The 66,061-nt window shown below is 33.9% G+C and overlaps 6 protein-coding genes and 2 pseudogenes across 7 annotated transcripts in view; 2 read left to right on the forward strand and 6 right to left on the reverse strand.

Annotated features, from left to right (window-relative positions):
- The window catches only part of LOC11440534 (cellulose synthase-like protein E1), an 18,249-nt gene extending 11,581 nt beyond the window's left edge, over positions 1-6,668 (reverse strand). The window contains exons 1-8 of one of the 2 annotated variants that reach the window (XM_003600303.3): positions 6,313-6,662; positions 4,809-5,124; positions 3,940-4,080; positions 3,607-3,735; positions 3,319-3,531; positions 2,794-3,033; positions 2,360-2,707; positions 1,458-2,261 (exon numbers count right to left, since the gene is read on the reverse strand). In XM_003600303.3, coding sequence (XP_003600351.1) covers positions 1,704-2,261; positions 2,360-2,707; positions 2,794-3,033; positions 3,319-3,531; positions 3,607-3,735; positions 3,940-4,080; positions 4,809-5,124; positions 6,313-6,578 — 2,211 coding nt within the window. In that variant the 5' untranslated portion in view covers positions 6,579-6,662 and the 3' untranslated portion in view covers positions 1,458-1,703. Of the gene's footprint in view, positions 1-1,457; positions 2,262-2,359; positions 2,708-2,793; positions 3,034-3,318; positions 3,532-3,606; positions 3,736-3,939; positions 4,081-4,808; positions 5,125-6,312 lie in introns of those variants that run through there. The other variant, XM_039831250.1, reaches the window with a different exon arrangement.
- Positions 6,669-15,127: 8,459 nt separating this feature from the next.
- Positions 15,128-21,187, reverse strand: LOC11440140 (cellulose synthase-like protein E1). The gene is made up of 8 exons (XM_003600306.4): positions 20,842-21,187; positions 19,822-20,131; positions 17,820-17,960; positions 17,578-17,712; positions 17,236-17,448; positions 16,703-16,927; positions 16,266-16,613; positions 15,128-15,829 (listed from the first exon to the last, which is right to left on the reverse strand). The coding sequence occupies exons 1-8, from the start codon at positions 21,135-21,137 to the stop codon at positions 15,254-15,256; spliced, it is 2,244 nt and encodes a 747-aa protein (XP_003600354.1). The 5' UTR covers positions 21,138-21,187; the 3' UTR covers positions 15,128-15,253.
- Positions 21,188-31,481: 10,294 nt separating this feature from the next.
- On the reverse strand, positions 31,482-32,806 carry LOC11441112 (mitogen-activated protein kinase 7). Its single transcript, XM_003600311.1, has 2 exons — positions 32,384-32,806; positions 31,482-32,165 (listed from the first exon to the last, which is right to left on the reverse strand). Exons 1-2 carry the CDS (start codon positions 32,804-32,806, stop codon positions 31,482-31,484), a joined length of 1,107 nt encoding a protein of 368 aa, XP_003600359.1.
- A 3,261-nt stretch (positions 32,807-36,067) lies between these two features.
- Positions 36,068-37,529, reverse strand: LOC11442730 (mitogen-activated protein kinase 7-like; annotated as a pseudogene).
- Positions 37,530-47,020: 9,491 nt separating this feature from the next.
- Positions 47,021-48,486, reverse strand: LOC11439599 (mitogen-activated protein kinase 7-like; annotated as a pseudogene).
- Positions 48,487-52,186: 3,700 nt separating this feature from the next.
- Positions 52,187-53,038, forward strand: LOC11438669 (G2/mitotic-specific cyclin S13-7). Its single transcript, XM_039832015.1, has one exon. The coding sequence runs from the start codon at positions 52,187-52,189 to the stop codon at positions 53,036-53,038; it is 852 nt and encodes a 283-aa protein (XP_039687949.1).
- A 2,825-nt stretch (positions 53,039-55,863) lies between these two features.
- LOC112420180 (G2/mitotic-specific cyclin-2) lies at positions 55,864-57,569 on the forward strand. The gene is made up of 2 exons (XM_024778860.1): positions 55,864-56,303; positions 57,497-57,569. The coding sequence occupies exons 1-2, from the start codon at positions 55,864-55,866 to the stop codon at positions 57,567-57,569; spliced, it is 513 nt and encodes a 170-aa protein (XP_024634628.1).
- Positions 57,570-58,977: 1,408 nt separating this feature from the next.
- On the reverse strand, positions 58,978-59,764 carry LOC112419793 (uncharacterized). Its single transcript, XM_024777704.2, has one exon. The coding sequence runs from the start codon at positions 59,724-59,726 to the stop codon at positions 59,208-59,210; it is 519 nt and encodes a 172-aa protein (XP_024633472.1). The 5' UTR covers positions 59,727-59,764; the 3' UTR covers positions 58,978-59,207.
- Positions 59,765-66,061: the final 6,297 nt, after the last annotated feature.

Genomic DNA, 66,061 nt, shown 5'->3' on the forward strand with positions numbered 1-66,061 from the left:
CACTAGGGTTTGGGTTGATTTACCTTGAGAAACACTATTAGGATTGAGTCTCTTGTTCATGGGAAGATATTAGGACTTTGGGTAGAATTAGGCGGGAGACTTATTCTTGTAACCCATTGATATCTCTTTTATAAAATACTAGTAGTAAAAAAGCAGTTTTGGCCCGTATTCAACAATGCTTGGGGCGCACAGGCTTTGCTTGGGGAGCATGGCCATGCTCTGGGTGCATTGACCATGCTCAGGGCAGCTGTGAGTGCGTTCCGATGCATAAATCCTTGTTTTTTCGTCCTTTTGGTTGTTTGCTTCCGTATAAGATGTCTTGGGACCCGGGAACAAAATTTCTCCCTTCTAATGTCTTATGAGGCCACTTGAATCTTCATTCTTGATCTTCCCAAAGTCTTCACTGATCTTCAGATGTCTTGATTTGTCGATTTCCATGATTTATTCGTGAATTACATCAAAAACACCCTAGAATTGCTATATTTCAGGAAAAATAGAATTACAATCATAAGCAATTGATCTAATACTTCTCTGTTCTGCTTGTAAAATGTACTAAAGATGGTGAATGGAAAAAATTGTTTAAAAGATGTCACCCTTCTTCTCTATTAATAGAAAAAAATAATAATTATTGATTTAGCGTGGTTTAAGCCAACGCTAATCCGACACTACTAGCATAAAAAATTTAGTCTCTTGAAAAAAAAAGGATGAATATGTAATTCTACTTATAATTAGTAACCATGTTGTTGTCGCGAATAAATCAAAGGTGGCCATGTTTTAATGTATAGGGATCCGTAGCAAATATCTAACTCCAATTATTTTGTTAGTAAGCTTTTCCCAAATATAACCCACTTTAACCTAAGTCACATTATAACCTTGAAAGATCTCTAAACTGTGTATGACTGTACATGACTTTGAATGACGATGACAAAACACTAGCAAGTGTACCAGTGTGCTGACAAGTAGTAATAATTATAAAGGATTTTTATATCATGAGCAAATTTGCACATGTTAAGAAATTTAAAATGGTAAGTTAGTCTTGAAACTTGTGTATTTTATATTAAATATACAACTTTTTATTAAATAATTGATGTTTTTCAATAGAAAGTTACTACTTTAAGTTAACTTAACATGCACAATATTGCACATGTTAGACAAACCCATTTATAAAAGATTTGTCTCCATAGAGAGTGTCTAGTTTCAGTTCGACTACTGCGACTATAGTTTGAGAAATTTTAATACAATGGGAGGTTTAGAGAGAGAGAGTCTATGCCATGTCAGAAAGAGAGAAACTATGAATACCGTTATATTGATTACTTAATTTTAATATCTTTAAACAAAATAGATAGGCCAATGACTTGGTCACTAACTATCTTTAACAATTATGCCCCTTGATGTCTCATTGATTACCATAAAAACCCTTAAATGTTTAAGAACACCAAAGTAAGTAGAAACAATCATTAGTGTATGTCTAAATATAATCAAATGTAGAACAATTAACATAAGTCCGACCAACAAAGTTATGACCAATATTCATTTTGTGACCTCTATCAAATTATGGACATCCGTAGACACATAAATTGCATTGAGAATAATATTACTTTATTATTCATTTTTTAAAAGTAAAACTAAAAATGCATTGAGAATAATATTACTTTATTATTAATTTTTTAAAAGTAAAACTAAAAAGTGTCAAGGATATGAATTTAGCCAAGGGCACTATAGAGGACACATACACTTAGAGCCAATGTTGTTGATGTAACTGCAACAGACCTTGGCAATCTTCCCTTATCTCTCCTTAGGAAAAGGCCTTGATAAATAGGTATATTGATAAGAACCAAAACCCCACTTAGTAAAACTTGCAATAACATTGTCTCAAATAATGTAACACTTGCTTTACCTAACACAACCTCCTTTAGCAACATCCCAACAAGACAAAACAAATTCAACATTGCAAGTGTAGCCAATAAAGTGAGCATTGGAGTTGAGTTTCCAAACTCTATAATTTCCTTCTCATATCTTTGTGAAACATTTTCCTCAGCTATCTTAGTAGATATTATGAAATTTGAATTTGAAAATCCAAAAACTTTCAACATGTTATCTACAAAAGCAAAAAGGTAAGAACTTGTTCTCTTGTAAAGCCACATCCTCAATTCATTCCACCAACCTTTAATTGTACCTCCTACCCTCAAAAACTCTAACAAACAGTATATTGAATCCCCAACTATGACATATGCAAAAGGTATGAACCAAGGACTTGAAATCTAATCAATTCATCAAAAAAAAATAAAATTAGATTAACATTACTAGAAATCATGTGATAGTTTTAATTTTAAAAATAGAGGTAGTAACATTTTCATACCTGTGGGAACAAGGGAATGCCTTTGAGGAGATATAGTGAAGGGATGATGGAATAATACAGAGTTGGAAAAGAGTTTAGGGCCCATAGATTATAGTAACAATAGGACATTTGAAGGCCTGGACTGATCAGTCCAAAAGCATACCAAATAGGACTGAACTTTGAAAGTACAATTTGAAATTCTCCTTCAGACCATCTCTTATGTTGAACAAGTGATTCTAGCAATGTGGTTGGACTCAAACCCAAGAAAGCTTTTCTTGTAGGATTATAGAATACTGATTTCCATCCTTTGCATAAAATTGATAATCCTGTTATTACATCCTCCACAACACAACCATATAGTAGTCCCATCTGCAATCAAATATTCATACATTTATGAATATATGAAGAAGTGAATGACAAAAAAAGTTATATAATTTTTGAAAGGTGAGTGTGACCTCTTTTCCCCATGATGTGTTTTCCTCATAGGTACAACTTGCAAGAGTCTTTGATTTTTCTTCTAGCTCTTGCAAGCTTGCTACTTTTATCATATGATCAATATTTTCATCATTTACATTCTTCCAATCAATCTTGCATTGATCACTATACTTTCTTCCACATAGTACATCTCTTCTATGAAAGCAGCCAGTTCCAATATACAAAGGCCCACCAAATCCATCTAAGCCATAAAATTCCACCTGCATATATGTTCAAAAGTTTATAAATTATAGCGCTGACCTAGCAAGCTTCCGATATGCAAATGGTACCAATGTGAAAGAGGGTGGTGCAGTTGTTGGAACGGGGAACACGCCACCAGATCCATGTGTACATAAAGTTTATTTGGACTAGGAGGGGGAGAGGAAGGTGGTGGCTTGGAGGAAGTTTGTAGTGAGAGGTGAGAGCAAATATAATTATTTTTAGGTGTAAACAACTATATTCTATTAATAAACTTCAATTTTATTAGCATATATGAACTACTATACCTCATAAGCTACAAGCAAAGAACCACCGTATATGTCATTTTTTGTGATATTTTCAAAGCCCTGAGGAGTCTGCACAAAGGCAATTTCATGTCCCTTCTCTTCATCCATGAAGAAGCAAAGTGCATCTCTTATTGATTGAGAATTGTTTGAGTACATGTCACAATCTACATTCAGAATTATTTTTCCATTGCTAATCATTGATGACACCCTTATCTGCATTGAGGACCAACAATTAATTCATTGTATACTTTCTTTAAGGGGTACAATTAATAACATTATATAGAGTACCAATGAATTCATAGCTCCAGCTTTGAAGTTATGATGAAATTGGGGTCTTTTCTCACGAGCCAAATATACCAAGGTGGGCATAACCAACCCATCTTCATCTCTGGCATTGTCTTTTCTATGAAGCAGTATCTATAAAAAAATTAATACAAACCAACTAATTGTCATATTAAATTATTAGTAATTTAGGAACGACAGTCAACTTTTGTCGAGGTATTTGAATAATTTGAAGGTGTCTGGGAGCAATTTTAGAAGTCTAAGAGCAATTCCGTACAACAAATACGAAGATATTTTAAACTAGGTCGAAATTCAATCAGAAAAGAAAAGGATACATACATGAAGAATTGTGTCATGGTCACGTTTAGATGAATATGAACCCCATTCAGAAAACTCCTTATGCTTTGAGTATGTTTCTTCTGGTACTTTACCCAACTTGGATGCATTTTCTACTCGACTTTCCATATCTTGGTACATTCTCTATTACATGGAAATTAAAAAGTTTCCATTATTACATTTTTTCAGTAATCTTGCCAAAATATTATCTTTTTGAATAGACCGTCAACAGAGCCGTTCCTACGAATCTGGAGGCTCGGTTCTGTAGGTGAAAAGAGACCCGTGATAAAATAAAAACGTATTTTTTTTTAAAAGAACAACATTCTATTTATATTTTTTAAAAGATAAATACAATGTGTCGTATATATGCGGTACAACTACCGTATACATGAAAAACCTCAAATCACCCTCTCAAAAGGGATAGAGCTTAGTAGTTTTACTAGACTATAATTTTTTTTGAGGCCCATACCTTGGGGAGGCCCGGTTCCATTGAGCGGTTTGCACACCCCAAAGTCCGGCACTGACTGTCAATTGGAGTAGCCGGCCCAACCCGCTTCGGCCTGGTGGGCCAGCTCATATAAATGGGTCAAAGAGGGTCAGTCCACTTTATTCATGTGCTATAAAAATTGAGCTCAGCTCAATTAGTAGTGGGCTATATAGGCCGATGGTTGCTATGCCGCGAATTTTATTGGTAATAATTTGCAATTATATTTCATTTGTTCAATAACAACATACAATAATATGTTATGCCAAATTAACCTAAAAGTTAACCAAAATACTTTAACCTAAGAGCACACCTTTAAATCCATTTTTTATAGGTTCATATGAGAAGCATTCTGAAAAGATATATTCCCGAAGAGATTTTTTGTTACCTTGATGGCCAAAAGCTCTTTAGCATCATTATTTGGGTAAGTAGCTAAAGTCTTGAAATATGCACTTGGCGACCTAGGTTCAATCTTGAATCTCTTACAAAATGGCAACCAATGCTTAGCAAATTTAGAAGCTTCTAAGAGAGCATAAAATGTAACGTCTGATCCACCATCGTCTGAAAGATACACACTAAGCTTCTCTGTTGGATAATCATATGCCATCACAGATAATACTGTGTTAATCACCATTATTGGTGGCTCAATCTCTGGATTTGCCGTACACACAAATATGTCCACTTTGGGCAGCATGTTCCCATATCTGCTTCAAAACATATACACTTACTTTCACCATATCTTTCATCAAAATATTTCTCAATACTTATACATACTTAGAAAAATTACAAATTTAAAGTAATTAAAGTTGTTGTTTATAAATATTCAAAAACATATAACAAATACAATTTTTTTATGAAATAAAAAAGTTATAAATCTTATACTTTCTTAACCCTCTAGTTTTCATATGTAAGAGGTCCTGATAATTCAGTGTTACCTTTTAATGGATTAAAAATTATTTTGATCCATCAATTTCCATCCAAAATCATCAAATCCAATCATTTTGCCACCCTGATTTCAACTCAGATTTAAACTAGATTACTCCCAAATTTCCAATTGACTTGGCCTTTACAAACTTAATAAAATATTTGAGCTTAATCACTTAATTCATAAAATTTAATTAACTCTTTACAATAAATAACTATTTAAATTTAATATTTTAAAGCGCAATTATATATTAAAAATATAAAATAAACATGTACACCCTCCACTAACTATGATAAGAAACTGGTCTTGTTAACTAGTGTCTCCTGGACACTCTTTAAGCATACCAAAATAAGCAATTATTCTTAAAAAAAAGTAAAATATTTGTTCATTAGATGAAGTACATGGTCTATAATAAAAAACTATATACATCATTAATTGATGAATCTAAAATATTGATTTTTGCTTATAATAGTGATAGGAGGGTGTGTTCATGATATATGTTTGTCGGTGAATAGCATTGATGGCTGGATTATTCTATATATAGGTGAAAATTAAATAGAAAGGAAAATGCTATTTCTCTAGAAAAATAGCATCAAGAATTTTTCAAGACACAGCTGACAAATTTTAATTCCATAATTTATTTGTTCACTTCCTATTTTTTAGTCACACCTCCTTGAATTGTGGCAAATAGTGCATTGTGATTGACTAATATTTATTCTTGAAGAATTCTTGATGTTATTTTTCTAGAGATACAACATTGCTCAGAAAAATAGATACTGTGTACTTTCTATTTTTATTTTTTAAATATGCACTGTGTACTTGTTCTGTTAGTTTCATTCACTTGAGCTCAAAATCAAATAGTAACTTATAAAAAGTTTTCATGATGACATAACTAAAGTAATCTTATGAACTATACTTATTTTATACATAGTAATTAATTAAATTTTGTTATGGTAGATATATATACCTTTGTGAAAGTCTTTCAGGGAAGGGTTGCCTGAAAATCGGGTTCCATCTAAGGGCTTGACGTAGGAACCAATAAAAACCAAACCATAGTTCAGCACAAAGCAATCCAATCCAAACCCATTTTCCATCTTTTTTGGGTATATAACTCACTCTATAAACCCAAATGGAGCAAATTCCTACAAACAAAGAGAAAGAGAATATTATGTACATGAGTCTTCCCTTCCCTCTCCTTGTCTCAAACAATGGATAATACTCCTCTTTCCCCATCTTTCTTAATTTTTGAGTTGTGTTTCCCTATGGTATATGAACTCAAAGAATAAATGTATCTGTGTGTATGTGGTTATATATCTACTATATTTGTAGCATTATACTAGCCACACATATATACTCATTTAGGTCCTTTTCATTAGACACATTTTGAGTATTTTTTATTATTAATATAAGAAAAAAAATAATATAATATTAAAATATATGCATAGTTATATTTCCTTGATTTTCTTTATTTTGTTTGTATAAGTTTTAGTTTCATAAAATTTCACATTTTCTATACAAGTTTGTTTTTGATTTGGCTTGCACAAGTCTGATACATTTGGATTATGCGAAATGCCATTATCTTTAAGGAGAGGTTGCCAATCGTAATGGCATTTCTGATCGGTGGTATATTTGAAAATCAAAGCCAAGATAAAATTTAACTTTTGCAGTTTTGTCTTTCATGATTTTACCTTATGAAAACCATGTTTTTATCTTTTGGAAAATTTAACTTTTTGAGTTCTTTAAGGAGAGATACAGTAGTTAGACAAATATGTTCCCTGTGGTATTTTCTTAAAAAAACGCGTGTACCATGCAGTCTTTAATTTTATGACGTTACTAGCCAGAACCTTAAAGTCGTATCAAAAGAAAAATAGCTAGAACCATACATCCAAAATAGAGAATGATATTTCAATTAATGATACAATTATATGTCTCAACTCTCAACCACTCCCTCTGATATTTTTTCAAGGATATTTGGATAATTATTTTTAAACAATTCAGTGACAACCATTTTTACTTTTTTTATGACAATAATAATAGAGAAAAAAAGGCTTAATTACACTTTTGGTCCTCGTATTTTGGCCTACTCACGAAATTGGTCCTGCCATTTTAAAACAGAACAAAACAGTCCTTCAATTATCATTTTTGTTGCATTTTTCGTCCTACCCCCCATTTTATTCTCCAAAAACGCAGAGAAATAATAGTTTTAGACCTACCCCCTATGCTCAACCATGAAATAAACAAGGAATAAAGCATGTAGGTACAAAGAATCCACTTTATTCAACACACTAACAAAAAAAAACCTTAATTTCTAAGATATGTTTCAAATTAGGTTTTTTTTTTGTTAGTGTGCTTAATAGAATGGATTTCTTGTGCCCACATGTTTTATTCCTTGTTGATTTCATGGTTGAGCATAGGGGTTAGGTCTAAAACCGCCTAAAACTGTCATTTCTCTGCGTTACTAGAGTTTGAAAATAGGAGGTAGGATGAAAAATGCAACAAAAATGATAATTGAATGACCGTTTTGTTCTGTTTTAAAAGGGTAGGACCAATTTCGTGAGTAGGCCAAAACACGAGGACCAAAAGTATAATTAAGCCGAAAAAAAAAGAGAAAGAATAAAAATAATAAGAGTATAAAAGAGAGTTGTTATAAAATTAATCGTTTAAAAATAATTATTTAAATATTATTTCTCTCTTTTATATCGTGAAAAATTATACAAATCAATGAACTATTTTAAAAGTAATTTATATATATTTGTTTATAATTTTGATAATGTTGGATTTGCAAGTTCACGATAATTTATAAATATTGTCCCTTTTAAGTTTTGTGCTAGTTCTCATGATTTTGTTATTCATTAAAAGTGTCTTGTTAGATTAAGGAGTGTGGAGGTAAAATTGCTCTCCATCCTTTAAAATTTATCCAATTCCAAATCGCTAGGACGGTGTGTTGTTTTCATAATTTCAATTAGAATTGGGAATTCCCTTTTTCTTTTGAACCTATTGGTTTGGTTAGAGCTAGGGACAGCTGAGGCTATGGAGTTCTCTTGTCCAAGGCCTTGCGTGGCCGAAAATCCAACTGTCGCACCAAAGGCACTGCAACAACAACGCTCTTTTGCACAAGTGCTTTCGCCTGCGGCCGTGGTTAAGAGTGTATTTCTTCCTCAACCGACAATTCGAGGGGATAATTTATCAATAAAAATCACAGAGAATGTCTATGTCACGCGGTTAAAGAAATGCAAGCATCATATGCACGACCAGCTATTCATGAACAAGGGTGACAAGCCCGTACACAACTAAAGAAGTAACCCCAAAATTATCGAAGCTCTGGAAAACTAAGGGTCCGTGGTGTCTAATCTTCCTTGGTCGCGGATTCTACGAGTTCTCATTCTCCTCAGAGGACGATGTTGTACTTCTCTTGCAATGGGGATGGTTAACTTAAAGCCGGGACTATTAAGTCTTTCCCAATGGTCCAAGGATTTTATTAAATATTCTCAGCGTCTGACACATGCGCATGTTTGGATACGACTACTGGACTTGCCACAAGAGTACTGGTTAGAAAGAACATTATTGGAAATTGCAGGCGCAATTGGCACTCCTATCATCATTGATGTCGTAACTCAGATACGCACCTTTGGCAATTATGCGTGGGTGCTAGTGGATATAGACTTCTCTCGTCGGTTTTTTTTTAAGAGATCATGGTGGAGAGGGAAGGGTTCGCTTTCCTATTGAGGTGGAGTACGAGTGGCTCCCTGAATTCTGCTCATATTGTCAAATTCTTGGACACTCAGTCACGAACTGTCATTGGTTGTATCCATAAAAAGATTTGAACCTGGCCAGAGATAACACTAAGAAGGTGCAGGATAAGGGGAAGAAGACTATAACACAACAGAAAGCTCAAACAAAGAAGTGGTAGGCACGTGAAAATCCACTTGGTATTCGGTCATCTGCGGCTTTTGAGAAATTGGTCGTTAATTATGAAGTTACGGCACCAGCTGCATCATTAGAACAGTCACCTGAACATCACTTGGGTCTTCTTTAGCTTTTGTAAAACCGGCTTCTAAAATTATGGCACCGGTTGCGGCAACTGATCAACCACCTGAACATCACGTCTCCCCCACGGTTGTTGCCCCCGTTGACTCATACGTTGCGCAATCAGAAAACCTATCCAGAAGTGTTGCCCCTTAATTCAAGCAGACATGCGCATAGTGACAAGTCTGCCTTCACCTATCATTTGGATCTTGAGAATGTTACTAATGATGTTATTTGTTCCAATGGTGTAGAGAGTATCTCAATTTTAGACCCGGTGTTACAGCTCTAACATGTTCCTGTCCCCCTTATGGTCGACTTTCAGCAACTTGAGGAGGGGAATGTGCAAGTGGATTCTGCCATTCAGTCGCACTCCTTTGCTGCTGTCATTTCGCATCGATGTCCTATCATTACCCAGGACTTGGAGGTCATTCACCAGACCCTAGTAGTTTATAAAGATGTTGATGAGGAGGGGTTTACTAATGTTGTTTCCAAGAGCAACCGGAAGAAGCAAAAAGGTTATCAAACCCGATCCAAGGGTCCGTTACCAAAATCATCTCAATTAAGATTTTATTTTGGAATATTCGAGGTATAGGTAATTTGGATTCTCATATTACTCCTAAGCCTATTATTTATTGTTGAACCAATGATCTCTAAGCTAGCTAGTCACGGTCACATGGTTACAGACACAATATGGTGGGACATTATGAAGGTGAAAAACACAAGAAGGGGGGGGGGGGGGGGGTTGAATTGTGTTTTCTTTTTCTCTTAAAAATACTTCTTCTGATAAAACTTCAGAAGCAGTTTGATTGCTTCTGATGAAATGATCAGAGTCAGATTGCAGCGGAAAAGAACAGAGCAGAGAAAAGAAAGACAAAGACACAAGCAGTTATCCTGGTTCCTTCCACAACACGGAAGTAGTCCAGTCCCCCTTGCACTTCCAAGGAGATTTCACTATAATCACAAAGATTACAACTGCTCAATACTTTCTAAGTATGAGACTTCACAAAAAATGCTCAAGCACACACGCAAGAGTCTTCCAATGCTCAAGCACTAAGCAAGAGACTTCTAATGCTCAAGCACGCAGGCAAGAGACTTCTAATCAAACAAAAATACAGAGAATTGAGTTTGAATTGAACACTTGATATACAATCAGTGGTGTTCACAATACAATACAGAAAAGACTCTAGACTTTGAATTTCTAAGATGTATCAAATCAGTGCAGAAATTCAGTGTGCTTTGTAGAATCAAATTGACAGAGTTTTGGCGCTTTTGAACTTATGTATCTCTATCTACAATCTTCAAGTCTTCATCCTTTATATAGAGGCGTGAAAGAGACGTTGAGATAATCAGCACGTCTAAAGAGTCGTTTGAAATCCTTTGATTATCCACCAGTGATCCTTTGCCTGATTTGGGTGTAGTCATTTGAAGAATAAGCTTCAAATTCATTCCCATCTTGAGTGTACAAATTCTGCAGGCATGGCTGTTGTTTTGTCTTGTAGCGTAGACAGAAAACAGAGTAGTGGAGGTAGTGGTTGTACACTTGTACTTTGTCAACTCTATTAACGAGAGACAAGTGCTCAGTGCTATCCATATATCCGTTGATACCTCCCTTTCAATTCTTCGTTCTTCTTTGATAAGACTGAATTGAGAATCAGCTACTTTGAATCTTCAGTTTGATTAAAGGATCAAACGTAGCTTCTGGTGAAGATATTGCTTCTGATGAAAACTTTTGCTTCTGATTACCTTCTGCTTCTGATGACGTCATCACTTCAGAAGCACTTCAGCTTCAGGAGCAGTTTTCTTCAGATGCTCAGAATTTCTTTTTCTTTCCATTGTTCTTCCAAGACCTATTGAAATAACTTGAGTAGCCTTTGGTCCTGTACACTTGAACAATTATTAGTAATAACCAATTGACAATTTTTAATACCTTGTTATCATCAAAACTTAATAAGGTTCATTGTGAAACACATTTTGTTCCAACACATTATCCCGGAGTTTGTTCAAGGAGATTTCTTTAGGGACTGGTCGGGGTCACCTAATTTTTTTTTTCTCCGTGATTTTTGCTTTCTTTCGAGGGTTTGGTTTGCCCCCCATATGGTGGGACATCATTATGCCCGAGTTTGTTCAAGGAGATTTCTTTGGGGACCGATCGGGGTTACCTAATTTTTGTTTTCCAGAATTTTTGCTTTCTTTCGAGGGTTTGGTTTGCCCTCCCCTGCATATTTTTCCTTTTTTTCTACATATATAATATACGGTTGAGCGGCAGAGGATAGAAGTTTCGTGGGGATGCCGAACTAATCATAATGTCCAACGGCTCCTTGATGTCTTCCTTACTCTTAATTCAGAAAAAAAAAAAAAAAGATTAAGTAGTGTGGATGTGATATATAAACTACCTTTATCATTAGTTTTTTATTTAATCAAACAACTTGTACTAAGAGAGTATATATGTATTCGGATAATTTTCTAAAATATTAACAAAAAATATTAATTAAAGTGATAGTAATGATAATTTTATAATTGTGATTAAATTATACTCTAACTCGTTATAAGAGGACAAAAACAAGCACTTTTTTTGGGTTCCTCTCAGTTTTTTTTATTTACTAAAAATAAAGAAGCACTTTGTAAACAAGTTAATGACTACTTGTTTACGGTGGGTGTTTTGGTTAATGAGGAAATCGATCAAATGAAAAATAAAAATAAAAATAAATGTTTAATCAATTCTGTTAGAGAGTTCAAACAAGTTATGTGATATGTGTGAAGTACAGTTTTAAAAATAACTCCAAAACTAATCCGAGTTTTGAATGGATATTTGACTTGTAAGTAATCATGGTTGTCAAAATTCTCATTTAAATCATAAAATTTAGGATTTGACGATTTTTATCACCTTCAATGATTTAAATATAAGTATTTCATAGGTTTTATATTTTGAGTCATTTATGTTTTTATGCAATTTATAACATATATTTAACATTATTTTTGCTTTGGTGAAACTCATCGATTTTGATTGGGAATTTTCGATTTTTGATTTTTCTATTCCCTACCTGAAATAAAATCCCAATTTTGACAACTTTAAAAATAAGGACATTTGAATTTAAGAAAGCTTGAAGGTAAATTTGCACCAATTGAAGTACTTGAGTTTAAATGACATGAAGTAAAAACACAAGTAAAAAGACTTGAAACTAGATTAAGGGTAAAAGTAATTAACAAAAAGACGAAATTGAATTGTCGACATTAAAGAACGAGTGATGCTACACTAACATCTTTAGGTGACATACCACTCTAGTACACATTTCACATGTAAAAAAAAAATATAAAATACTCAAAACATTTCCAACCAATAAAAAAAAAAGAAAGAACAAAATTGAGTGTTCTCTCTCATTGATGCTCTCTCTGTTTGACTTTTCTCCCATTCTCCACGAGACACTGATTCCGACGATGACAACGTAAACTATCGTACTCCTCTCTCTCTCTCTCTCTCTCTCTCTCTCTCTCTCTCTCGTCCTTTCTCCTTCACCTCCGCCCCACCCTCGATCATCTTATCTCCATGTTCCGTCTCCCTCATCTCTATCATATTCTTTCCACGACCTCTCTCACCACCACCACCATACTCGCCGCTCGTCGTCCTCATATCAGACCTACCCACCACCATAGCCTCAGACTCACCACAACAACCTCCATCCACCACCAACATTGTCTTACACCGTACAAACGTTTGGAAACCCAAATGGGAGAGAGCGCACAGGCGAATAGAACACCGTTGACCTTCAATCCTTTCGGATCTAAGCACACCATCTTCACCACCGTCGTTGAAAAATTAAAGGTATGGGATCATAATTTAGTGAGTGGGGGGAGTGAACAAGAAGTTGCAGAGGAGAGATTGAAACGGAGAGAGACGATGTTGGTATCAGACTTGGGTGGTCGCTGGTGAGAAGGCAGAATTGAGAGATATTTGAGAAAGATGGTGTGGACGGCGACCAGTGATGGAAAGGTTACAGAAAGGAGAGAGGAAAAAATAATGGGAGATGGTCTTGTATGATTGAAAAATAAGAAAAAAGAGTGTGAAATTACCAAAATATCCTGCTATAAAGGGATGTATAAAGGGGGCGTGGGAAAAAGGATGTCAGCGAAACATTGCTCTTATCCCTAAATATCCGACCCTATTTACAAAACAACAGGAATTCATAAAGTTGTTAATAATATTAAATTTGTTTGTAATTAGTAATGTTTTTACAATTTTATCCTTTATGAAAAAAAGTTAGTTTATGTTTTCAACATAATACTTATTATTAATTGGAGAAAAATAAGTAAAATAAATAGGGGGTATGTTTTTATTAAAGGAAAATAGAGGGTATGTTGAATGTTGATAAAGAAATAATTCATACTCTTGAAAATATCAAACGAGTCTTATGAAAAGAGACATTTTTTTTTTAATAGGATCTTATAATTAAGGACGAATGTAGTATATTATATTTTGAAAAGTTTCAATTATTTTTAATTAGGTAAGGTAGGTTTATTGACCTTGCATCTCTCCTGCTAGATCTTATGTTCAGGAACTACTATAAATCTTAAATAAGAAAATGAATATGTTATGTTTTTTTCTTCTAGTAAAGTAGCCTAAGGGCTAGATAAATTCACTTTAAATGTGAATAAGTGGGATGTCCGAGGTTCGAACCTCGACTTCTATATATATTATGCATTATCTCTTATCAAATGAGTTAAGCTCACAGATACGATGAAAATGGTATGTTAATAGCTGTACAAATAAATTCGGAATTGTATATGAATACAATAATTGTACTTTTCCTCAAAAAATACAATAATTGTACTTGGATTCGCCTCCACTAGTGTAGGCAAATTAGATGAAAATGGGTAAACTATTGAATTCTCTTGGTAATACTTTGGAATCTTTCAAGTGAATAATATTGTGGAAGAAACTCTATCTCACAGTTGTGTTTCCTTAACTTGTACAATAGAGTGCTAAGTATGGTTGTTTTAGATTTTTTCTACTAGACTAAGAAATGCATGTAAAAGTAAGATAAAAACATGATAATAAACGAATATATATAATTTGAGTGGTTTACATGGTATTCGTGGTGTGAGCATGAGTAAGGTTGGTTAAAACTTGTTTAATATGATCAAAATCTCATGTTTCCCGACTCTTCATATCATCTCGTTTGAATCTTTCAGTTTGAGCAATGGTGAGAATGCTTTTATCTTGTTAACCGAGTTATATATAACCCTCCTAAAAGAGTTGATTTTTCCTAAGAAACTCTTCAACTATTTCTTTGTAAGTGGGGGCCTTGCTTTCAAGATGGTTTTTCTTTAATTTACAACCTCAATACATTTCTTGTGAACCAAGAAACCTAAGAAGTTTTCAGCTAAAACTTTACACACAAATTTAGTAGGATTGGTATTTAAATTGTGCAACCATATTCTCTTGAAGGCCTTCTCTAATTCTACCAAACGGTTATGGAAGTTAATGGACTTGACCACCGTATCCTCAAACCGCATTTTACTAAACTTGTTCAAGTTCAGGTCCAACCTGAACTAACTCGTTCAAATTCAAAATGGTTTTGTTTGGGTGACGAGTATATGGTTTCAAATTCATGAACCCAACCTGTTAAAAAAAATTGTTAATTTTTTATAATCGGATATTTTTCTAAACATATTTATCCGTGGCAAATCTAAAGGACACCTGTGGTTGCTTTTGTGTATGAGAAAATAAACAATTAACTTATTGTATCTAGATTCAATACTTGAATTTATTATTATTTATATAAAAGAAAAACACTTAGAAGAAAATCTTAATTCAATGGAGGATATAACTAAACAACAAAATGACATGTTGAAAAACTAATAGTACCCTTCCAATTGAAATCAAACTATAAGTCTTTCTTTTTGTCATACAAATTAAAGGTGAAGGAGAGAACTAGAGCTAGAGCCAATGTTGTTGATTTCATGGCAAGAGAACTTGGCAATTTGCCACTATCCTTCCTTAAGAAAAGGCCTTGGTATAGAGGCAAATTAATGAGAACCAAAAATCCACATAATATAACTTGCAATCCCATTTTTTCATATGCTCCAAAACCACCATCCCTCAAGATTGCATTCTTCAACACATTAAGAAAACAAAATAAATTGAACAATGCTAGTGTTGCTAATATAGTGAACATGGGTGAGGATGTTCCAAACTCCATAATTTCTTTCTCGTGGCGCTCGACAACTTCTTCTTCTGAAACCTTAGCCGTGATTGTAAAGAGAGAATCTGAAAATCCAAAAAGCTTCAAAATGGTGTCACTGAAAGCATATAGGTAAGAGCTTGTCCTTTTGTATAACCATATCCTTAGGTCATTCCACCAACCTTCAAATGTCCCTCCACTTAACATAAACTCTAACAAACTATAAATAGTTTCTCCAATTATTACATATGCAAAAGGTATGAACCAAGGACTTGATATCTGAAAATTCAGCCAATGAATATTAACATATGCATGTTCAATGCAAACAATGTATTTGCATAGTAAAATCAGTATTAAATGCACTTTTAGTCCCTATATTTTTCGCTGATTCATAATTTTTGACTCTTTATTTTTAAATTTGAAAATATAGTCCCATTAGTTTTTAAATTTTATTATTTTGTTTTTAAATTTTGTTAGTTAGCAAAAATATGGAACATACAAATATCTATGTTCACATTAACAAAGGGAACATATTTTTTTTTTGTCAGGTAGTCTAGTGGCTAGAGCTCACACATTTTAATGTGGATAAGTGAGGTGTTCGGGGTTCGAACCCCGACCCCTGCATATATTATGCAATGTTCTTACCAACTGAGTTAAGCTCACGTGGACAAAATAACATATTTCTATCTATATTTAAAGGGAATTGTTTTGTTACCTTTGGAAACAAGGGGATGCCTTTAAGAAGATAAAGGGAAGGGATGATGGAGTAAAACAAAGTTGCTAAACAATTAGGTGCCCATAAGCAATAAGCACAATATCCCATTTGGAGGCTCAAATTAATCTTCCCAAAAGCATACCATGCAGGACTATACTTAGAAAACAAAATTTGAAAATCTCCTTCAGACCATCTCTTATGTTGAATAAGTACTTGAAGCAAAGAAGTTGGAGCTACACCTAAGAAAGCCTTCCTTGCTGGATTGTAATACACTGATTTCCATCCATTGCTTTGTATAGACAACCCTGTTATCACATCTTCCACTGGACATCCATATTTCAAACCCATCTGAAATTCAAGAAAACATTATCAATTTCGATCGCAGCGTATCATGGTTCTAAAACAATAATATCATAAGAGAAAATACTATTTAGGACCTCTTTTCCCCATTGTGTATTTTCTTCATATGAGCAGCTTGCAAGACCCTTTGATTTTTCTTCTAGTTCATGCAAGGTTTCTTCTGTGGACAAGTTATCTTCACTCTTCCAGTTATGCCTATATTCATCACTGAACTTCATTCCACAAAGAGATTCTCTCTTGTGAAAGCATCCAGTTCCTATGTACAAAGGGCCACCACAACCATCTGCCCCATGGAACTCCACCTTCACACACATAAAAAATGGTAAGTACCAATATATACTATTTATCAACTATAATAGTAAAGAAATAGGAAAAAAATTAAAAAAAACTTTTGTACCATAAACCATCTCATGTACTTGTACATTGTATGAAATATTATCATAATTTTTTTTACCGGAAAATATTAATAGTAGTAGTATATGAGTTTCATCTTTGGACCTCCTTCTCAAACTTTTTTTGAGCATCCCAACGCAACCATTTGAGCTATGACTTGAGGACTCGTAACTGAGATTTCTAATTTATGCGACTTTTGATACAAGAAAGAACTCACCTCGGCAATTGCTAGTAGAGCGCTCGCATATAAATCATTCTTAGTAACATTTTCAAAGGCCTGTGGAGACTGCACAAAAGCAATTTCATGGCCTTTCTCTTCATCCATGAAATAACAGAGAGAATCTCTTATAGATTCTGAATTGTTTGAGTACATGTCACAATCTACATTTAGAATGACTTTCCCGTTGCTGATAATCGAAGACACCCTTAACTGCATTCCAAAATGTACATATTTAATATCACTCATACATAGGTAACTATTAGTTACACTTCCAATTTTTCTTAATATATGTAAATATTTAAATTGTTTATAAAGAGTGATAGAGGGATGAATGTATACCAATGAGTTCATAGCTCCAGCTTTGTAGTTGTGGTGATATTGAGGCCTCTTCTCTCGGGCTAAATACACCAAAGTTGGCAACATGAAACCATGTACATCTTTAGAGTTATCATGGTCCTTTTTATGAAGTAGTATCTAGTGAAAAAAATGTAAAATATTGCATTAAGCAAGTTAATTATGTCATGGTCATGTCTAGAAGGATAAGACAAAACTAATGAAGTAAATTGAATTAAGAAATTTACTTGAAGAATTGTGTCATGGTCACGTTTAGATGAATATGAATCCCATTGAGAAAATCCCTTATGCTTTAAACGTGCTTCTTGGGGTACTCTTTTTAACTTTGTTGCATCTTCAATTCGTTTTTCCATTTCATTGTACAATTTCTACATAATGGGAAAATAAAAGAGAGCTATAATTCTCCATAACCCAACAAGAAAAATAATTATAATCATATGAAAAATGTAATTTTTTTTTTTTTGCGTTAACCCAACGCTTCTCGAAAAAAATAAACTTTGATAATCCGAAATGCGACCAGAAAGTAAGTAAAGTTTGAACTAACATTATTTCAACTATATGTAATATTTAAATCACGACTTTCGATTATACAAAATTTATTGAAAGTTACGATCTAGTCACATTTATTGGATCAAAACTATCACATAAGGCATGGAGCAATTTTCAAATCTAACATTGTGACTCTGTAACCAAAAATAAAATTCTAACATTGTGATAGAGTAGCAAAACAAATTGAGTTAAATTTTTTTTGTGATGGTCGGAGTTTGAACCCAAACTTTGCATATATTATATATTGTCATACCAACTGAGTTAAGCTCACCATAACAAATTAAGTTAAGTTTAATCATATCTTTGCGGTTGTCAATTTCGCCAGCTTGCCAGATTCTTTGGTCAATAAATTGACACCTACTCATCTATTCATTTTATTATTTATTGTTTTTTTTTTTCTTTCGATTTACAGTAACTTTTTCTACAAGCTTTTGTCATCCATCCTTTCCACGCCGATTTTTGGCAATTGACAGTTGTTTAATTTTGTAATTACCCTTTGTGAATAAATAAATAATGTTTTTGAAGCAAATATGTACATGGGGTACTGATAGATCCAGAAATGTTACTTGTGGAGGCAAAATTTTATACGATAAATATTTATAGAAATTTTTTAACAATACAAACGTGATATAATAATAACATCATTATTATTGAGCAAAATATTCAGAATTATAAACACTATCTTATTCTATATTAGTAAAATTAAAGACTCGTCAATATCTACAATTTTTTTTTTTTTTTTTTTTACGTGTCTTTATATTTAAAAATATAGTAAAAATTATTCAAAATTTCATCCAGAATGCATTCACGCATTTGATTTTATAAAATTCATGAGTAAAACTCTTTTTTATTGTATAAATTTCCATTAATGAGGGCAATATATTATTTTAAAAGAGGATGATCATTAACATATCAAAGATTTAACAAATATAACCAAAGAGTCGTGGGGTAGTTGCCCCCAAACTACTCTATCTTGATCCGTGGTTATATGCGGGGTCCACTGAAGCATCAAAATAAGATAGTGAGTTACTCCCTTCGTCCCAAATTGTATTTCACTTTAGGAAAAAATTTATCTCAAATTATATGTCGCTTTAGATGCAAATTAATGTTACTTTTCCTATTATAACCATAATTATTTATTACTCTCTCTTCTTTCAATTCTTTCATTTATCTTTCTCATATTATTTATTAAAGATAATTTTGTAAGACAACTCATAATATCTCTTTTCCACACATTATTAATTGTATTTTTTAATATGTATGAAATATTTAAAATGTCATACAATTTGGAACGGAAGGAGCATATTTTAAAAAGAGTAAGTTACAACAACTGCAATAATATTTAAAAAAAAACTGCAATAATATTTTTTTTTCTTATGTAAAGGCTGCAAGTTTAATAATCTTATCTTTTAGCAGTCAAAAGCATTCATTCTTTAATATTTTTGGGTCAGAGAGCATTCATTCTTTAATATTTTTGGTCAAAGAGCTTTCATTAATAAATCATAGTACTATATTAATATAAAAGACTGCTACATTGAATTTGGGAACAAAAGTCATTGGCTTCATTGAATTTGGAAATATTAATTTAATTATAAAGTTTGAAACCAATAGAGATAAATTGACATAAATGGAGAGTGGTTATACTTCAAAAACATAAATAAATGGAGAGTGGTTACATACCTTGATAGCTACCAACTCATTAGCAATATTAGTGTCTTTAATGCCATTAAAATATGCAGCAGGTGACCTGGGCTCAACTTTGAATCTCTTGCAAAAAGGTAGCCAATGTTTTGCAAAAGTAGCAGCCTCTAACAAAGCATAGAAGGTTATTTCTGACCCACCATCATCAGATAGATACACACTCAACTTTTCAGATGGATAATCAAAAGCCATAACAGATAACACTGTGTTTATTACCATCATTGGTGGCTCTATTTCTGGATCTGCTGTGCATACAAATATGTCCACTTCTGGCAACATATGCTCATATCTGTTCACAAAAATACATATGTTTATAAATTAATTATGGTAGAATTTTGCCGGAAAAAAAAAGTTTAATTGCTTTCAATCAGAAAAATTGGGTAGCACTCTGTGACATTGTAGTACCAATGTCATGTGACATTGACCAAACCATAATATGACAAGTGGGTTTTTTCTCTACTTTACAAGGATCTTTTGTTTTTTTGTTATATTTTAACATAAACGGTGAGATGCGGCACATTATAATAGATCAATGTCACATGACATTGAAACTTTAATGTCACACAAGTCCTATTTAGAAAAATGTATACTAGTTTTTTAATTGCTCGAGTCGAGTAGAACTTTACAAGGGGCTGTCAATTCACTTTATTTAATTTATTCTGGACTAAATTTCTTTTTGGACAAAACTAAAACTAAATTTTATGAAATCAAAAATCAAAAATACAAAAATGGAGCATAGAAACATAAATTTCTCAGAAAATAATGATAAGACTATGAAGCACATATACGAACAGGACATCGGACACGATACGGACACTGATATGCCGACACAATATAATTTAAAAAATATCATATAATTCAGTGTAATTATAAATATCGGTGTCGGACATGACATTTGTCCGATACCGGGACACACCTAATCCGAAAAGTGTCCGTACTTCATAGTGATAAGGTAATCTAAAATGAGTTCAACTAGATGAAAATAAAAGTAAAAGGGACCTTTGGGAGAGTCTATCCTTGAAGGGTTGTCTGAAGACAAGGTTCCATCTGAAAGCTTGAGTGAGAAACCAATAAAAGCCAAACCATAGTTCTGCAGCAAGCATACCAAACCATACCAACTTTCCTCCATCTTCTTCTTGTTGAGTATAGTTTGTGGTTATGATGTGGTTGAATCTGTAGAGCCAGATGAAGCTTATGGCTGTAAATAATGAGATTGAAAAGAGCCTATAGATAAGTCTTCCTCTGCCTTTCTTTGTTTCAAACAAGGGAGAGTACACGCCTCTGCCTCTGTCCATGACTGCCAAAATTTTGCAACTTGTTCTGTTTCTTCTGCTTTTTATTGCGGTGCATATATATATATAGAGAGATTGGATATATTGGCATCATATAGTCAAACTTGGCCCACTTGCACATTTAATAACTTATTTGACCAGGTAGATTTTCAATCAAATCAAACGCTATTTACCAATGAGTTTGTATGATATTTTTAAGGGTAAATGTTAACTTCTGTTATATAAAGGTACATGTTAAAGCAATCCAAAAATAAAAATATTCACTTGAATTTTTTGCATTCAATTAATCAAAAGTTAAAGAATTAAATTCAAATGCATTAATTACAATAGTTTATTTTCATTTTTAACTCATTAACTTGTATCTTAAATTGTGCCTTAAGAGCAAGACACAAGATAACATTTTTCTATTTTTAAATAAATGCTACTCCATCTATCCCATTTTATAAAAGTAATTTGCAAATATAGTATTAAGAAATGATGTTAGAGTAATAAAATTATCTTAAATTATCTTAATTAAATATGTATTTAATATTGAATTTTTATATATCAAAATAAGGGGTATATTTGAAAAAAAGAGTAATCAATGCAATTAGGAATTTGAATATCATCTTATATTTAGGCACAATATATTTTTTTTAAACTACTCCTAAAAAAAAGGACGGAGGGAGTAGCAATACACTCTTATTTATTAGTTAAAGTTCATATCGGTCTCATTGAATTTATACCAGTTCATATCAATTTTGACCAATTAAAAAAAGACTTATTTACACTTTTAGTCTCTGTAAATACGACGAATTTGGAGTGTGGTCCATTTATTTACTAATTATTTCAAACAGTCACTGCAAATGTTAATCACTTAAAATTCAACCCCTCTACTCAGTTAATCACTGTTGTGTCACTAAACTGCTGATGTGTCCATGCTGAGTGGATAAATGAGTTGTTGACTCCTCAAAAGTTGGTGTTCATGGCTGAAAATAGCCCTGCGGCTTTCAAGCAACCGAGAAATTACCCAAATGCCCTCAAGTTCATCTTCTTCGTTCTTTTGTCTAATTCTCTTTTCTCCCCTACAACCATCGCCACCGCCATCACCACCACCACCACCACGCCACAATTAGAGAAATCCCTTATCATCCACCTTCCAACAACAACCTTATCACCATAAAAAACCACCACATTTTTCCTTTGTAACCACAATTAGGGGTATAAGTGGTTCAGACAAAATCGATGAAACCGAAAATTCAAACCGTTCTAAATCGAAAAAGTATCTAATTTTGTTTGGTTCGGTTCAAAACCAATGATCTAGTTTGATTCGGTTCTTGGTTTTTAATTTTGAGATCCAATGAACCGGTGAACCGAACCGATGCTAACATCACTCTCCATTTTAGTAATATTATCCCTCCTCACACACACACTTATAATTAAGCTCAAAATTAAAGTCCAACATAAAATACTCCTTAATTCATTCACTTTCTACTATCATCATCTTATCTCATCACTCGCAGTCTATTTCGTTTCTACTAAGAACTCTAGCTGCAGTCACACCTAACTCATCGTTCTTCATTGCTGCTGGGATTGTCCATCTCTTGTTAGTTTTTTCATATTAGTTATACAAAGTAGTTTGAAAAACAGAGAACGTGGAAAACAAAAAGTTCTATGAAATATTTGAGTATGTTGTGCGCATGAAATACAAATTTAATTTGTGAAAATATGGATTTTTTTAATTGTATAACAAACCGATCAACCGAAGCAAACCAATCTGACTAGTTTAGTTCGGTTTCTTTTTTACAAAACAGTAAAAACCGAACCAAACCAAACCGATGAAGATATCATTGGCTCAGACATTTTTTTTTATACCAAAAATTGATCCAAACCGAACCGTTATACTCCTAACCACAGTCATGATTTCATCCCCAAAACGGAAAAAAAAAAACCTACATTCCTCCAATTCAGGATCTTCTTCAGAGGTAGCATCTTCTCTCTTCACATAAACATCATTCCCAACTTCAAATTCACCGCCATCATAAACAACTTTCTTGTAATACTGCACCTTCGCAATCTTTCCACCTTTTCTCCCAGCTCCTGTAACAACCGTTTTCTCAACACTAACCTCGTTCTTCCTCTTTCTCTTCTTAGTTTCCAATTTCCCTTGGAGCGAACGAAACCTTAACAGAATCTCCCTTCTCATTTCTATTCTTCTATTCAACCTTTTGGTTCAATGACAGAATGGTCAAGGTGATCATTGTTGGAACATTGATGTGATGTTGGATGAAAAATTGAAAGATTAAACACCAAGTAATTATACTTTGATCTAATGTTGTGTGAATTGAAAAAATAGAGTGTGGAGCTCCCACATAAAATAAAACACACACATTAGTAGTGTTTAAATTGTGGTATTTAATTTTAAATACTTGATAGTGATAAAAATAATAGTAATTATTATTTTATTAGAGAATATCACTTTCCATAAATTTAGCTTATGGTGGTTGTGATAAGAATAATAATTTAATTATTATTATATTTTCTTCATTCAAATCCAATAGTTTGGTTCCTCCACTTTTGTGGATTTGTTTCTTTTGATTCTATCCATAAGTGTTGTTGAACTGATTAATGGATAAACTCTGTTGTCGCAATTTTTGCTAAAACAGTTACAGAATCTCTATATAAATAGAGGACTCCACTCAGTTCAAAAAAACACACCAAAGAGTTTCATTGAGTTGTCGGGAACTCTTTCTCTCTTCTCCCTTTCTTGACTTGTGTTGACGAGTCTTTCTTCTCTTCATCTCCTTTTTCCGTCCCTTCGGATTTAAGAGTGTTCTTAAGACCATAGTCGCTTTTCGGTTTAATGTCCCTTCGGAATTAAGAATGGTCTTAAAAACATAGTCCCTTCGATAAATGTCCCTTCAGAATAAAGAATACTTTTAAGATCATAGTCCCTATTTGGAAGAACAATGTCCCGTCGGAATTAAGAATGATCTTAACGGTATATATAAAAAGTATTTCAATATTTTTTATTTGAGGAGAAATGGTGGTATCACCATATTTGAGTGATCGTAGTACCATATTGATAGTTTGGAGAACTTAAAGTTAGAATGGTATGAACACCATATTTGAGTGGTCTCAGCACCTTAACAGAGTGGTAACAATACCATATTAAAGTGGTTTCAGTATTAAAGAGTGGTCTTAGTACCATATTTGAGGGTGTAATTCTCGAACGGTTTTCTACAGTGCATTAGTTAACCGCACAGTTGCAGCTGGGCTTGTTTTATCCTGGAGGCGGCGTGGTTGATAGTCTGCCTTGCACAATTTTGGGCAGTGCCACGAAGCGACCTGGTCGTGACTCAACCTAGTAACAACTTCGGTAGATAATAGAATTTGGAAATCCAAATACAACAGTTTGGAAATTCAAAAACAACAATTTTAAAACGTTTTGGTACTGCTATGTCTACCGAAGAAGTTACTTGTTGAGCTTCAATTGTCCCTGAATACAAGAAGGATAAATCAAGTCATAGAATTACATCCTTTGACTGAAACAACGAAGTGCTTGTTGTTATAACAAACACTAAGAAATTTGCATATCCCTTTTAATGGTAAAGCATTAAATTAATTGTGGATAATTAAAGCTGTCCCTCGGGACATCTATGTAGCTTGGCGTTTTTGCATAAGAGAATGGTAGTTATGCAATGAACACGGTAAACCATTAAGCTTGGTTACAGACAGTAGTCTAAAGTGCTTTGCTACCCTTCAACTCTTGGAGTAGCTTGTGATCGGTTTATTCTAATCAAAGCCACTTTTTGAATAGTTTGAATGTATCATGGAATAGTTGGAATGATATGAACATTGAAAAGAATGAAACACACTGTTTTTTTTATGAACTAGAATTTATATGAAATATCTGTTCCAAATGTTTCATATAAAATTAAGAAAGAATCTGAATTTCAGATTTCTATTGAATAAGACTGAGTTGACTTAGATTTAAAGAGAGACTTGTGTATCATGCTTTTATGTGAAGAAAAAAAATTGTGCCTTTGATGATAGGTTAAAATTAAATTCTCCTTCTATTTTGTTAGTTGTGTGATTTTAATATTTCACATGTGAACAAACGTTTAATTTTAAACTCGAGTAACTTGGACTTAGTTCCAACGTTATATGATTAGACAATTTTAGTTATTGCAGTCAAGATATATGAACCAAAAGTTCATATAAATCAGAATTTAGAGAATATGAATCTCTAAATATAATAGATTATGATATGTGTGAACTTGATGGCACATAAACTAGAAATGATAAAATGATATTTTATCATATTTATTGATGACTGTGAATTTTGGAAAATAAAATTGATATGCTTGATATGTTCAATTTTTATAATGAAAATTGAAATTTATAGAGTACCCAAGTCTAAGAACAAAAATTCTAATTAAGAAATTTTTGAAGAAAAGACAACCCAACTTATCTTATTTTTTGAACTTGGGATTGTCTGTACTATATTTAGATTCTGGACCCCAAGAGAGTTAAACTCACTAGTAGAGCCTATGAATGTATATTCATTGGGTATGCTATAAATAGCGAAACATATAGGTTTTATGACCTAAATGTTAAAGTGATCATAGAATTAAAAGACGCTGATTTCTATGTAAATATTTACCCCTTTAAACTAAAGAATAGTGGGGGCACTAGTGGGAGCAAAATAAATTTCCTTCTAAAAATCAAGAACTAGTGGGGGCACTATATCTGATCATATTCATGTAATCAAAAATAGTTATGAAAACATCGTACTAGATGTTATAGAACCTTGATGAGGTAGGAAAGCTAGAATAGCTAAAGAGTATGAACTCGGTTTATACATTGGAAGAATATCCATTAAGCCTTAAAGAAGCTATATCCTTATTGGATGCTGAATTATGGCAAGAAGCAATAAACGATGAAATGGATTTTCTAGAGTCTAACAAAAACAAGACACTTGGTTGACTTGTCTCATAGTTGCAAACTACCGGTTGTATTTGGATTTTAGGAAAAAGAACTAAAACTTGATGGTACGGTTGATGAATACAAGGCTCTCCTTGTAGTCAAAGGTTTTAGACAGAGAAAAATATAGTCTTCTTCGACACTTATTCACCAGTCACTAGAATCATATCCATAAGAGTACTAGTCCCTTTAGCCGCCGTTCATAACTCGATAGTACTCCAAATGGATGTGAAAGTTTCCTTCTTTATGGTGAACTAGAAGAAGAAGTCTATATTAAACAACCGGAAGGTTTTGTGATTCATGGACTAGAAAACAAGTTCTGTAAGTTAGATAATTCTTTGTGAGGTCTAAAATAAACTCTTAAGGAATGACATGAAAAATTCGACATTCTAATTCTATCGAATGAGTATAAAGTGAATGAAAGTGACAAATAATATTTTCACGATCATATGTCTCTATGAAGACGACTTGCTCATATTTGGTTTAAAGATTCATGTTATGAATTATATGAAATCATTGTTTATCTATAACATTGATAAGAAAGACCTAGACAAAGTTGAAGTAATTCTTGGTTTCAAGATTACTAGATCAGAAAAGAGAACTTTTCTGATGAATCTCACAAAGTTGAGAATATCTTAAGAAAATGTAATTCTTTGACTGTAAACTTGCAAGTGTAAAACTTTTCAAGAACACTTGAGTGTGAGCATCATTGGCAGTCTTTAGACATGCCATTGAATGTATTAGACTCGACGTTGGCCACGTCGTGAGACTTTTGTTCAAGTTTACTAGTAGACAGATGAGAAGCATTGTCATACTACTTAAAGAGTCATGAGGTGCCTTAAGAAGATTATGACTCTATGATTACATTATGAGAAGTATCTTATTGTACTTGAATGGTACAAGATACAAATGAGAAGTATCATATTGTACATGAGTGGTACAAGATAAAAAAAAAAATTGAACATCCGTCAGATGAGTTTCAAAGCGACCAGTGACTGCCCATTGAGCATCACTGGAGGAGTTATTTGTTGAAACAAATAATATTATGGAATGAATCTGAGATGAGAACACTAGACAAAACTAGTGAAGAAGCAAGTTGATAAGATGCTTGCTAGCTAAGAACCCTCAATGGGTGAAACCGTTGTCCGAAGTGTTAATTTTTTGTGATAGTCTGCAGCTATTACAAAATTGAGAATCGTTGCCACAATGGTGAGAGATGATAATTAAGGCACGAACACAGAATGATTAGAGAGCTCTAAAAGGAATGGTTAAAGTATATCGTGCACGTACTAATAAAGCATTAGTCAATCCTTTGACGAAAGGAATTACTAGAAAGAAAGTCCTAAACACATCCAATAGGATGGGACTAATGCCCAAAGGTCACAAGTGATGGTAACCCGACCTACATGATTGGAGATCCCAAGAAATAGGTTCAATGGGTAATAACAAGTCATGAGTGATAGAACATGCTATGAGAAAAGTAAGAAAGCATGATTCCTGCAGTGACAGAAGGATGAGATAATAGAAACTCTTAATGAGATCTATACTCTATGTGGAGTGGAGTACCTAGCTACAGGAGTACTCTTGATAGACTCACCTATGCGAATGTGGAACTTAGGCCGATTCCTATGGTATTCGGGGCAGAATACCTAGAACGTTCGTTAAAACTGGGATAGACGTGCAGGGCCATAAAACGCACGAGCTTTTAGAATACACCTTAGGAAAAGGTTTGTGTGTGGGTTCTATGTCTGAGATAGAGTTCAATGCTGTAAGCAACTCTTGTTAAATCGGAATATTATCCGCTATGCAAAGGTTCAAGTTGTAGGCGACACCTTTGTTTATTAGCAACCTTATAGAAACGTTTTGACGTTATTATTGAAACCATTTTTTAAATTCAAGTGGGGGATTGTTGGAACATTGATGTGATGTTGGATGAAAAATTGAAAGATTAAACACCAAGTAATTATACTTTGATCTAATGTTGTGTGAATTGAAAAAATAGAGTGTGGAGCTCCCATATAAAATAGAACACACACATTAGTAGTGTTTAAATTGTGGTATTTAATTTTAAATACTTGATAGTGATAAAAATAATAGTAATTATTATTTTATTAGAGAATATCACTTTCCATAAATTTAGCTTATGGTGGTTGTGATAAGAATAATAATTTAATTATTATTATATTTTCTTCATTCAAATCCAATAGTTTGGTTCCTCCACTTTTGTGGATTTGTTTCTTTTGATTCTATCCATAAGTGTTGTTGAACTGATTAATGGATAAACTCCATTTTAATCTTATCCACTAGAGTAACTGTTGTCGCAATTTTTGCTAAAACAGTTACAGAATCTCTATATAAATAGAGGACTCCACTCAGTTCAAAAAAACACACCAAAGAGTTTCATTGAGTTGTCGGGAACTCTTTCTCTCTTCTCCCTTTCTTGACTTGTGTTGACGAGTCTTTCTTCTCTTCATCTCCTTTTTCTGTCCCTTCGGATTTAAGAGTGTTCTTAAGACCATAGTCGCTTTTTGGTTTAATGTCCCTTCGGAATTAAGAATGGTCTTAAAAACATAGTCCCTTCGATAAATGTCCCTTCAGAATAAAGAATACTTTTAAGATCATAGTCCCTATTTGGAAGAACAATGTCCCGTCGGAATTAAGAATGATCTAAACGGTATATATAAAAAGTATTTCAATATTTTTTATTTGAGGAGAAATGGTGGTATCACCATATTTGAGTGATCGTAGTACCATATTGATAGTTTGGAGAACTTAAAGTTAGAATGGTATGAACACCATATTTGAGTGGTCTCAGCACCTTAACAGAGTGGTAACAATACCATATTAAAGTGGTTTCAGTATTAAAGAGTGGTCTTAGTACCATATTTGAGGGTGTAATTCTCGAACGGTTTTCTACAGTGCATTAGTTAACCGCACAGTTGCAGCTGGGCTTGTTTTATCCTGGAGGCGGCGTGGTTGATAGTCTGCCTTGCACAATTTTGGGCAGTGCCACGAAACGTCTTAAAGAGAGCGACCTGGTCGTGACTCAACCTAGTAACAACTTCGGTAGATAATAGAATTTGGAAATCCAAATACAACAGTTTGGAAATTCAAAAACAACAATCATTGAGAGGGAGTGGTAGGACTAACTGTGAGAATGAGTCAATATAATTATTGTTTTGAGATATGGAATGAAAAGGAAAACTATCTTCATGAAACACAATATCTCTAGACACATGAAAAGTTTTAGTGATTAAATCATAGACTTTAAAACCTTTATAATCAGCAGGGTAGCCCAGGAAAACACAACAGCTCTAGGGGTGAATATATTTCTATGTTGAGGTATAGAGGAAATGCAACAACGACATCCAAAAACTCTAAACTTGGAATAGACATGAAGTTTATCATATAGAAGCTCATAAGGTGATTTACCCTTCAATAAAACACAAGGAGTCCTATTAATATTGAATGTTGAAGTACCTATACAATCTCCCCAAAATTCAATAGGTACCTTGGCATGAAACATTAAAGATCTTGCAACATTTAAAAAATGTTGATGTTTTTCATTCAACAACTGAATTCTGTTCAGGTGTGTAAGGATAAGAATATTGATGGATGGTGCCTTTATCATGTAAGAATTGAGTTCTAGCAAATTCTTTTGCATTGTTAGTATGTATAGCCTTAATAACCTTTCCAAATTGAGTCTTCACAAGATAAAAAACTGTTGTATCTTAATAGGAGCATCAGGTTTGTTAGCCAGCAAATAAAATCCAAGTAAAATGACTGAAATCATTGACAATAGTAAAAAATATGTTTACCATTATATGTAGATTTTCCATAAGGACCCCATATATCACAATGAATTAGATCAAAAGAATAAGGAGAAAAGTTGTTCTTAGAACATAAAGGAAGTCTTTTGAATTTTGCAAGAGGACAAATAGTACATTTGTGAGAAGGGCCAGCTTCAGAAACCGCAGCTTTGGACATTTGGGCTTGCAAGAACTGTATTAATTGCTGACAGTGTTGTGGTGTCATGGCTGATATATCAGAAGTAGAATCTCCAAAGGTAGTCCCAATATCATGGACATTGTTAGCTTGATTGAATGATTTTGAACTTTGTGGTTTCTTATATCCAGGAGGGTAACCATGCAGTTTAAAGCACTTTTCTGTGTGTCCACTACCACCACAATGAGCACAAGTAGGTCGATCTTTCTTGAAGTTCTTAAAATTTCCTTGTACTGCACAAGCAATGGGGATTCAGAGAAACCATTGATAGAACAACATTGGTTGTTGGTAGAGGGTCCATCAACAAGATTTGGCCACGAACTTGATTAAAAGATTCATTAAGCCCCGTAAGAAAAGTAAGAATGTACTCACTTTGAAGATGATCAATGATAGGTTGTACACCTCCACAAATATGCAGTTATGAATTGGACGAAATTCGCCTAATTCTTCCCATAGATACTTGAACTGAGTGAAGTAGGAACTGACAGTGGAGGAACCTTGAGTACAATTTAGAAGATTCTTCTTCAATTGGAACACACGGGGACCATTCTTCTGTTGCAACCGATCATGAAGCTCTTTCCAAATCTCAGCAGCGTTTGCAGCATAGATTATGCTCGCTGAAATTTCTTTGGAAACAGAGTTCAGTAGCCAAGAAGAAACCTTGCTATTGTTACGCATCCAAGAACGAAATTGAGGGTGATTTACCTCTGGTTTTGGGAGCAAACCATCAACAAATCCAGTCTTGTTCTTGCTGTCAAGAGCCATCAACATAGCACGACGTCATGAATTGAAATTATCACTGGTTAAAGGTTGTGAAACTAGAACAACACCGGGATGATCAGAGGAATGGAGGTAGTAAGGATCATGAGGATGAATGAAGAAAGCGGAAGCAAATGAAATCGGAAAATTACTTCTGATGCCAAATTGGAGTTAAAACTTTAGAGAGAAAAATAAACTTTTCATTATTGTAAAATTGTGTAATCATTACAGAAAGGAACTTCATCATCATCATCATATATATATATATATATATATATATATATATATATATATATATATATATATATATATATAACCAAGGATGAAGTTCTAGCTAGAGAGAAAATAACAGAATGACAGTTAAGAAACTAAGTAAACTGTTAAACATAGTTAACAACTAACTGAAACTGACAACACCAACTAACTCTCTTAATACCATTATCATTATGAGCGTGTCACATTAAAAATAGTACGCATTAAGCAAAGAAATCTCATGTAAATAAATAATTTGGTAGCTATTAAAAAAATTCACTTCTTTGTATCAAGACAAATAATATTACTTCAGGCAGCAGTTTCTTTAGTACTAGAGACAAGACAAACTATGTGAAGTAGAAACATCTATGCATTGACAAAAGCAGCTTCATGATGGTAATGAAGCATCTCATTCCACATCATTTCCCTAATTATCTTGTTATCCCAATCTTCATCAATGTTAAGATTGACTGGAACTTGAGGATGAGGGTTACGCCATTGATCATCACATAGATCAGCCATATATGGATGTTGGAGTGCTTCTGATGCAGAAATTCTTTTAGTTGGATCAAACACAAGCATTTTTTGTAATAGATCCATGGCTAATGGATCTGCTTGTGGGTATAGCTGAGAGAAGTGTGTACCCTGTGTATAGGGAAGTGATTTGATAAATGCCTTGGTTTTTGGATTAACTATTAAATCAAGATCAGACTTTTGGCTTCCAAGAACACTTATAATTAGTTTCATTTGGTGCAATGAGTCCTTTCCGGGGAAAATTGGCTTTCTACCAAGCATCTCAGCAAAAAGGCATCCTACGGACCACACATCGATGGAGGTTCCGTAATTGCCACAACCTAATAGAAGCTCCGGAGCTCGATACCAACGCGTGACAACATACTCTGTCATAATCTCACCATCAACTTGATTTTCCCGAGCAAGCCCTAAATCACATATCTTCAAATCACAATTTGCGTTGACGAGCAGATTCTCAGGCTTCAGGTCCCGGTGAAGAATATTTGCAGAATGGAGATAATTAAGACCTTGAAGTAACTGAAATAAGAGTTTATGATTAGTAACAAACAAGGATATGTTAAATAAGCAAATATTTACTTTGAAAATAATGAATTTACTTTGAAACAAGGCAATGTCAATAAAACACTGTAAGAGTGCATTACTGCATTGTACTTCAAACTCCTACCAAGGCCCCTTCATATGAATAAGATCTAAGAGAAATAATTGAAAATATCATATAACAAACTGATTAGTACCTGAACTAAGAAGAGTTTGCAATGATTATTGGAAAGTGGCTTAGAGGACTTGATAATACGATGAAGGTCTTTATCCATGAGTTCATAGACCAAGTAGACATCCTTAAAACTTGTTCTTTGGTCTGGTATCATAACATCTTTCAGAGAAATCACATTCTCATGCCGAACATGTCGAAGCAACTTCATCTCCCTTAAAGTTCTGAGTGCATCACCACAATCATCAAATACGTTGCTAATCTTCTTGATTGCCACTTTCTCGTTGGTATCCATATTGATGGATGAGCACACCACGCCATATGTTCCTCGGCCAATAGGCTTGATTGGACGGTACTTTGTATGAATATCAAACAATGTTTCCCACATCTTATAACAATGCTTTCTCCTTGGCCTTTTTCTGTTCACGGGGTGGACTAAAGTTGCCATTTTTCCTGCAAATTAGGATCAGCACAATATAAGAAATTGTGGTTATCCTTTTTATCAACTCACCCTAACCCTAACAAAAAAAGTGTATATATTTATGAAAGCAGAGAACGTGGTTAGAAGCCTCACTACTGGTGAACTTGGCAGTGATCGTCTTTACTCTTACTGTGATGGTTTGTATATTCCTTCTCTCTTATCTTCGTTAATCTAGTTGTGCTTAATAGATTAGGGTTTTCTATTTTTATAGTCTGAATAGTTATTGAAACACTGGGTTTTAGGGTTTGTTGTCTCTTTTATATTTTTTTCGGATATTGTAGGGCTTTCAACTTCTAGATTTTGTTCCTTCAAAAAAAAAAATTCTAGATTTTGTTTTCAAATCTATTTTATCCATATTATTTCAAAAGAAAAATCTATTTATTCATATTATTTCAATCAAAAAAACTATTTTATCCATATTTATCTATCTAATCTAACTATTAGTACTTCTTATATATTTATTATTAACTTGTATGATAGAGTGTTACTAACTATACTAGTAGCTACTAGAGTACTATCTATTTACGATTATTAATAGGGTCATTTTAACCAATGCGTCCGGGGCACTAGTTAAGGAAGTTAAAAGAGAAGGTTTTAAATTAAATGTCACTTTTTATACTTTTAATGCGCAAGTTTCAATGTAACATTACTATACATTTGGCTTCCTTAACCAGTGCCCGGAGACATTGGTTAACATTTTCTGTTAAAGAAGGACCTGATACAAAAGAAAGTAGGGATGACAAAAGAAGGCTTACATTTTTTCTAGGATGGTGTTGATGACAAATGGGACCGGAGTTTAGATTCGGGCAACAGCTATATAGTTACCGGCGTATACCATAAGTGTCTTATTTAGAGAAGGTGGATAGTTCTGACAGTTATGACATTGTTTGGAATAAAGCGGCTTAGTTGAAGGTCTCTTTGTTTGCTTGGCGGTTGTTACAAATTCTCTTACCAACGAAAGACAATCTGCTTCGTAGACGACGTCTAATTCTATTCTTTGTTCGAACGGGTGTGGGAAGGAGGAAAGTGTGGTTCATCTTTTTGTAGGGTGTTGGTTTTATGGTTCTATCTGACTTCTCATCCGGAAATGGCTAAGTATCCATTTAGTAGACAGATAGCATATTCTTGATCATCTCACTCTCTTTGGTAGCTTAGCACGTGACTATAGGAAAACTCGGTTTTCAATTCAATTGATTTGGCTAGCATGTATTATGGTTCTCTAGAAAGAAAGAAACTATCGTAATTTTCAACAAAATGAAATGCCTATATACATTAGCTTGTTGATTAAGTCAAACTTCTATTTTTTATTTTGGTTGAAAGCTAAACAAAAATTATTATCTTTTGATTTCCATCATTGATGGCTAAATCCTCTTTAGTGCTTAAATCTTGTTTCCTATCCAGTGATTTGTTTTTCTTTCTCTAGCCAGTTTTTTTTTTTTTTGGTGACTGGTTAAATAATTTTAGGTTGTAGTCAGTTTTGAGTCCTCGCCTTGCACTCCTTGTACACATTGAGATCTCATTTTGGTTTTTTTTTTAAGGAGGAAGGAAGATCTCATTTTGGTTTAATATATTATTCCATTTTGACTTGTTAAAAAAAACTATGATGAGTATTTACTTTAAAGTTTTTTATTTTTATTTTTATAATATCTATATTATTAAGTTTGAAAAATACCTTAATAAACAAGGTTCAACAAAAATAGGTAGTTATTCATGTTTAATTTTTGAATTCCCTATGATTATGGTGATTATTTGAACTTAATATCAAATTTGAAAAGAATTGAATTGCCAAAGGTAAATTTGTCAAGAAAAATATTTGCCCAAAAAGTAGTTAAGCATTCATAATAGCTTTAGACTTGTATTTGTATAACTGTATCATGGTATTTAAAAAAAATATTTGACCAAAAGAAACTTAAAACATTTCATTAATCAAAAGGTACTCAATTCAAGGAGAAACCAACTCAAAACAAAGGTAACTAGCCCATGAAATGGCTGCCCTTGTAAGGGTGTGAGTAGCCATATTTATTTGTCTCCTATTTCCTAATAAATTTAACCTCAGTTTAAATGTAAAGATATACAAGAAACAATGTTAGAAACAACTAAATTAAACTCGGAAAAGCCATGATGATATGAGGACATATCATTCACTAGAATTTTAGAGTCACCAAAAAACAACACCATCAAAACCTCATAGCTGCCAATCGTGTCGCCTGAATCGATTGTAGAGTTTTGCATATTGTCAAGCTGCCTCCGCAACAATAAAGTGACCATGATGATCCCTGACGCAACGTGCAGTTGAAGTCACACCTTCAGCCTCAAAGAATCCGGTGTTGATGTTACACTTAAACCAACCCTCTCTCGGCTTTTCCCATCGTCGGCTTGAAGTAGAATGAGGCTGAGAGATTTGACGTTGATATTGTTGTGTATTAATCTCGAACCACTGATGCCAAAGATTAAAATGACTGCAAACCCATATGAGCAGGAGGTTTCCTTGTATTGTTCCACACAACATCATTCCTATTTTGCCAAATACACCATAATAGCATTATAATGCGCCCTATTGCATGATCAACCTCGTTGCACATAAACCAGGCCCGCTCTGCTGCATTATTAAACGAGTGTCCTCAAAAGTTATAAATCTCAGACAAGCATGCAGCATGTCTTCACAAACTAGACATAACAAGTGACGCTCAATTCATGCGTGCCTTGTCGAAATGCAACCTCTGCAAATATGCCGTTACAAGTGCCTAGCTTTGCGAGGCGCATGAATTCTTCAAATACCATTCAAATCACCTTCAAAATATTTCACTAATTAAGTTTATCATGGTATACATTATAAATGTTCCATCCTCATTTTATTTAAATTATTAAGTTATTATAAGCCAACTTTTTTTCTTTCTGAACTCAAGTAACTTATATTCTTGTCATCTATTTGGATATGTCTTTTTCTTTGAATTTGTTTAACTTATTAAATTTAAAATCTATTGTTAATTAACTATAGACTAAATACAATTTTAGTCCATCTATTACCAAATCACAATTTTGGTCTGTCTATTTCAAATTGCACAATTTTGGCCTTGACTTCAAAAGATTTGACAAATTCATGATTTTGATCATTCAATTTGATAACGTGGCAATAAATTACGTGACCTTTTTTTAAAGACATGGACCAAAGAAGACGGACAAAACAATGTCATACTAAGACGACGACATCACTAAAGAAAAAACTAACTACAGATCAGCAAGATATGGATGTTGCATTGCTTCTAATACAGTAATTATTTTAGTTGGATCAAACACAAGCATTTTTTTGTAAAAAAATCTATGGCTAATGGATCTGCTTGTTGGTATAGCTGAGAGAAGTGTGTCCCCTGTATATAGGGAGGTGATTTGATGAATTCCTTGGCTTTTGGATTATCGATGAACTCAAGATCAGACGCATGTTGGCTTCGAAGAACAATTATAATTAGTTTCATTTGGTGCAACGAATCCTTTCCAGGGAAAATTGGCTTTCTACCAAGAATCTCAGCAAAAATGCACCTTACGGACCATACATCGATGGAAGTTCCGTAATTTGTCACATGCTAATAGAAGCTCTGTCGTAATCTCACCATCAACTTGATTTGTCCGAGCAAGCCCGAAGTCGGATATCTTCAAATCACAATTTGCATTGACGAGCAGATTCTCACGCTTTAGATCCCGGTGAAGAATATTTACAGAACGAAGATAATTAAGACCTTGAAGTAACCGAAATAAGAGTTTATGATTAGTAACAATAAGAAAGATACATAAAATAAGTTAATTCATTTCTACTAGTAGATTACTATTTCTATTATCAATGTTGATCAACAGTATACTCAAAATCATTTTTAAAAAAACGCAGACTAGAAAACTATAGTTCATGATGGGTTCTTTTGAATCTTTTCACAAGAACTTCCTTATTGGTATCAATAATCAATGTTAAGTTCAAGGTAATTTCTCAACTTGGGCCGTTGATTTTCATGATCTCTAGTTCATACATTCTATAACAATGACAGTGTATACTCAATTACTCTTTCAACACCAAATACTTTTACTCAGAGCAGCGGGAATTCAAACTACAAATGTATAAGAATGCATATAAGAGGGGAGTTTATAGTTAGTACTTAGTTCACTAAAGTTGTATGATGAATTTACTTCAAAACATGGCAATGTCAATAAAAACAACACCACAAGGGATGATTAAGAGGAGCCAAGAGATACAATCGAAAATATCATATGCGAATATTTACTACCAGAGCCAAGAAATATTGGCAATGATCATTGGAAATTCGCTGAGAGGACTTCATAATATGACGAATATTAGTATCCATTAGTTCATAGACCAAGTAGACATCCTTAAAACATGTTGTTTTTTGATCTAGTATCATAACATCTTTCAAAGTGATCACATTCTCGTGCCGAACATGTCTAAGAAGCTTCATCTCCCATAAAGTTCTTAGTGCATCAATCAAATTATCAAATACATTGCTAATCTTCTTCATTGCGACTTTCTCATTGGTCTCCTTACTGATGGCTGAGCACACCACAACATACAACCCTCGGCAAATCTGCTCGATTAGACTATACTTCATATCAATCATGTTTTCCACATTGTATAATTATGCTTTACCTTTGGCTTAATTCTCTTATGAGGTTCCACTAAAGTTGCCATTTTTCCTGCAAAATAGCATCAACACAATCACAATATAAGAAAATTCAATGCATATATGTTAAAATTAATGTGTTGTAACCGCCACTATCTTTAGGAAGCATTATGATAGAATTGTAACCACCACTATCTTTAGGAAACATTATGATAGAATTGTAACCATCATCATAATGATTGTCTTTATTTAGGTTTATGGTAGGTTTGTTATCAACCTATTTGTATTCTCTATCAGTTTCCTTCTAGCCTATATAAAGGCTTTGTAATGCTAAGTTGAAAGTAAGCAGTATGTGGTGAATTCAACAAAATCAGTTTTTATTCAATGTTCATCCACCAGTGGAAGTATAGTATAAAAAGTCACGTTTTCGCTCAAGATCCTGCAACAGTATAATTTATAACATACCACCTCTAGAATACCACCAACAGAGTGGTATCAGAGCTGCAGATCCTTGCAGCTGTAGCAAAAACAACAAAAGTTATGGCTTCCACAAACAACCCTTCCGCAACTTACAGCAATGTCAAAGTTCCTCTATTTGAAGGAGTGAACTATGATTTTTGGGCTGTTAAAATGGAGACTCTATTCACATCTTTGGATGTTCTAGAGTATGTCAAAAACGGGTATGAAGAACCGGCACCAACAGAGGCTGAAATATCAAAAGAAAAGGCTGAAGAATCAAGCAAACAACCTGAAGAGTTGAAGAAGAAGAAGATCACAGATGCTGGAGTTCTCGGGATGATTCAAAGAGGAGTCTCTCTATCCATCTTCCCAAGGATTATGAGAGCTAAAACATCGAAAGAAGCCTGGAGTATCCTACAACAAGAGTTCGAAGGAGATTCAAAGGTGAGAACGGTGAAGCTTCAATCTCTTAAGAGAGATTATGAAAATGAAAGGATGAAGGAGAACGAGAACCTGAACGAATACTTCAACAGACTCTCCGAGTTGGTGAATCAGATGAAGTCGCATGGTGATACGATAGAAGATCGCAGAATTGTTGACAAAATTCTGATCAGTTTGACAGCAAGATTTGACCCAATGGTGGGTGTGATAGAAGAAACCAAGGATCTATCAACCTTGACTATTCAAGGGTTGATGGGGTCTTTGAGATCCTACGAGCAAAGGATGTTACGACATTCTGAAAAATCAATTGAGAGTGCCTTTCAATCGAAACTCAACATTCAGCCCAACAATGGTGAAAATAAGCCCCAAATACAAACTAGAGGTGAGTCTTCTAGAGGTGGCAGATTTGGAAGAGGCAGAGGCAGAGGTCGAAACTCACGTGGCAGATCTGGAAGAAGCGCAAATGGCGGAAGATGGAATGAAGCATCAAACAAATGGTGCAAAATTTGTAACAGTGGCACTCATGACGAGAAGGACTGTTGGTACAAAGGCAAACCGCAATGCCACAATTGCAAGAGATTCGGGCACCTTCAAAAGGACTGTCGTCTTGGAAAGCAACAACATGCTTCGTACGCAGAAGGAGAATCTGATGAAGGAAATTTGTTTTATGCTTGTCAAAAAGCATTGCATGAAGAAGAAAAAAATGTATGGTATTTGGACAGCGGCTGTAGCAACCATATGACCGGACAGAAGGGAGCATTTATAAACATTGATTCTTCATGTGGCTCAAAAGTTAAATTGGGAAATGGAGAACATGTCGAAGTGAAAGGGAAAGGAAGCATTGGAGTCACCACGAAGCAAGGAAGCAGAGTCATACATGACACGCTCTATGTCCCGGAATTAGACGAAAATTTGCTGAGCGTTGGACAACTTCTGGAGCACGGCTATTCTCTAAACTTTGAAAATAGAGAGTGCAGAATTTTTGACTCAGAAAGAAGAAGTGTTGCCATTGTGAAGATGACTAGCAACAGGAGCTTTCCACTATCTTTTGACTATGAGAAAAATGTAAGCATGATGGCCAGAGAAGAGAATGACTCGTGTTTATGGCACAGGAGACTTGGGCATTTGAATTACGAAAGCCTCAAGTTACTCTATCAGAAAAAGATGGTGTATGGGCTGCCAAGAATCGAAGAAAAATCTGGTGTGTGTGAAGGTTGTGTGTTTGGCAAACACCACCGGAAACCATTTCCAAAGGAAGGTGCATGGAGAGCTAAACAAGTGTTGGAACTTGTACACACAGATGTGTGTGGTCCTATGAATACTTTGTCCCATGGCAAAAACAGGTACTTTATCTTGTTTATTGACGACTTTACCCGCATGACTTGGGTATATTTCATGAGACAAAAATCTGAAGCATTTGTAATCTTTAAGAAATTTAAAGCATTAGTTGAAAAACAAAGTGGCAGATTTATAAAGATGCTGAGAAGTGATCAAGGGAAGGAGTACACCTCAAATGAATTTCACAAATTTTGTGAAGATGAAAGTGTTGAAAGACAACTCACTGTTGGATATACAACTCAGCAAAATGGTGTATCTGAAAGAAAGAACCAAACCGTGATGGAGATGGCGAAGTCTATGCTACTTGAGAAAGGTCTGCCAAAAACCTTTTGGCCCGAGGCCGTTAACACTGCTGTGTATTTGATGAACAGGTGTCCAACAAAGGCCGTGTGGAAAAAGACTCCATTTGAAGCCTGGAGTGGAAGAACACCGTCGGTGAACCATCTTAAAATTTTTGGATGTGTTTGCTATGCTCAAATTCCGAAACAAAAGAGAACAAAGCTGGAAGAAACAAGTGAAAAATGTGTCTTTATTGGCTATAGTTCCATGTCAAAGGGCTATAGACTTTACAACTTGAAGACAAACAAGTTGATCATTAGCCGCGATGTTGTATTTGATGAGAATGCTTCTTGGAATTGGGAAGAAGACAAAATGAAGGAGAAAACAGTCCCTGCAATCATATTACAACAACAAAATTCAGCAGCTGAGAATGAGCAACCAACCCCATGTACACCAAGTTCCTCATCCTCTCCAAGTTCACCAGATTCAAGTTCATCAACTCCCAGCTCAACTCCAATAAAATTGAAGGATTTGAGTGATATTTATACAAGATGCAACTATTGTGTTGTGGAACTAGAAAATTTTGATGAAGCAATCAAAGAAGATGCTTGGAGGAATGCGATGCAAGAAGAAATAAATGCTATTGAGAAAAACAAAACGTGGCAGCTAGTTGAAAGGCCAAATGACAAAGAAGCTATTGGAGTAAAATGGGTGTACAAATTGAAGCATAATCCAGATGGGTCAATTCAAAGAGCCAAGGCTAGATTGGTAGTAAAAGGTTATGCACAACAGCCTGGAATTGACTATAGTGAAACTTTTGCCCCAGTTGCTAGATTGGATACTGTACGAACAGTTATTGCATTAGCAGCTCAGAAAGAGTGGAACCTGTACCAACTTGATGTGAAGTCAGCTTTCCTGAATGGAGAACTAAAAGAAGAGGTATATTTGCAACAACCTCAAGGCTTTGTGACTAAAGGCCAAGAAGAAAAAGTTTACAAGTTGAAGAAAGCTCTCTATGGGTTGAAACAAGCCCCGAGAGCATGGTATAGTGAAATTGACAGCTACTTCATTCAACAAGGATTTGAAAGAAGTCAAAGTGAGCATACTTTGTATGTGAAGCGTCAAGGTAAAGATGATATCCTTCTTGTTGCCCTTTATGTTGATGATTTGGTGTATACAGGTAACAACAAGAAAATGGTTGAAAATTTTAAAATAGAAATGATGAAAAATATGAGATGAGTGATCTTGGCTTGCTGCATCATTTTCTTGGTATTGAGGTGTACCAAGATGAATATGGAGTTTTTATTTGTCAAAAGAGATATGCTGAAAATATCTTGAAAAAGTTTGGCATGAATGGCTGTAAACCTGCTGATATTCCTTTAGTGGTGAATGGAAAATTAAAGAAGGAAGATGGTGGAAGATTAGTAGATGCAAGCATGTATAGAAGTTTGGTTGGAAGTTTGTTTTATCTAACAGCTACACGACCCGATTTAATGTTTGCTGCTAGTTTACTCTCAAGGTTTATGAGTAAACCGAGTCACTTACACCTTGGAGCAGCAAAAGGAGTTCTAAGGTATATCATGGGAACCATGGAGCATGGAATCAGGTTTCAAAAGAATTCTAAACTCGAAGTTAAAGGCTACTGTGACAGTGATTGGGCTGGAAGTGTTGATGACATGAAAAGCACTTCTGGTTATGTGTTCAGTCTGGGTTCAGGAGTAATTTCTTGGTGTTCAAAGAAACAAGACACTGTAGCGCAATCTTCAGCTGAAGCAGAATATTTGGCAGCTGGTTTGGCTACACAACAATCATTGTGGTTGAGAAGAATACTTGAAGATATCGGAGAAAAGCAAGAAGAAAGTCTGCTGCTTCACTGTGACAATAAATCAGCAATAGCCATGGCGAAGAATCCAGTTTTCCACAGTCGAACAAGACATATTAATATAAAGCACCACTTCATTCGAAGTGTGATCGAAGATGGCGATGTGCAGTTAGTGTTCTGCAATTCACAAGAGCAGCTTGCAGACATTTTTACTAAAGCACTACCAAGAGGAAGATTTCAGCAACTTAGAGAAGCAATGGGAGTTAAAGAGCAACACATTAAGGGGGAGTGTTAAAATTAATGTGTTGTAACCGCCACTATCTTTAGGAAGCATTATGATAGAATTGTAACCACCACTATCTTTAGGAAACATTATGATAGAATTGTAACCATCATCATAATGATTGTCTTTATTTAGGTTTATGGTAGGTTTGTTATCAACCTATTTGTATTCTCTATCAGTTTCCTTCTAGCCTATATAAAGGCTTTGTAATGCTAAGTTGAAAGTAAGCAGTATGTGGTGAATTCAACAAAATCAGTTTTTATTCAATGTTCATCCACCAGTGGAAGTATAGTATAAAAAGTCACGTTTTCGCTCAAGATCCTGCAACAGTATAATTTATAACATACCACCTCTAGAATACCACCAACAATATATATCTTCACTTGTCAATAGTGTTGTAGGATGAGAAACTTGTCTCTTTATTAAACTTACCTTTTCGGGTAAACTTGTTTCTTAAAATATTTCAAAAATTACATTTTTATCAATGGGCAAAGAGTCATTTTGGTCCTTGAATGAGTAAGTTGTTGTCGCTACAATCCTTATATGTATCGAAATTGCGAACACATCCTAACTTCCCCTTTCTTTAGTAATTTTATGAGCTAAATTGACAAACGAAAAAAAAAATTGAGGACAAAAAAAGATACGTATTTGTAATTTTGATACATTTAAGATCAATTTGCCAGCAAGTTATCTGACGAAAAATTATATATGGTTTGCCATTTTATCAACTCACCCTAACAACACACAATATATTTATGAAAGCATAAGTTATTTTTATTAGTTAAATGTATTGTTAATGTAATGTCGAATTTGTTGGAACAAAATGTGTTTTACAATAAACCTTAATGAGTTTTGATGATAACAAGGTATTAAAAATTGTCAATTGGTTATTGCTAATATTTGTTCAAGTGTACAGGACCATAGGCAAAGTTAATCAATTTCAATAGGTCTTGGAAGAACAATAGAGAGCAAAGGAATCTAAAAGCATCTGAAGAAAACTGCGTCTGAAGCTATGAAGTGCTTCTGAAGTTTCAAGTGTCTCTGAAGTGATGACATCATCAGAAGCAAAGTTCATCAGAAGCAAGATTTCATCAGAAGCTATATCATCACCAAAAGCTACAGTGGATCAGAAGATTCAATCTGAAATCTCAAAAGAGCTGATTCTTTATGTTAACCTCGTCTAAGAGAGCGAAGGATCAACGACATGGACTTGAGTCAATTTTCAGTATAGCTCTAGATTGTTTTAACCGAGGTTCTGCTTTCCAAGCCTCCAATTCGGCATCCGGTCATGTTGGTGCTTCTATTCGTGCTGCTACTGATTGAATAGTGGACTATTGATTATGTTTCATTATGTTGCTTCTTGCTATTTTGTGCTAATTGTATAATATTCATGTGTTTATGGACTTGAATCCTCGTACAACAATGAAAAAAAAAAATAAGTATTTTATGTTCGTTGTGTTATTATTAATTTGCTTCATTAGACTTGATTAAACATAGTATTGCATTGGTTGTATTTTTCGCAAATACTATCATTATGCCTATTTGTGCTATTATTATTGGATCATGTTGACAAAATTGAATTGGAATGTTTGTATAATTGTTATTATTATTATTATTTTTTGATTGATGTTAATAATTTGCATTTTCAATATATAGTATAGGATTGATAAAATTTTCTTGTTTAGAGTTTGGATAGGTAGTTGTGAGAGAGTGCTTTCAGGTATAAGGAAGAGGAAATAAGTCATTTTTAAACATTTAATAAATTTTTATTTTTATTTTTTGGTAGCGCACAATGGATGCGGCTGCTGCTGCTCAAGCACATGTTCAACAACCTCAACCTCGAGCTCAACAATTGGTAAGTTTTGATGTTATTTAATTATTTGGAGGCAATAGATTCCCATTGGATTTTTTCTTTCTTTCTATTCTTACTTTTTTTTTGTCTATTTAGGAACTTTTTCATGGTGGTGGTCATGGCCAGGGTCTGGAGCATATTATTACAAATGCTATGATTCAATATGTACCTGTTCTGGCTCAAGAAATTTTAGCTGTTTTGCCTCCACATAATCAGCAACAAGATCCTGCCATGGTTAATGGCGGTGGAGCAAATCAACATTGCGGTAGTCAAGGCCAAGGTCTGGAGAATAATATTGCAAATGTTTTCATTAAAAATGCACCTGTTCTTGCTCAAGCAATTTCAGCTGTTTTGCCTCCACAGTATCAGCATAATCTGCAACAAGTTCATGCCATGGTTAATGGTGGTGGAGCAAATCAACATGGCGGTGGTCAAGGCCAGGGTCTGGAGCATATTATTGCAAATGTTATCATTCAAAATGCACCTGTTTTTGCTCAAGCATTTTTAGCTTTTTATGCTACACAAAATCAGAAAAATCAGCAACAAGATCCTTCCATGGTTAATGGTGGTGTAGCAAATCAACATGGGTTTGTGATGGCGAGAATTTAAGAACATGTGGTTTGCACTTGGATTGAATGGTGCTCCTGGACCAGATTCAGATGTCTTCCACGACTTTGGGCTAATTGGTGATGGATTTGATGCGGTTTTTGCAGTTGCTCTAAAAAGGGATAGTTAAACTTATATTCCTTTTAGTTGCATTTATAAGTTCTAGTTTTCTAGTTATGAAAGTTTTAATAATTAGTTAAACTTTGATATTTCGTCTACAAGTTGTAATTTTCTGACTATTTTGAAATTTTCCATTAGCAGTATCTTTTTGTTTCCCTCTATTTTTTCTCTTCTCGCTTCGTTAGGGCATGTTAAGTCATCAGAACAGTAGCTTTGCTGATTGACTTAGTAAAGTATCAATTGCAAACTTTATTATTTGCAGTGAGATATTTAATTATAGAGTAAATTACACTCCCCTCCCTTCAAAGATGCTTGAGTTATACTCCTCTCCCCTCTTATGTTAAAATATACACTCCCCTCCCTTGAAAAATAAAATTAATACTTCCCTCCTTTATAAGATGCATGAATTACAATCCTCTCCCTTAATAATTAAATATGGACTACACTTTAATCTATTTTTAACATAAATAAATATTTTTATAATGCTTTTATTCAAAATGATTTTAAATGCTTTTAAATGATTTTAACATAAATAAACAAATATGGACTACACTTCAATCTATTTTAACATAAATAAACAAATGATTTTATTCAAAATGCACCTGTTCTTGCTCAAGCATTTTTAGCTGTTTTGCCTCCACTGAATCAGCAAAATCAACAACAAGAACCTACCATGGTTAATGGCGGTGGAGCAAATCAACATGGCGGTGGTCAAGGCCAAGGTCTGCAGCATAATATTGCAAATGCTATCATTCAAAAATGCACCTGTTCTCGCTCAAGCAATTTTAGCTGTTTTGCCTCCATGGATTCAGCATAATCAGCAACAAGATCCTGCCATAGTTAATGGTGGTGGAGAAAATCAACACGGCGGTGGTCAAGGCAAAGGTCTGATGCATATTATGGCAAATATTATTATTCAAATTGAACCTGTTCTTGCTCTAGCAATTTTAGCTGTTTTGCCTCCTCAACATCAGCAGCAACAAGTTGCTGGAAATCTGCAAGTTCCTGCCATGGTTAATGGTGGTGGTGGAGCATATCTAGATGAGTTTGAGATGGCGAATGATCATTTTAAGCACATGTGGTATGCACGTGGATTGGATGGTGCTCTTGGACCAGATCCAAATGTCTTCCGCGACCTTGGGCTCATTGGTGATGGATTTGATGCTGTTTTTGCAGTTGCCCTAGCAAACTACAACCTAGTGCATGTAATTGGTGGTATGAGAAAGGGCTAGTTACACTTAATATTTCGTTTAGTTGCGTTTATAAGTTCTAATTTTCTAGTTATGAAAGTTTGAAAGTTTTAATTAGTTAAACTTTGATATTTCGTCAGTTTTTGTTGTTCTACAAGTTGTTATTTTCTGACTATTTTGATATTTTACATCAGCAGTATCTTTTTGTTTCCCTCTATTTTTTCTCTTCTCGGCTTCATTAGGGCAGGTTAAGTCATCAGAACAGTAGCTTTGCTGATTCACTTGGTAAAGTATCAATCGCAAACTTTATTATTTGCAGTGAAATATTTAATTATGATTAGTTTGCCTAGAAGGCTTTTGGTTAGAGTTAGATTTTGTTGTATGACACTAATTCAGTTAGTTGTGATTCACTTTGTATATATAACGTTGAATTAGCACGTAATCTTTTCAGTTTTTCATTTAATCCTTAATGAAATCAGTTATTTTCACTACCAAATCAAACTGATACATTTTAACTTCTAGAAATATAAAAATGACCATCATGTAATTGATGACAAACCAGAAAGCTTCTAAAAATCAAGCTGTAGTTGACAAAGTTGTGAGTAAACTCTTCAAGAACATTAGGTTTAACATGCATATGATTCAATTATTAATCAACGGTAACATGGGGATGTTACTCATTCATTTATTTTATTAGGTTGAGAATTTAAATGATGAAAGAAATTGAAGGAAAGGGATCCTTATCATCTGTACTTATGTTTTTATAATTTACAGCATAGAGTGGAACTCTTATGCTTTCATAATTTACGATTGATGACGGGCAAACCTTTTGCAGATATTGCTCTTTAAAACTTGGTGTCCAGAGGGATTAATGGCGATCAATGTAGTTAATCATTGAGTCATTAACACTTGCACGCATATCTAACCCCATAGCCCCACTTTGCTAAGGGTTATGCTAACATTGATCAATTGTAAATTTTATGTAGAAAAAATTCATTTTTGAAGTAAATTCATACAATATCTTAATTGAATTCTATGTAATGATTAGTAAATTCAGTTTAATTCATTTTTGCACACCTATTGAAAAAATTACTTCTTTGTAGCAAGACAAATACTATTACTTCAGGTAGCAGTTTCTCCTAGAGACAAACTATGTGAAGTAGAAACATCTATGCATTGACAAAAGCAGCTTCAGGATGGTAATGAAGCATCTCATTCCACATCATTTCTCTAATCATTTTGTTATCCGAATTTTCATCAATGTGAAGATTTAATGGAACTTGAGGAGGACGGTTACGCCATTGATCATCACATAGATCAGCCATATATGGATGTTGAAGTACTTCTGATGCAGTAATTCTTTTTGTTGGATCAAACACAAGCATTTTTTGTAACAAATCTATGGCTAATGGATCTGCTTGTGGGTGTAGCTGAGAGAAGTGTGTCCCCTTTGTATAGGGAAGTGATTTGATGAATGCCTTTGTTTTCGGATTAACTATTAACTCAAGATCAGACTCTTGGCTTCCAAGAACACTTATAATTAGTTTCATTTGGTGCAACGAATCCTTTCCAGGGAAAATTGGCTTCCTACCAAGCATCTCAGCAAAAATGGATCCAACGGACCACATATCGATGGAGGTTCCGTAATTGCCACATCCTAATAGAAGCTCTGGAGCTCAATACCAGCGCGTGACAACATACTCTGTCATAATCTAACCATCAACTTGATTTTCCCGAGCAAGCCCGAAATCACACATCTTCAAATCACAATTTGCATTGACGAGCAGATTCTCAGGCTTCAGGTCCCGGTGAAGAATATTTGCAGAATGAAGATAATTAAGACCTTGAAGTAACTGAAACAAGAGTTTATTTATGATTAGAGTAAGCCTCATTTATACAACTACTCCTTTCCTAGAATTCACTAATCTATAACAATGATAGTATACACCAATTCAACACTAATTTCCTCGGACTCAGAGCATCGTGCCCTCAAATTACAGAATGTAAGCCAAAACTCGAATTTCCCAATTCCTTGAAACCCACCTGAGCTAATGCTATTGTATATGATAGCATGAAAGAGAGCACAGTGTATGAATAATTTGCCAATCCTCTTAATGTTAAAGATAGAAAATGATGAATTTACTTTGAAACAAGGCAGTGTCAATAAAACACTGTAAGATTAATAATTGAAAATATCATAACAGACTTATTAGTACCTGAACTAAGTAGAGTTTGCAATGATCATTGGAAAGTGGCTTAGAGGACTTAATACGATGAAGATCTTTATCCATGAATTCATAGACCAAGTAGATATCCTTAAAACTTGTTCTTTGGTCCGGTATCATAACATCTTTCAGAGCAATCACATTCTCATGCCGACATGTCTAAGCAACTTCATCTCCCTTAAAGTTCTCAGTGCGTCACCACAATCATCAAATACATTGCTAATCTTCTTGATTGCCACTTTCTCATTGGTATCCATATTGATGGATGAGCACACCATGCCATATGTTGCTCGGCCAATAGGCTTGATTGGACGATACTTTGTATGAATATCAAACAATGTTTCCCACATTGTATAACAATGCTTTCTCCTTGGCCTATTTCTGATCTCGGGTTCCACTAAAGTTGCCATTATTCCTGCAATTTAACATAAGCACGATATGATAAAATTGATGAAAAAGTGAATTATAGGTCGTTATAGTGGCATGTAAGAGAAAGTTGAAATCAATTCTTACGTCTAGGTTTTGATCTTTTGATTTCAATGAGCAAAGGACGCGGTTAGAAGCCTCACCGGTGAACTTGGCAGTGATCGTCTTTACTCTGATTGGAATGGTTTGTAACTTCCTTTTCTCTTATCTCTTATCTTCGTGAATCTAGTTGTGCTTATTAGATTAGGGTTTTCTATTTATACAGTATGAATAGCTATTGAAACGCTGGGTTTTAGGGTTTGTGTACTTGGGAATTGTTTGTCTCTTGCTCTGTTTATATTTTTTTTGGATATTGGGCTTTCAGCTTCAAGATTTTTTTTTTTTTCAAATATTCTATCCATATTTATCTATCTATCTATTACTACTTTTTTTTTGTTGTTGAAGGAAATCTAACTATTACTACTTCAGAAAAAATTGTGAGAGAAATTTCCAAAATATATTTGGAAAGTTGCAATGGTTAAATTGACAAAATTTTATTCTGTAAACTACCAATGATCGATATGCTTGGTGTGAATGTCCAAATCACGTCAAGAATTTCATCGTATCCTAAAGGGAGCGAATTGGAACTAAAGGTTAGCGTGTCCCACACACGGTTTCGAATTTAGTGAACACTTCATCATGTTCTTCATCATCATTTTCTTAGCCAAGTTATTACAACAAACCCCCAACGCATGTTCTGACAATCTTTAAGTTCGATTTAAGATTTATTTGTTGTTAAATAATGGTTGCATCATTAAAGATGGTAATGACTTTCTATAAGCATGCATACTTGATAAAAATGTCTGGTGCATCGAAAACAATTAAAAATGCTGCAATTAAATATAGTTTAGTTTTTATTTGTAGTTCACGCATGGAAATGTTTTTGTGTATGTTGATTTTTATCATATTAAATTTATTGGGATTTTGTTGAATTGTTTGGTGTATTGAAAACAATTAAAAAATAGATGAAGAATAAAATTAAGTTTAGGTAGGTGTACCATAATCGCTGGAATATGTTATGAATTCAATCTTTAATCAATAGAAATATATTTAACAGATAAACACTATCATCTATCCATATTCATATTACGTTATAAATTTATGAAAATATTAGTGTATGTTCATTTCATGACATTATGATTCATGTTGTTAATGATAATTGCATTGAACTTATTTTTGATGCATGGCAATTCGTAAAAGCAAAGCAATATCATATCAATATTGCGTAAATTCATAGTATTTAGAAGTTATTATTTGTTCATGTTAGAATTAAGAATTGATGTTAGATTTATAAATGCATGATTTAGAAACTATTTAAGTTTGTTAATTTTAATAAACATTAAAATGTTTGGTGATAGAGCCTGCTTGTGAAAAAATTGGTGTTTATTTTCTTCATGAGTATCACCGTAATATGTTATGTATTGTGATGTGCCACAATTTAAAATGAAGGCTTAATTAATTAATTGAACATGCAGTCCCTTAATTATTTTTTCAAATCGCCTCATCTTCTATCGTAAAGAGTTTTACGTATTGCTATGCCGCCTCCACAACAATAAAGTGACCTCAAAGAAGCAATATGCAGTATTAGTCACGCCTTCAGCCTCAAAGAAACCTCTCTCGGCTTTTCCCATCGCAAGTTTGAAGTAGAATGAGTGAGGATAAGAGATTTGACACCGATATTTTTGTGTATTAATCTCGAACCACTGATGACATCAAAGAGAGAGCGGTTCCCAACTAAGTTGCTACCCTACTCTAATTTTTGCCAAATGCTCATAAATATTATTAAAAAAAGGAAAGAAAAAAAATACATAAAAACTAGGGGACATAAAACTAACTAAAACCACACAAGTGTGTAAATCGAATTAATCTAAAATTAAGGTCTTCGATGCGGTGATTGAACCCTTTGTAAACACGGAGGCGGTTCATGTACCATCAACTCCTGCAACAATAGCAGCAAGCTAAACAGCCCTTTCGAGCCTCACAGTCCAAATCAAACAAAGTGAATGACAAATCTTAAGCTGGCGAATGAATCATCTGCTAACACAGGAACAATTCAAGATCCATCAACTCCCTGCACGACAGCAAGCATTAACGAGTAGAGAGTGGATTCGACCGGCAACACAGTAATTGATGAATCACATGCACCAACCATTTACTGCGATAATCCACAACAAATTAATAGTCATTTCTTGCCTAACAGTCCAAATTCAATCACCATAGAACACAACTCCAAAGCCATCAACTATGATGCCCTCTGTGTAGCTTATCAGGATCTGGAAATAGGTGGTACAGAGAACCATCGCTCTCGTCGTACCACCACAACTAGAGTTACATTTTGAAGGAGAAAAAAGTGTCGTCAACAAAGGGGTTTGGAGTGGTGGAGATAGGCGGTTGTGGGAGGGCTGAGTAGTTTAGGTTGGAGAGTGTGCCAATTCAATTCGAAGGAATAAAAATGTATTCTTTTGACGCCAGATCCATGAATGAACTTCTTAGGTAGGGGAGGGCTTTGCAAACTAACATGATCATAGTAGAAGTTATATTCTACGCCTTCTATGAAAAAGAAGTAGACAAAACAAGTCAACAAATTCAATTCCTACAACACTCGATCCAAAGGTGGCTGAGCAGCTTTTTTCCTCTTTGATTTTTCTTATTTTTTCTTGCTTCTTTAGGGTTATGGCTTAACACACACCCACCACACCCCATCCGCCACCCCCACCCCCACTCCCCCTCTTGTATATATATACTACCTTTTCTAATAATATATTATGAGTAGGCAGCATAGGGGGTAGTTGGGATATTTCAGACTCACCTTGATGCATCACATATCCCTGACTTATAAAAAAAATTAAAAAAATAATTATAGTTTAATTTTACTCAAATAATTACTTAATATTTTCTATATCAATTATTATTTAAAAAATTATTTAAGGGTTTAGGGTTTAAAAAGGATATAGAAAATCGGCTACAATAAGTTTAGGTGAGTTTCACCTGCAATCACTAAGGTCGGGACAAACCTCAAGCTCAAAGAGCATTTACAGAGGTACTTACAAATCTCCCATCAAAGATGTCGTCCCATCGACATCGAATACTGAATCCACAACCTCAATGAGTCAACACTCATCGACAATTATCTATTAAATTTGAAAAAAGTCATGTTGAGTTTAATATAATTTAATTTAAAATAAAGTTTAATGAAAGATAAAACTTGAAAACAAATTAATAATTAGAATTTCCTTCAAAAAGAAAATAATTAGAATTATATTTAAAAAGGAAAAAATCAATCACACATATAATTACCTCGAACTGCTCTTTTAATTCAAAAAAACTAGTTAGACCAAAAGGACTACTCAATGAGAGAAATCCTACCAAACCGTCAAAAAATAAAATATAGATCCTTCTAAGAAATTTCATACGACCGACTTAGTGAAATTTTATTTTGAGATATATCGGTTTCACTTGAATTAGGTCAAATAGTATAAAAAGCTTACGATAACATTCTTTCAGAAAGAAATCAAAACCCTACGATACACAACCCTAATACACATTCTTTCTTCTCTTCCTCCATTCTCGTTATTTCTCCCTACTACCACTGTCCCTTTTCTCTATCGTTTTTGCTTCCCACTGCAACTCTCTTGTTTCAACAACATGCTTTGTTTTCACTCCAAAGTTTCAAGTTTACATGATTCAGAAAAGCTCATCTCCAATGAAAAAAAGAAGTTTAGTGATTATGATGATGATCTATACAAATTTTATCACCTTGAAGAGTCTCAAATCCAGGGAAACTCAAACGGGTTCAAGGTAGATTCTCAAATTAGAAAGAATGTCGTAGATTGGTTGATACAAACACACTACGAACAAAAGCTGATGCCGGAAACGTTTTATCTCTGTGTCAACATCCTTGACCGAGTACTTTCCAAAATCAATTTTGAAGTCAAGACGATGGAGAAACTTAAACTCATCGGTCTCTCTTCGTTGTTGTTGGCTTCCAAATATGAACAAAGAAAAGCTGTTGGTGTTTACCACGTCGAGTACATGGCTGATTATATTTATATGCCAGAAGAAATATGTCAAATGGAGAAGCTTATCCTGCAAGAACTTGGTTGGATTTTAACGGTTCCAACACCTTATGTTTTTCTTGTTAGAAACGTAAAGGCATGTGTTTCTTCTGATGAAGACAAGATCATGGAGAACATGGTGTTTTTCTTTTCGGAACTCAGCTTGACAAATCATTCCATTGTCTGCGACTACAAGCCTTCATTGATTGCTGCTTGTTCCGTGTATTGTGCAAGGTTTGTTGTTGAAAGGTATCCCTTTTGGAGCAATGATTTGAAGATGTGTACAGGGTACTCTGAGGAAAACTTGTTGTCTTGTGCACACGTTATGATGAAATCGTGCATTCAAATTTGTGGAGAGGGAATCATGGAAGTCTTTAAGAAATTTTCAAGTTTATATCAATGTAGGGTTTCATGTGTTGCTCAAGAATTTTTGAAAGTTTAAGAAATTTGTGTCAATATGATCACATCCTGTTAATTTTCGTTTCATCATTGAATATAAAAAGTTAAGTACCAATTTTGTCGGCTTCTGTATTAAATTGCTTTAATTATTCCCATCTCTAAATTTGTGGGATTTGCTTATATTAATGTTGTTATGTTTTTATTGGATTACATTGTTATGACCTGATTGATTCTGATCCAGAGGAAGTATATCTTTTTTTTGAACAAGCAAAAATTCCAGACATCAAAACGTTCAGATCTGTACCACTACTCCCAACTCCGGCACCAAAACACAACAACCATCATTATTATCCCGTCAAAGAAGAAAGTGTAGAGAGGGGGAGACGCCGGCGGCGAAGAAAGGGTAGAGAGGGGGAACTCCAGCGGCGACGACGCGGAAGAGACGGAGGGTGATCGGAGAAGAAAGAGAGAGCTGAAGAGAAACAACTTTGTGAGGAAGAGAGGTTTTTTTTTTGTTACTAAGAAAGAAAGAGAGGTTTGTGGAGAGAGAATGATTTAATGGCTTAATAAAAAAAAATAAAAATTAAAAGACACGTGGGAGGATGCATATGGGGGTGTATGGGAAAAGTGTGTCCATGAATAATAACTCTAGTTTTTAAATTTCCTATGGTTATGGTGATTATTTGAATTTAAACTTAAATTTGAAAAAGAATTGAATTGATAAAGATACATATCTGCACAAAATGTAGTTAAGTGTTCGTTAACTTTAGACTTGTCTTTGTATCATTGTATAATTTTAATTTTTCAAAAATAAACTTACTCATTTGATTAATCAAATAGTAGTCAATACAAAGAGGAACTAACTCAAAATAAAGGTGACTAGCAAAGAAATGGTTGCCCTTGCAAAGGTGTGAGCTACCATATCTTTTATCTCTTAATAAACTTAACCTTAAAGTTTAAACGTATAGACATACAAGACACAACGCGAGAAACAATAGTGTTAAACTTAGAAGAGCCATGATGATTCGAGAAAGTAGCATTCACTATATTTTTAGAGTCACACGGAAAAACATCCTGATCAAATCCTCTAGTAGTTGCAAATTGTATCGCCTCAAGTATAGCAATTGCCACACCTTCTATCTTAAAGAGTTTTACATATTGCAATGCAGCCTCCACAACCTCACAAAACCGGCTTGTGAGGTGAGGATTGCCCCCACTTATAAACAAATTGTCAGGCTAACTCCTAACCGATGTGGGACTCTTAACACACACCCTCACGCTCAGGATTAGACATCTGAAGCGTGAACATAAATGACGGGTGGCCCGATAACGGAAACCTGACAACAAGTGGCCCATAATTGTGAAAAGGCTCTAATACCATCTTAAAAATTGTGATTGGACCTAACACAATCTCACAAATCCGGCTTGTGAGGTGAGGATTGCCCCCACTTATAAACAAATTGTCAGACTAACTCCTAACTGATGTGGGAAAGTGGGGGTGAGTAAGTGTTGAAGACGCGTGAAAGCAAATAGAAGGAGATAGGGGTGAAATGAGAAGTAGTGAGAGAGTGATCGCATGACTAACTTAAATTGTGTTTTAATCTTATCCCTTGTTTTTAATCTAATGGCTGCAATTCATTCTTACGATTCTCGCATATAATTATCATTCTTATTATGAAATTTTTGGTTGTAGATTTAATTTTTAAAATAAAAAAATTAGGACTTTTTATAGCACTTTTCTGAAAGCCTTGTTAAAGGAGGATAGTTAAGGTAGCCCTTTCCAAAAAACGTTAAGATACATTCGTTTAAAAATAGCACGCTATATTAGCGCTTTTCTGAAAGCGCTATTGAAACGCTGCTATTTAATAGAGTTCTACAAAGTGCTATTATAGGGGTTCTTACCTATAACGGCAGGAACTTTCATAGGGCTTCACAAGCGCTATTAAATTGGGTATTTTACAGTAGTGTCAGTAGGGTCGGGACAAACCTCAAGCTCAAAGAGTGTTTCCAGAGGTATCTACAAATCCCCCACCATTGATATCGACAATTGAACCCACAACCTTGAACATGAGTAAACTCTTTACCAACTTAACGTTCATCGACAATTACCTCTTAAATTTGATAAAAGCCATGTTGAGTTTAATATAATTTAAAATAAAGTTTAACGAAAGATAATACCTGAAAACAAATTGATAATTAGAATTCCCTTCGAAAAGAAAATAAATTACATTTAAAAAGAACGAAAAATCTCAAACACACACGTGTGTGATCGTTGCTTCTATTTCGCACACCTTGTGCGGGGAGAATCGCAACGATGTTGTTAATATATATCATTTTGGTTTGTGGAAGAAAAAAAAAAACCATAAAAAAGACTACTCAATAAGATAAATCCTTCCAAACCGTAAAAAAATAAAATATAGATCCTTCCGAGAATAATTAGGAGAAAGTTAGATGCTTCTAAGAAATTTCATACGACCGACTTGGTGAAATTATATTTTGAGATATAACAGCTTCACTTGAATTAGGTTGAATTAGGTCAAATAGTTATAAATAGCTTGCTATAAGAAAACAAAACCCTACATCTCGTTTTTTCTCCCAACTATCACTCTCCCTTTTCTCTATCGTTTCTGCTTCACTCTTGTTTCAACAACATGCTTTGTTTTTACTCAAAAGTTTCAAGTTTACATTGGTTCTGAAAAACTCATCTCCAATGAAAAAAAGTATAGTGATTATGATGATGATCTATACCAATATTATCATCTTGAAGAGTCTCAAATCAACGGAAACTCAAACGGGCTCAAGGTAGATTCTCAACTGAGAAAGAATGTGGTAGATTGGTTGATACAAACACACTACCAACAAAAATTGATGCCGGAAACGCTTTATCTCTGTGTCAACATCCTTGACCGCGTACTTTCCAAAATCAATTTTGAAGTCAAGACAATGGAGAAACTTAAACTTATCGGTCTCTCTTCATTGTTGTTGGCTTCCAAGTATGAACAAAGAAGAGCGGTTGGTGTTTACGACGTTGAATACTTGGCTGATTATATTTATATGCCAGAAGAAATATGTCAAATGGAGAAGCTTATCCTGCAAGAACTTGGTTGGATTTTAACAGTTCCAACACCTTATGTTTTTCTTGTTAGAAACATAAGGGCATGTAATTTATCGGATGAAGACAAGATCATGGAGCACATGGTGTTTTTCTTTTCTGAACTCAGCTTAACAAATCATTCTATTGTGTGCGACTACAAGCCTTCTATGATTGCTGCTTGTGCCGTGTATCTTGCAAGGTTTATTGTTGGAAGGTATCCCTTTTGGAGCAATGATTTGAAAATGTGTACGGGGTACTCCGAGGATAAGTTATTGTCTTGTGCCCATGTTATGATGGAATCGTGCATTCAAATTTGTGGAGAGGGAATCATGGAAGTTTTTATGAAATTTTCAAGTTTATATCAATGTAGGGTTTCATGTATTGCTCAAGAATTTCTGGAAGTTTAAAAAATTTGTATCAATATGTTACATTTCATTGTCCGTCGGAAACTAATGTTCACATCCTGTTAATTTTCGTTCTGTGATTTAATATAAAAATTTAAGTACCCGTTCGGCTTCTTTATTAAATTGCTTTAATTATTCCCGTCTAAATTTTATGGGATTTGTTAATACTAATGCAGTTATGTTTTTGTGATTAGTTTCACCACTGAATTGGTCTACTGTACTGTGATGAATGAATTAGAGTATAGCAACATCAGGACAGTTAAGGTCGCATCTATTGGCTTATGCACATATATACACAATTTAATTCAACCAAATCTCCATCATGTGCTTCTGGTCCTTCCCCTTCGTAACATCTAGTTTACATACTCTTACGAGTATCTGTTATGTGCTCAACCTGTATTTATTCACAGCTTAATTTATTTTAGTTAAAAGGGTAAGTACAATCCATAAGGTTTAAACTTTCAACTGATTTTTATCAAAATCCAAAAAATTTCACTTCTATTTGATCAAGCATGTAATACTCAGATGCTACTAACTATATGATGCAGACCACACTATAAAGGTTTTATAGGTCTCTGCAACAACATTGTATGTTAAATATGGTATTGACAAAGGATAAGCTATGGCTTATGCAATTAGTTTGTTAGTGAGTTGTTACTTGTGCAGCAAGTTAGTTTGTTAGTGAGCGGTCATTTTTTCAAAAGGAGCAATAATTCCATTAAATCTGCATATAATGTCTTAATGGAAGTCCGCAATGTGGGGGTGCAGCTTCCCGGTTAAAATCTGTGGCATAAATGTATTCCGTTAAAAAAGTGGCAGTGTCTGCATGTAATGTCTTAGTGTAAAGTGGCGAGAAGGAAGGAAGGGGAGGTTGTTTTGTGGTGCGAGGTAGTTGGTCAAATAGAGGCACGGTTAAGAGTAGCATTTGATATGGTGGGAGGATTTTGGCAGTGGGGTTTTAAGGTTTATGCTGAATTTTGTGTGTGGCTGTTACTGTTTGCAGATTAGGTAGTGTACGTATGCAAGTGCTGGTGGTTCTTTTGTTATCTGAGAAGCTTTGGTTCGGTACGGTTTAGTCTCTCTGGCTGATTGCTGCATATATCTGTGTTTCTGGTTGGTTTTGGAGTGGTGAATTGGCAGCAGAAGGTGATGAATTGATGACATTATTTGAACCTGTAATCTTGCAATTTCATGGGGTTGTAGCAGAACAACAGCATCTGTTTTGTTAGGAATTGGTAGATATACGGCCAGGCGTTACATTTTTTCTTTACTGAAAGATGTTGTTTTTTAGTTCGTGGAGTTTGTTAGCTTTTGGTGATAATAGTGAGCATTTTATTTGTTTCAATTGGAGCTTGGTTGTACTTTGTAAACTGGTTGTAATTTCGCTCGGTTCTTGCACATCTGGTTAAATGATTATAGATAGCACAGACTATAAATAGTTGTGATATCATAAGACAATGTGCAAATCAGATTTCATTCAATACAATTGTTAAATTTCTTCTTATGTCAAGTTTGTTTTAAAATTACCTCAAAACAATGTCTCCATTTGCACGCAGGCGTGCATAATTGAAATCAACCAAATCTCAATCACTTGATCTATTTGAAAGAGGCATGTGATGTGGGGAACACAGTTCTAAATTGAGCTGCAAGTATGACTGCTATATAAAGGTTGCAAGGATATTGTACAATATCAAAGTTTGCACCATAACAACAACCGCAATTTATACACACGAGTTAGCAATCATTTTGGTCATTGAATGTGTCTGGCGCTATTGCTATAGTCGTTGAACAACCAAAATTACAAAACCAATCTCAAATGTGTCTCTTGTTAGTCAGTTTGATCATTGAATGTATTTTTCATCAGTTAAGTTGATCCTTGAATATGGTTTTTATTAATCAGTTTGGTCTATCGATTTGCTAATCAATTTAGACTATAATAACATTGTCTCACACATTTAAGAACCAAAATGACTATTCAACCATAAACATTCACGCGTTTAAGAAACAAAATAACTATTTACACTTAAACACGCACACGAAGGAAAAGAAGAATCAAAGCATTTGCACAAATAGGAGTGACTCTCATCCATTATATACAATCTCAAAGTGTTCTTGCATCAATTTATCCTATGTGCACAACATTTTATTTATCAAGAAATATAACATGAAAGTTTAAGAACTTTTTGTTACCTTGAATTCTTACACCACTGGCTAGCTTCAAATTAAAGTCATAGATACTTCAAATAAAAAAATAAATCATATATCACAATGCAATGGACTTTTTCAACTCACAAAAAAAAAAAAATGAAAAATATAACCAAACTGTATCACTTCTGGTTCATTCACGTCCCTTGAGGAGAGAATCTCTCATATTCTATCCTCAAAAATACATAGTACAATGGATTCATAGAAGCTATACCAATAAGGGATTGAAACATAACATAATCATACAATCAATACCAAAAATTCATGCAACATGGCAGATCAAGCATTCTTGTCTCAATGAAAATCTGTTTGTTTTTTGCATTGTAAATTTACTTTATTAAACGACTGACTCTCCCTCCATATACATCATCACACCAAATTAAGGAGACAATAAAATTAAAATACATCCAAACCAAAATCAACCATCACATTCTTCTTCTCAATTTGGATAGTTTTCCCAAAATAACAACCATGAAAGGAATGCAATTCAAAGTTGAGTAAATAGGCAATTACCCCTGATTCCCCGTCAAATAGTTCGGAAGTTGAGTAATAGTTTCGTAAAGAAGCCCATAAAGGAATTTGGTTTGACGGTTAAATGCAGTAACATCAGGGTTAACATTAACATCGCATCCCCTAAGAAGATCACCAGCAGTTACGCAATCATAACTAACAATACTAGGATTTCCATCAGCAAAATCCCAGCAAAATTTGAAAGTCACAACTAATGAACTATAAGCATCTGCACAATATGTGTCAAGCTTTTTAAAGAAAGCTTCTCCTTCGACAGCTTTTTTAATGGCGATTTCAGCGACAGCCTTTGAGAGTTCTGTCCAATTCTTGGCTTGCGCGGTTTGTGGGCTTGATAGAACCTTGCTGCATTCTACCTTGTTGGATGAACCGTCGCAAAGTAAGGAAACTAGTGGTACTCCTCCTCCTCCTAAATCAAGAAGTGTTGCATTTGCTGCAAATGGTGATTGAGAAATTAGAATCAAACCAAGGAACATGGAACAAATTGTTAAAGAATTCATTTTTTTTTTTTTTTTAATTAGGGTTCCTTGGTTTGAGGAAGAGTGTGTTTGGTTTCACAGGTGTTGGGGTGTTTTATAGTAAATGAAATTCTAATTTAGGGTAATTAACATATTTTTAGCAAATCACAGCGATTGTGATGCTTGGGAAATGGTGATCCAATAATCTAGATTTCCCTTCAATGGGGTTCGCTGGAAAATTGAACACTTGTGTCATTTTCCTCTTTATTATGGGTGTATTGAATTGAAATTTCAAAGAATTTTAATAGACTTTTTTATGAAAAGAAAATCTTGAGTTATTGAATCAAGACTTTTATTGAATCTAAATAAATCATGTGGTATTCAATCAAGACAATTAAGACTTTTTTTTTTCAAGACATCAAAATCCGTTTGTATTCAATTAAGATTTCTAAGAACTTATAAAATGTCTCGTGGTATTGAAAATTAGACGGATTTTAATGGATTCATTTGTGTAATGGATTGTGTGAGACTTTTTAGTTAAAATACACTCATCCAACAATCTCAAACAAACTCTTTAGATTTTGTAACACTCTTCCAAATTTTTTTTATTTTTTTATACGTTTCTTCCAAATTCTTTTATGTTCTATTGTAACAATGGCAGGTTATATATTTTGTTTGGTTATTGTCAAAATCATCATGCCTCTAACTTGCACTTTTCTTAACATAACTTTTACGTTCATTAAAAAAAAGAACGTACTGTATAATATTGTGGTTAATTTATCATCTACCTATATATCAAATTATTATAAAAATCACAATTTTACGTTCATTAGTATTATAATAATTTTTCTACTTGCATTTTTCTACCTGTAACATAATTTATTTTTAGGTCTATTTATTTTGATATCATATGTTCAGAATTTTTAAGATCAATCAACATGCTAGTAGTATATTATCTAATAGTCTTTTTCTGAAGAAATATTATCTAATAGTCTATACACTCATTGAATCAATGTTTTTTTTTTCAGTTGATTAATAACTGTACTTTTGTTTTTGAGATTTTTTGGCAACTCATCTATACATCTAATAGTATTATACTGTACTGTATCTTTAAATTTATTGACCCTTTTAAAATCTTAAAAATCCTTTAAAATCTATATCATGAATCCATTAAAATCTTGCAAATAATCTTGATTGTAAAAAGTCTTTTAAAAAAAGTCTTTTGAAATCCCACAAAATCAATACAATCCAACAAAGTCTTTTAAAATCTTCAAAAATAAATTCTATCAAAACAATGTTTTAAAATCTCAATCCAATACACCCCCTTAATTTACTTTCTCGAGATACTTAGAAACATTCAAGTTGCATGATATGTGTACCAGGATTGAGATTGATGACATCAATGTCCTTAACAATTATTACATCTTATACCAAACTTTTGACCAGGGAATTCTTCTGAACCATCTCTTGTAGAATTGTAATTTCGATCAATGGAGTGTTCGGTTAGATCACAAATACCATAAAAAAACAATTTGCAAAAAGAGAAAACATAAAAAGAAGATCTTAATAAATAAATATGTGATGAAACATATGTAGCTGAGAATCCAAGATTGAACAAGAAATAAACAAGAAACTCAACAGCTTGAAGACAAATATTTCCCAATATTTTCGACATACTAGAAAAACCACGACATAGGGGAAAAGATAAACCAGTGAGAAAGTATCAACTGAAAGAATTTGCCATAAGAATACATCAATTTATATAAAACAATAGTCGTCATGTATTCATAAGAAAACGGTCAAATCTACAAAAATTACGACGAAAAAACATGCCACCAAATTAAAATTCGAAAGAACATACTAGTTGTGACAACAAATATTTTATGATCCAATAATTTTCTTTAATCAGAGAAATACAGTAGAGAAATACGAAGAAGAGAAAGGGAACTCATACTCTCTAAATTGTGCTTTCTCCAATTAAAAGAATGTAATGGATCGCAGGTCCCAAGACAACTTATATAGAAGCAAACGCCGAAAAAGGCGGAAATATAGAGAAAAAGGGGCCGGAATGCACCCACTTGCGCCTAGGGCATGAAACATGCGCCTAGGTCATGGTGAGTTTCACACTCACATACGCCTAGGGAATGTGGTGTGTACCCCGTGCACTGAAAAAGTGCGGAGCAAAAACGTCTTTCCTGCTTTTTTTGTGGGTAAGCCCGTGTTTTTGGCCGAAATTCAGGTGGAAATTCTCCCTATAAATACCGTCTTCCTCATTCATAAATTCTCGTTCAGAACTGGAGCAATTCAAGAGGAATGAGTTTTTTTATCTTCTCCTTCCTTTTCTAGGGCATGTTTTTATGGAGTTTTTTTATCTTCTCCTTCTTTTTCTATGGCATGTTTTTATCTTTTAGTAATTTGTTTTTAGTTACCATGTGTAATTAAATATTTTTAGGTTATGGTTCTAAGATGAACCTCTATTTATTTTGTTGTATAATTATTTAATTTAATGTCGTTTATTTATTTATTTTCTATTTGCTATTTCGTTTTATTAAGTTAGGTTTATTTGTAGTGTAGTGCAACACCTAGTTTAGGGGCAAAAGTTATTATGCATAAGACATTTTCTTATACACCCTGCATAAACACTTCACAACCATCATATCTAATGTACACGTGTAATAATCCTAGGCTTTTCAAACTACATCAAATCAAGGAATAAAGGAAAGAGGTATAAGTGCAATGTTGTTAACGTTTTCTTCATTTTGACAAAAAAACCTCTCACTAAAAATACTTTGCTCACTTCTCTCTCTAGGACATTCAAACCAGCGCCACCTTATATCTTCTTCTTCGGCAAGAATTGCTTTTCGGCGCGGTGGCCGGTGGTGGTACCACCGCTTCAGAACTCAAAACTCCGTCGTTTCAAAAACATATTATATATTCAACAATCCTTTTCTTCCTACTTCTCATTTTCGAAATTGTTTTTCAAAGACAAACAGTAAACAAGCGTAGATCTAAGGATTAAGATATGAACAGGAAAACTTTCTACCTCTTTCTCTTTGATCAGTTCGATTCTTGATGGATCGAAACAGTGTTTGAGCTTACAGAAACCATTTCCAAATTAAGTACATTAAGTACATCTAATGGTTTTGGAATACAACTCACAGAAACCATTTCCACAGCAGAATGGTTTTGGTATAATTTTATACAAAACATACTATAATAAGGACATTTGTGACTATCATTGAACCAAATCAACACTCTGAAATCATCATTGAACTAAAATGATGATTTCCGCGGTTGTAGTGTTGTTTCGTTTGGTTTCGCTTGGGGGTGTAGGAAGCAATTATGTTGGGCTACGGTTAATGGGCTGGGATTTATCCACGATGCATAAGGATTTCCTTATGCATGATAACCGCACCCTAGTTTAGGCACTTAGGTTGTGACAGGGTCTAATATTGATACTTATATCTTGATATTTATATTTTTTTATTTAGGAAGTAATTAGTTAAGAAACTACAAAATATACCGAAAGCAAGTAGACCCTAGTAAGTATATAGGATGCGACTTTATTAATATTGAGTAAAATTTGTTGAACTTAGAATGTAACTAGTTAATTAATTAATTAAGGAAACAAGTAATGCATGATTTACCGAACCTAGTAGATCACAAATTATGACCTAAAATTTTTAGTAGTAGTTTGGCGACTTTACATGAATATGATATAAATTTTTACCATATTATTACGTGATCTTTTTTTAATTATGACCTATTTTTTCAAAAAGCCAAATAAAATACTCCCTCCGTTCCTATATACAAGACCCTTTTGCCAAAATCACGGGAATTAAGATAGTGGATATTTGTATTAAAGTTGTTTGTAATCACTATTGTTTTTACAATTTTATCCTTTAAGAAAGAATGTTAGTTTATGTTTTCAACATGTTATTTATTGTTAATTGAAGAAAAAGATGTATAATAAATAGGGGCATGTATGTAAAGAAATAATTAATGTAGTTGGAAATAACAAAGGGGTCTTATAAAAAGGGACAAAAAAAATTCTCAAAAAGGTCTTATAATTAGGGACGGAGGGAGTATATTAAATTAAAATGTGAAGATCAACAATCCCAAGATGTGAATAAAATGAATCAACAAAGTCGAAATGTATACAATGAGAAAGACAAATACAAGAAACCACCAAAACAACATCAAGAGGAAGTTAGACCACAGACAGTTAATGAAATTAGTCTTTGAGCCTTCAACCACCACCAAAAATCTAGGACGTAGCCAACTTTTGACAAGATTATTCTTTTGAACCATCTTGAGTAGATCACAAATCTCATAAAAACAATTTCTAAAAAGAGAATACAAAAAAGGATCTTAATAGATAAATTTGTGATGAAACATATGTGGCGAGAATCCAAGATTGAACAGAAAATAAACAAGAAACTCAATAACTTGACGACATAGGAGAAACGATAAAACTGAGAGAAAGTATCAACTGACAGAATTTACCATAAACGTACACAGTCAAATCTACAAAAATTACGAAGAAAAAAGACACCACCAAATTAAAATTCGGAAGAATGTTCTAGTTGTGACAACAAATATTTGAAGATTCAATAAATTTCTTTAATCAGAGAAATACACTGGAGAGAAAGAGTACTCATACTCTCTCGACTGTAATTTCTTTGATTAAAAAAATTGTAATGGATCCAAGCCGCCACCACATATTCACTAGTTGTCGAAATATAGAGTTGTATTATATGATAAAATTTAAGTTTTTCTTTCACTTCAAGTGATGATCATTGAATATTGAAAAATGGGTAACTCGACCTCCTTCGACTCGGCCCAATCCGAGTTGTATGGTGTAGTGCTAAAAATATTTTTCATATGGGTTTTTGTGTCATTCAATTCACATTTTAACCTTTAAACTCAAAATAATTATAAAAAACAAATAGAATTAAAATTGAACAAATCAAAATTTGTGTTTATAATGGTAAAGGTTATTAATTAGTTCTTGGATTAATTTTTCTCTTTCAATGGATCTTCTACTTTTCTTTTCTTTTGAACAATAATGAAGTATTTTATTGCATTTGAAATTTTTAACAATGTCACTCATCTTATTTATAGAATTTCAATTATTCATGAAACCATTGTTATAGATAACAAAATTTTGTTTAAATTTAAAGATAACATTAAACAAATTTTGTTTTTAAAAAAAAAAACTTTAGTTTTTCAAATATATATAACATTTATTAGTTTTATTGAAAAATATAAAAGTAATTATACTTTTAAAAAAACATTTATTTGTTATAGATAACATCTTTAGTTTTATTGAAATGGTATAATTGACAAATTATACTTTTAAAATACCAAACAACGGTTAAATAGAAAAGTCAAGTTTGTAATCAAATCACACTTAAAAAAGAACGAAGGGGATATATCCTTTAGAATTATGACTTTGTAATCAAACCACACTTAAAAAAGAACGAAGGGGATATATCCTTTTGAATTATGACTATAAAAAACACTAGATAAAGTATCAATGAGTCATTAAATAATATAGTTGTACAATACATACACGGAACTCACACTACAAGAATAGTTACCTTTTGCCAGGGATTTTGACAAGGGTTTGAAGCCCCTGGCAAATTTTCCAGGGAAAATGCCAAGGACAACCGCTGGCAAAAAACACTGGGGTTTGCCCCTCGTTTATTTTAAAAAATCCCTGGGTTTTTATTGGCGCCAGAACTGAATTTGAAAAAGGGAAGGAATCAATTGCATGTCAGGAAAAAACCGAGGGAAATTACCAAGGAAAGCCCCTCGGATGTGCAAAAAGTGAGAGAATCCCTGCTTTGTTCCTGCTGAGTTGACTGAAGCATGCAAAAGTTGTGCAGTGCAGGCCTGCCAGGGGCTAAACCCCTCGGTTTTTGCAGGAAATCCCTGACTTTTTTATGGTTGTTCTGCAACCTAGCTATGCTAGGATTTGACCAACAAAGCGAGGGGCTTGTCCCTCACATAGGCCCTGGCTTTTTTCCATCCCTATATAAGCCATGCACAGGTCTCTTAGCAGCCTAAAAAACACTTAGAAAAATTTCTTCTTTCTTCTCATAAAACACAGCCCCTTCACACAACACATTCATCAAAGTTCATATATTTGGTAAAAATTTCTTCATTTGTTACATATTTTTTTCATGATATTAATTTTGATTACTTATTAATGTTATTTATTTTGTATGTTATTCATGCTGTTTTTTTTTTTGTGATAAAAAGAAATATATGCATGTTGTAGTTGTAGTTGCATTGTAGCAGAATTTTTAAAAAAAATATGGTCAAACACTAATTGCTTATAATAAATCTGTTTTATTTTTCATGATATTAAT

The sequence above is a fragment of the Medicago truncatula genome, chromosome 3, assembly GCF_003473485.1.
Source record: "Medicago truncatula cultivar Jemalong A17 chromosome 3, MtrunA17r5.0-ANR, whole genome shotgun sequence".
Classification (NCBI taxonomy): Eukaryota; Viridiplantae; Streptophyta; class Magnoliopsida; order Fabales; family Fabaceae; genus Medicago; species Medicago truncatula.

Bases quoted from the DNA above. Each gene is read 5' to 3' on its own strand.
- LOC11440140 (XM_003600306.4), bottom strand. From the start codon at position 21,137: ATGGACAGAGGCAGAGGCGTGTACTCTCCCTTGTTTGAAACAAAGAAA. The intron at 16,928-17,235 runs GTGAGTTCTTTC...ATGTGTGTGAAG, and splicing joins CTCTACTAGCAATTGCCGAG to GTGGAGTTCCATGGGGCAGA. The intron at 15,830-16,265 runs GTAACAAAACAA...CTGAATTTTCAG, and splicing joins GCATCCCCTTGTTTCCAAAG to ATATCAAGTCCTTGGTTCAT.
- LOC11441112 (XM_003600311.1), bottom strand. From the start codon at position 32,806: ATGGCAACTTTAGTCCACCCCGTGAACAGAAAAAGGCCAAGGAGAAAG. The intron at 32,166-32,383 runs GTACTAATCAGT...CTCTTATTTCAG, and splicing joins GCAAACTCTTCTTAGTTCAG to TTACTTCAAGGTCTTAATTA.
- LOC11438669 (XM_039832015.1), top strand. From the start codon at position 52,187: ATGCTTTGTTTTCACTCCAAAGTTTCAAGTTTACATGATTCAGAAAAG.
- LOC112420180 (XM_024778860.1), top strand. From the start codon at position 55,864: ATGCCGGAAACGCTTTATCTCTGTGTCAACATCCTTGACCGCGTACTT. The intron at 56,304-57,496 runs GTATCCCTTTTG...TACTGTTTGCAG, and splicing joins GCAAGGTTTATTGTTGGAAG to ATTAGGTAGTGTACGTATGC.
- LOC112419793 (XM_024777704.2), bottom strand. From the start codon at position 59,726: ATGAATTCTTTAACAATTTGTTCCATGTTCCTTGGTTTGATTCTAATT.